This window comes from Diorhabda sublineata, chromosome 4 (assembly GCF_026230105.1).
Source record: "Diorhabda sublineata isolate icDioSubl1.1 chromosome 4, icDioSubl1.1, whole genome shotgun sequence".
Lineage (NCBI taxonomy): Eukaryota > Metazoa > Arthropoda > Insecta > Coleoptera > Chrysomelidae > Diorhabda > Diorhabda sublineata.
Window position 1 is genome coordinate 32,041,024 of NC_079477.1, and position 53,758 is coordinate 32,094,781.

At 30.8% G+C, this 53,758-nt stretch overlaps 6 protein-coding genes across 6 annotated transcripts; 2 read left to right on the top strand and 4 right to left on the bottom strand.

Moving 5' to 3' along the window:
• Positions 1-2,007: 2,007 nt before the first annotated feature.
• Positions 2,008-28,543, bottom strand: LOC130443067 (mediator of RNA polymerase II transcription subunit 28). The gene is made up of 5 exons (XM_056777526.1): positions 28,381-28,543; positions 24,877-25,198; positions 23,405-23,595; positions 17,479-17,653; positions 2,008-15,296 (listed from the first exon to the last, which is right to left on the bottom strand). Exons 1-5 carry the CDS (start codon positions 28,468-28,470, stop codon positions 15,274-15,276), a joined length of 801 nt encoding a protein of 266 aa, XP_056633504.1. The 5' UTR covers positions 28,471-28,543; the 3' UTR covers positions 2,008-15,273.
• A 292-nt stretch (positions 28,544-28,835) lies between these two features.
• On the top strand, positions 28,836-29,926 carry LOC130443068 (transmembrane emp24 domain-containing protein eca). Its single transcript, XM_056777528.1, has 3 exons — positions 28,836-29,144; positions 29,257-29,624; positions 29,710-29,926. The coding sequence occupies exons 1-3, from the start codon at positions 29,009-29,011 to the stop codon at positions 29,857-29,859; spliced, it is 654 nt and encodes a 217-aa protein (XP_056633506.1). The 5' UTR covers positions 28,836-29,008; the 3' UTR covers positions 29,860-29,926.
• Positions 29,927-30,889: 963 nt separating this feature from the next.
• Positions 30,890-31,873, bottom strand: LOC130443069 (UDP-N-acetylglucosamine transferase subunit ALG13 homolog). Its single transcript, XM_056777529.1, has one exon. The coding sequence runs from the start codon at positions 31,576-31,578 to the stop codon at positions 31,036-31,038; it is 543 nt and encodes a 180-aa protein (XP_056633507.1). The 5' UTR covers positions 31,579-31,873; the 3' UTR covers positions 30,890-31,035.
• A 1,872-nt stretch (positions 31,874-33,745) lies between these two features.
• On the bottom strand, positions 33,746-39,214 carry LOC130443073 (60S ribosomal protein L5). Its single transcript, XM_056777532.1, has 5 exons — positions 39,081-39,214; positions 38,621-38,871; positions 38,364-38,537; positions 35,433-35,709; positions 33,746-33,992 (listed from the first exon to the last, which is right to left on the bottom strand). Exons 1-5 carry the CDS (start codon positions 39,081-39,083, stop codon positions 33,801-33,803), a joined length of 897 nt encoding a protein of 298 aa, XP_056633510.1. The 5' UTR covers positions 39,084-39,214; the 3' UTR covers positions 33,746-33,800.
• Positions 39,215-39,423: 209 nt separating this feature from the next.
• LOC130443070 (ATP-dependent RNA helicase DDX54) lies at positions 39,424-47,519 on the top strand. The gene is made up of 11 exons (XM_056777530.1): positions 39,424-39,728; positions 39,780-39,947; positions 40,007-40,362; positions 40,433-40,601; positions 41,849-42,059; positions 43,503-43,717; positions 43,900-44,103; positions 44,579-44,892; positions 45,510-45,645; positions 46,861-47,011; positions 47,271-47,519. The coding sequence occupies exons 1-11, from the start codon at positions 39,546-39,548 to the stop codon at positions 47,447-47,449; spliced, it is 2,286 nt and encodes a 761-aa protein (XP_056633508.1). The 5' UTR covers positions 39,424-39,545; the 3' UTR covers positions 47,450-47,519.
• Positions 47,520-47,889: 370 nt separating this feature from the next.
• LOC130443071 (protein FAM185A-like) lies at positions 47,890-51,358 on the bottom strand. Its single transcript, XM_056777531.1, has 4 exons — positions 50,907-51,358; positions 50,525-50,724; positions 49,231-49,411; positions 47,890-48,992 (listed from the first exon to the last, which is right to left on the bottom strand). The coding sequence occupies exons 1-4, from the start codon at positions 51,262-51,264 to the stop codon at positions 48,631-48,633; spliced, it is 1,101 nt and encodes a 366-aa protein (XP_056633509.1). The 5' UTR covers positions 51,265-51,358; the 3' UTR covers positions 47,890-48,630.
• Positions 51,359-53,758: the final 2,400 nt, after the last annotated feature.

A 53,758-nucleotide genomic window follows, 5' to 3' on the forward strand; every position in this document is an offset into this window, starting at 1 on the left:
TTTTCAGCGAGAAGCTGTCCGCTAACGAAACAGCTGCTAATGATTTTGTTCCAAAATTTCAAAACTTGATTGAAGAACTTAAACTGTCCCCTATCAAATGTATAACATTGACGAGTCTGACTTAAACTACAAAATGCTCCTCGGAACAACTCTTGCTACACAAAATGAATCGGTAACTGGTACAAAAATTGCCAAAGATAGAACAATTGCTCTCTGAAGTAACGCTAATAGCAGTCACAAGATACCATTGTATGTGATCGGAAAGGCAAGAAAACCAAAGATATTCAAAAACATTAACATGGCATCACTGCCTGTATATTATTGTATAATCAAAAATCAACATGGATCGATTCCAGCAGTTTTAAGGAATGGTTTTATGATCAGTTCGTGCCTGCTGTTACAAAACACCTAACAGAAAAGAAACTTCCCAAACGTGCAATACTGTTACTAGACAATGCGCCATTTCACCCATCCGAAGATGAACTTGAAAAAGGTGAAATGAAAGCTTTGTAACATGCCTAACCCAACCCATCAACCAGAGGTTCATTAAGTGGCTGAAGAGATGATATCGTCGAAAATACATTGGGAAGAAATGAAAAGATATTAATGCTTGAAAAGTCTTAGCTAAAACTTTAAAAGAAATGAGTGAAGAAAATGAAGATGAAACATCCCGTGCAACAAAAAAATGTCGAAAGTTAAGGCTCAGACACTCAAACAATTTTGAGGAATTTGCAAACTTTACAGCCGGATGTTGAGCCCAGTGACTTAAGTGAGTGGATCAATACAACTGACATTGACTGCATAACGGAAGAAGAATTAACTGACGCCCAAATCATTAGCTCAAATTCGAACAACCGATGGGAATGAAAACGATAATTACAACGAAGATAATGAATATATGGCTCCAGTATCGCATAAAGATGCAGCCTTTCAGTACATCGAACAAAGCTGTGCGTCTACCCATATAGATATTTGGTGTATTACGAAATGACGGAACATCGCGGCAAAATCAAGGTTGTCGTCTGCTAAGCTAAATAACATTATAGACTTTTTTCGTCCCGCTTAAGAACATTTTTTACCATGTGACTTCTCACGTTTTAATTGAGTGCAAATCAATTTTGTGTTAATGCAGTACTGCAATAAGGTAAGTACAGTAGTCACATTTGTTGACTTGCTTTCACTTACTTTAAACTTCCATTTTCTTAGCCACTTTTGTAATTGGTTTAGATGAGCCTCAACATTTTTGTTGCTGTTTGTGGTTCTTGATTAGTAGTCATCAATACCGATCTTGAAAACATTCTAGAATGGGGTGGAAGCAATCTGAATGAGTTTGATGCAGCAAAGAACAAGGCTGCTATTTTTACAAAGAAAACTGGCACTGCAGCTTCAGATTTGGTTCTGCCTGCACATAAAATATCACCATCACCGCACATTCGCTTGTTGGGTGTTAGGGTTGGAAGCAACATGTCCTGGCATAGTCACGTGGCCGATTTAGCCAAGCCAGCTGGATTCAATACAGAAGAGAACGATCTAGAGATAACCAAAAACTTGAAAAGCTTAGAGCATAGAAAACTGGCTCTGTTTTACCGATACTAACACGGCAAATGTTCTTTCGAGCTGTCAAACATAATCCTTCCTAGAGCAGTTTTTACAAAACCTACTCGACTGGCAGACATTCAGACACCGAATTCACTTTCAAACACCCAAAACTTTAATTTTTCTGGGCTCATTTCTTTGGAGAAGTGTAATCAGCTACCTCGAATTACTCGAGTGTAAAAGGGTTTACCTTCTTGTGCTTGCTTTTTACATAAAAAAAAAGAAATATTGTAACGAGAGTAGATTGATAGCTTAACTGGAACTCTAACCTGACATTATCCTATATATTTTGACGCCCTTATCGAATATTCTGGAGGTTCTTGGTAAGTAGGAGGAAATTTAGAAAAACGTCAACGTTAAATTAAAAAGTTTCAAACCTTGATTTCTGGAATGTAGAATAAAACATTTTTTAAGTATGTTATGTATATTTATTTTAATTTATCATATCACAATTTTGAAATTCGGTAACGTTACACTGAAAAAACAGCACAATACAGAACTATCGAAATGTATAATGGTAACTGAAATATTCCGTTTAATATGTGCCCTAACAAATATTTTTAATATCAATATAAATATATATTGCTAAAAATGGAATCGCGTGACAAAATAAAATCATGGTGCTAGACATGTGATAACATACATACACTTTATGATAATAAAAACCATACTGACCGTAATGTTCTGAAAATAAAACTATAAAATGGAAATTGTTAGATTATAACTATAAAAATTACCTAAGTAATACATAAATCACGTACAATTATATATAAGTACTTAAAGAAAAAACAGTAGGAATATAAAATAGGAAAAGATATTTTTATATATATAAAAATAACAAATAAATATACTGACCAACAACAACATTTCATTTACTACTAGAAACTATACTATAACCTAAGAGTAAATTAAATTCACTCATAATACATATTGCCTTCATTTTTGCAAATCAAAACGTTTCATGAATTTTTTTAGTCCCATATATTACTCTAAGAAAATGGACCATAAAATTAACATTTAACTTTTAATAATTAACCCAGGGTTGGAAAAATACCCCGATGCGTCTGAGTAAACCTACAATTTTATTCAATTTATTATTAACCTTAATTTCATTATTTGGGAAGTTTCATGACTTTCAGTTTGACTGAAGTTATCTAACAGAGTGATTGATTTCATCCGTTTCACAATTTACTAAAATACTTAGTCATGATTTCAGAACGGATTCTAACCTAACTTACACTTTTGGGATGAATGAGATAACTCTTGTGGGAAGGTATGGGACAGTGTGAAGAAGGAGGTAAGGAAACAAAAGAAAGGATATTGAACAAAAATTAACATTTAATAATTGAACCTTGATAAAACCTCGAAAACAACCCTTAATAAACAATCCTGTAAATGGTAATGCTTAGTCATGATTTCAGAACGAATTCTAACCTAACCTTTGGGAGGACTGGGGTAACTCTTCTGGGAAGGTATGGGACAGTGTGAAGAAGGAGGTAAGGAAACAAAAGAAAGGATATTGAACAAAAATTAACATTTAATAATTGAACCTTGATAAAACCTCGAAAAACAACCCTTAATAAACAATCCTGTAAATGGTAATGCTTAGTCATGATTTCAGAACGAATTCTAACCTAACCTTTGGGAGGACTGGGGTAACTCTTCTGGGAAGGTATGAAGAAGGAGCAAAGGAAACAGAAGAAAGGATGTTGGAACAAAAATTAACATTTATAATTAACCCTTGATAAATCTCGAAAAGCAACCCACTCCTGTAACTTTAGGGTAGCGGGACTGGAAAAATACCCCCGATGCGTCTGAGTAAATCTACAATTTTATTAAATTTATTGAACATTATTAAACTTAATTCCATTATGCGGAAAGTTTCATGACTTTCAGTTTGACTAAAGTTATCCAACAGAGTGATTGATTTCATCCCTTTCACAATTTACTAAATAGGAAATGCTTATTCAAGTTCAACAGTCAAAACTACTAAAAATAATAAATAGTTCACACTACCTATTGATATAAATTTATAAGTAAACAAGATATTGAGCAGTACTTTGAGCACTTCCACTACTTTAGTAAGAAATTTTGGCTAAAGTTAATCAATAGAGTGATTGATTTCAACCCTTTCACAATTTACAATTTATTAAATAGGCAATGCTTATTCAAAAACTGATTTCATCGATGTAACTGATTGATATCTTTTCGAGTCATGATTTCAGAACGAGTTCTAACCTAACTTTGGAAGGATTGGGATAACTCTTTCGGGGAGGTATGGGACAATGTGAAGAAGGAACTAAGAAGAAAGGATGTTGAAAATACAAATGAAATTTCACACACAAAAAAAAAGATGCAGATAGAAAGTTTGATGAGAAGAAAGTCTTATGAATTTTTCAGATATCACCAAAATAAAGGTCTTTACAAGTTCCTAGCTTGTTTTGTTCCATTGTTTGACCTTGACCTTTATTTTTAACTTTATCAAGTACACTTATCAACTATATGACTGAGTCAAATTTGTGTTTACCAAAAAACAGCCAATTGAATTTATTGTTGGGGTATACATTCGTTAAACTGCCTTGATTTGCAAATATTAAATAACTACAAGTCAAAAATAATAGTTCATTTATTTAATAATTGTTCTTTTGTACTGTATTTGAACCATCATATTGTGATATTGTATTATCTAGCTAAAAAATTTATTTTTATTAGGTGATTATAATTTCGATCCATACTTTTACTTTTTTTATCTGTTGAGTTAAGTAACAAATAAGAACTCAACCTCTTGGTGTATCAAAAAGCACATAATATTAGCTACATTTTAGGTGCTAATTAGGTGCCAAGCTCAAAAATTAGTTGCTCTGTAATTTTCACAGCAACGGAATAATCAAAGTTGCGGTGCTAGAAAAACGTGATGCTAACAACGCAATGAAAATAATTTCAATACATTAATTGTTGAGGTAATAAAATGAGGTGCTAGTTAGGTAATGAAGAGTCAATATCGTGAAAGTGCCAGAATAAATGATAAACGAGTTAATTTCCGTGAGATAACGAGTCTAAAAATCAGGTATTTCTAAAATTTAAATCGATACCCAATCAAGAATTGGTAAAATTTTTAACCGTACATAAATTTAAGTTAGTTACGAGTAGAATTCCGAATTGTGCTCATTTTTCTAAGATTTGTTGAGTAAAATTGGAAGTCATATTTGCAAAAGGATAATTATTCTCGTCAATCTAAAAACAGGCACTTACAAGTTAAAAGAATAGTTACAGAACATAAGTCATAGGAAAAATTTACAGCTGAGTCTTACATGATTATTGGGTGATACCTTCATTCTATGGTAGTTTTTTAAGATACAAAAATTCTACCAGGACTTAATACATCAGGCATGGTTGTTTTAAGGTCTCCAAACACTGCAGAAATGACATTTTTCGACTGTGTCCTGATTATTTAATTTAATTAAATAAAACATTTCTGTTAGAACTTAGGAAATCAGGCATGGTGGTTTTGAGGTCTCCAACCACTGTAGAAATGATATTTCTTGATTATCTCCTGATTATTTAATGAGCACTCAATTAGCACCTTATTCTATGTCAGTTTGAGAGATAAAACTTTTCTGCTAGAACTTAGTACATCAGGCATGGTGGTTTTGAGGTCTCTAAATAATGTAGAAATGATATTTCTTGATTATCTCCTGATTATTTAATGAGCACTCAATTAGCACCTTATTCTATGTCAGTTTGAGAGATAAAACTTTTCTGCTAGAACTTAGTACATCAGGCATGGTGGTTTTGAGGTCTCTAAATAATGTAGAAATGATATTTCTTGATTATCTCCTGATTATTTAATGAGCACTCAATTAGCACCTTATTCTTTGTCAGTTTGAGAGATAAAACATTTCTGTTAGAACTTAGTACATCAGGCATGGTGATTTTGAGGTCTCTAAATAATGTAGAAATGATATTTCTTGATTATCTCCTGATTATTTAATGAGCACTCAATTAGCAACTTATTCATTGTCAGTTTGAGAGATAAAACATTTCTGCTAGAACTTAGTACATCAGGCATGGTGGTTTTGAGGTCTCCAAACACTGCAAAAATGATATTACTTGATTATCTCCTGATTATTTAATGAGCACTCAATTAGCAACTTATTCATTGTCAGTTTGAGAGATAAAACTTTTCTGCTAGAACTTAGTACATCAGGCATGGTGGTTTTGAGGTCTCTAAATAATGTAGAAATCATATTTCTTGATTATCTCCTGATTATTTAATGAGCACTCAATTAGCACCTTATTCTATGTCAGTTTGAGAGATAAAACATTTCTGCTAGAACTTAGTACATCAGGCATGGTGGTTTTGAGGTCTCCAAACACTGCAAAAATGATATTTCTTGATTATCTCCTGATTATTTAATGAGCACTCAATTAGCAACTTATTCATTGTCAGTTTGAGAGATAAAACTTTTCTGCTAGAACTTAGTACATCAGGCATGGTGGTTTTGAGGTCTCCAAACACTGCAAAAATGATATTTCTTGATTATCTCCTGATTATTTAATGAGCACTCAATTAGCAACTTATTCATTGTCAGTTTGAGAGATAAAACATTTCTGCTAGAACTTAGTACATCAGGCATGGTGGTTTTGAGGTCTCCAAACACTGCAAAAATGATATTTCTTGATTATCTCCTGATTATTTAATGAGCACTCAATTAGCAAATTATTCATTGTCAGTTTGAGAGATAAAACATTTCTGCTAGAACTTAGTACATCAGGCATGGTGGTTTTGAGGTCTCCAAACACTGTAGAAATGATATTTCTTGATTATCTCCTGATTATTTAATGAGCACTCAATTAGCACCTTATTCTATGTCAGTTTGAGAGATAAAACTTTTCTGCTAGAACTTAGTACATCAGGCATGGTGGTTTTGAGGTCTCTAAATAATGTAGAAATGATATTTCTTGATTATCTCCTGATTATTTAATGAGCACTCAATTAGCACCTTATTCTATGTCAGTTTGAGAGATAAAACTTTTCTGCTAGAACTTAGTACATCAGGCATGGTGGTTTTGAGGTCTCTAAATAATGTAGAAATGATATTTCTTGATTATCTCCTGATTATTTAATGAGCACTCAATTAGCACCTTATTCTTTGTCAGTTTGAGAGATAAAACATTTCTGCTAGAACTTAGTACATCAGGCATGGTGGTTTTGAGGTCTCTAAATAATGTAGAAATGATATTTCTTGATTATCTCCTGATTATTTAATGAGCACTCAATTAGCACCTTATTCTATGTCAGTTTGAGAGATAAAACATTTCTGCTAGAACTTAGTACATCAGGCATGGTGGTTTTGAGGTCTCTAAATAATGTAGAAATGATATTTCTTGACTGTCTCCTAATTATTTAGTAAGCACTTAATTAGCACTTTATTCTATGTCAGTTTTCAAAATGGAAGAAATCTAATAGGACTTAGTATATCAGGCATGATGGTTTCCAGGTCTCCAACCACTGTAGAAATGATATTTCTAGACTGTCGCTTATTATTTAGTAAGCACTTAATTAGCACTTAATTCTATGACAGTTTTCAAAATGGAAGAAACCTAATAGGACTTAGTATATCAGGCATGATGGTTTCCAGGTCTCCAACCATTGTAGAAATGATATTTCTCCACTGTCTTCTGATTACTTAGTGAGCACTTAATTAGTACCTCATTTTCTAACACTTTCGATAAGATAAAAAAATCATTCCCTGGACTTATATAACTCATGACGGCTTTATGGCTTTTATCACCCATAAAGGGGTGAATATATTGCAATGTTTTCTTTTTTTCATTAAAGCACTTAAATAGTCAGCATTTTAAAAATCTATTTTATATTTTGCCTTTTTTATAGTATCAGATACCCTGAATTTTTCTTTCATTTGCATATGATTTTTTTCATCTAAATTTCCCACAAGCACCTAATTAGCACCTAATGTTCCTGCTTAGTGAATACCTGATTGAGTATTAATTTTTAGATTTGTTATCTCAAGGAAATTGACTAAATTATTAATTATTTGGGCGTTTTCACGATATTGACTCTTCAGCATCTAATAAACACCTTATTTTATTACCTCAACAATCAATGTATTGAAATTATTTTCATTACGTTGCTAGCGTCACGTTTTCCTAGCACCGCTACTTTGAGTATTCCGTTACTATGAAAATTACAGAGCACCTAATTTTTAAACTTGTCACCTAATTTTGGCATTTTCCAAATACAATTTCTCGACTTTGCGTTGCTTTAAATATCCAATCCAGATTAGATTGCACCACCTACCTTGTACTAATGAGTTGTTTAACGAATAGTAGGTGGTTTCAATTTAATATAAGGTAGATCTTACCAATTTTTATCATATCTTGATGGAAAAAGAATAAATAGCCACTGGAAATATTTAAAGAAGCATGAAATTGAGATACTTGGAAAATGGAAGGGAAACCTCCCATAGAAAAGAGATGGAATAAAATGATGAAATAGCCTTAAAAAAATGCACAGTGAATTGAGAAACTTAAAGGAAGACAAAAAATGGAAAAGACAAATAGACACTCTGAAAAATGTTACCATTATATGAAGGATGGAAAAGAAGTATAAAAAACATTTTAATAAGTAAAGAACACCAAGAAGGTCCAACAAGTCCCCAAAATTAAAACTTCTGGAGAGCCTAGGAGATGGAAATCTTCAACAGTAACCAAACTACATTACGAAGATTCTATTTAGAGGTCGTTCCAAATTTTTCAAAGTTTCCAAGACAAGTATTTTAATATAGTAAATATTAAAAGATTTAGAAAAGGAAAACGAATTCGGTATGCGTATTTTATAAGTAAATTGGTAATAATGATGTTGCACCAAGACTCCTACAAAGAAAAGGGAACGTTGAATGAACATCTACACCGAAATAAGTCGATGCAAAGGGAAGAAAATCAAACAAATTAACGAGCTCGTATGGAGCTAGAAGATATAAAGAATGGGTGGATGAAAAGGAATATTTCGGCAGATAGGAACAGGGGTTGGAAAAAGAAAAATACAAATAGAATAAAACTTACAACTACATGTTTATAATAGTTATTTTCAAGTTTTGGGTTTTCAAAAAATATTATAATATGAACTTGTAGTGCCTAATATGTTAAGTGTGCTATATCTCTAATTGATAAGTGATTCAGAAGTACAAAAGAACCAAGTTCGGTAAGATTATATAATTAATTTGAATGGAAATTATGTTTTCAACAGTTAAAAATACTAGAAATAATAAATAGTTCACACTACCTACTGATATAAATTTATAAGTAAACAAGATATTGAGCAGTACATTGGTCTGTACTAGATTAATATAAAAGCTGATAAGGGTGACACTTTGAGCACTTCTACTATTTTAGGAACAACTTTTATTTCTACAGAATAGTAGAAAAAAATGAACGGTTTAATCTTTTTTTATATTTCGAAAGAAATTATGCAAAAATAACAAAAAATCAGTCAATTTCTACTATTCATAGTTGCAAAAATCGTTTGTAGAATTTAGTTGTGGAAAGTACGATACGAAATAATTGTAATAATCATGTTTTTAACTTATTGAAGCTCCATATTCATGACAGCTCTTGAGATTCGATTTAGGCCAGTATGCTTTGATGGGTGACAGTTTAAAATTGATCAATTGATCAATATATATATATATTTTGAATATACTTTGATTATTGAATTTTAAATCTTATGAATTTAAAAATTTTTACAAGAATAAATACAATTCAAAACCACCGAAAATCTTAAAGTCGAAACGTCAAAATTGATCTTTCGTTTAAAAATTATCAAAAAGAAACTAATTTTAAAACAGAAGAGACCTAAAATCAAGAACATTTAGATGCATTAATATATCAAAAGGTCTAAGAAATAAGAAATTAAAGAAAGAAATTTATATAAAACATGAATCTTTCTGCTAATATCCCGTAGGAGCCGCTTTGACCTCCCTTTTAATTGAAATTTAAAAAATTAAAATCTTGATAAAAAAGGCATAAAATATTCAAAGGATTGATAATTAATAATTGTATAAGTGTAGTAATAAGAAATTAGTGAAAACAATTAAGTAAAGTGAAATAAGTGAAAATACTCACAAAGGGACAATTTCCAAGATAAAGAAGTTGTGAAAAGGAAAAGAACAGGAGTGGAACTACAGCGGAGTATCTGTTTATTCTGCAAGGCCGTAACAATTTCCAATTAAAAAAAAATTAAAAATACAACATAACAAACACTTAAGGTACTGTTTCTATTAAGTTTAAGTATTTCTTTTAGTATATAATATTTGAGTTCACATTTCCATATAATTTAGTTTTATGAATGTAATTACGAGTATGAATGAATGAATGTTTGTAAAATAAAATAATTGTAATAGCTAGTTAAGAAATTGTATAATTTGAATATTTTATTCATTATAAAGAACAGACCCGGCCTTAAAACTATTATCATCTGACTTTATAACCATAACAATTTATCGCAATAAAATTTTTTAATTTGACCTCACAATATAATACCCTGAGAATAAAAAAAAACAATAATAACATAATAGAATAAAGAAATTCAAATAATTATTAATGGCGCCCAAATTAAAATCTGATTTTATTAAAAAAAAAAAAAAATTTATAAAAATAAACATTACACATTATCATACCATAACAATACATATATATTAGTGGGAATGTGGCAAAATTAAACACCAACTAACTCTAATATTTTTTCGAGCCTTCCAATACTTATGTATTCATTGCCGCTATTCTTAACTAATCAATTCCCAGATGATCAATACATAAGTATTTGAAAGCTCCGAAATATATTAGAGTTAGTACACTTTGGTGTCTAATTTTGCCACATTCCCACCAATAAAAGGCTAATAAAAAGGCTTATATATATATGGTAGATGAGGCGGGTAAAATGTATCAAAATAAAGGATTTTATTATTCACCTCTGACTCTGATATAATTTCGAGATTCATTATTATATATGCATAAATTTTTGCTCGAAAAAATGTACAGCAAGACTTCATACTAAAATTATGTGACAGAATAGAGCTGCAAAAGGTCAAAAAGAAATTTACAATACAAGCCATTTCTCTAGTTGTATAAGAGCAACAATGCCAGAAATAACTGCCGCTTTTTGTATAGTTTGAGTATTGAACAGTCAAAAAATAAAATTTTCAACTGCAGATGAATTGTGATGAATATGGAAATCCCGAAATAATTTAATTATAGTACAGGTGACACTTCATAACACACTCGCCGATTTTAGGCTATATGCTTTATGTCAAAATTTTCATCTCTAGTCTACCGTGGCCCTACCCCACGGTCTTACATGTAACCGTGTCATACCCACGTTCATTTCTAATATTTTTATATAGCAACTTTGCGCCATGGCTATTTCAAACACTCCGGGCGTCAAGAGAACCAAGCGCTATAGAGAAATTGGGCTTGGTTTCTAGACCGTGCTGTATAGCAATGGATAACCAATTCGTACTAAAGCTGACTATCAATTCGTGACCTCTGAGTTTGTGAGTATTATACTCACAAATAAACTCTCGAATAAAATTGGAAAACATTGAAATGTCAAACGAAACGTCAAAAGTCAAAATAATTCTGAGAGCTCTCTTTCAGAGTGTTCAAAAATGAATCTAACCGAACACGAACCGAGTAATTGGATCGAAAGTGGATTGCCGAACGATACCGAACAGTCAAGAGTCAGCAAATGTACATAGCCGAACGCAGTAAATAGAAAAACCGGAGTTAAATAAAAAATGTCTACTTTTCATAAAACTGAAACTTATTTTGCTATGTGATTCTTCATAGTATCATTGAAATGGCATACTGACCTAAACCACATTCCAATATCCGTCACCATCTTCCGGTCTAATCGTAAACTTACCGAACTTAATTTTATCTTATACAGTTAAAATTAACAAATAGGTTGTGATAATGGTAAGTCTAACGTCAAATCTGTAATTTTTTCGACAGTGGATGTGAATAAAATGCAATTCAAATCAAACTATTTAAATCAAAACTAAACTTCATTCTAATGAGAGTCTAAAAACAAGGAATTAGAAAATTGTTCAATTGTTATATTGTTATTGAATCATTCAACATAAATATGAATAAATATGTAATCAGTGTTTAGAGTGTTAATTTATTATTGAAGTAACAGTGGAATCGCGATAGAAAGACATTTCAAAGGTACATTTGACAATAAAAACGTGATTGAACCATACTTTAAGGTTAAGATAGTAGCAATAAAAACGCGATCGAAAGACATTTTAAGGTTATGTTTCACAGCGACAGTAATGGTAAGGGTTGACAATGGACCATTCCAGAATTACGTCATTGACAGTTCGGCCATCTTTGCTTGATGTCACACAATTGAATACTGGTTGTATTTGTAATTATTTTCTAATTGGTGTGTTGTGATTTCTTCATTTTGTAATAAACAAGGACATACGAAGGATTAATCGAAAAAAGGGAGAGAATAATAATTTAAAATAATTCAATTTAAAAACGTCCTGTAACTGAAGAAACACACTTATGTATAATAAACACTGTAGTTGTAACTATGCAGAATCGGCAATTTGCTTAATAAAGTGTTACGTACTCAAAATATTTCCAAATCCTACAATTAAACATAACAAACGATATTTTAGTTTTTGCTGAAGCAACCTATGTTCACGTCAGAAGACTTAAGTGACACAACAAAAGGATCTTCTATAGAATGGAGGTTCCGGAGTCAGTCCCGTGACTGTGGGAGAGTTCGTGTAGACATTTATTATAAAATGAATATTCAAAATGATGCATTTGATTGTGAATTAATGGAAGATGAAATTATACCAGATGAAATTGTTAAGGCGGCCACCCAAGCAACGTTTGATTTATTACCATCGAAGTCCCGGACACTATATGAACAAACATACCAAATTTTTGAAAAGTGGTGCCTGGAAAAGAAGGTAATAAGCATTTGTGAAGATGGGTTATTGGCGTATTTGTCAGAAAAATCAGAAACGCTGAAATCTTCTCCGATGTGGAGTATATATTCGATGCTGAAGGCCATGCTACGTACCAAAAGAAATATCGACATAAGCAAATATTTCAAATTAACAACGTTTATGAAGAAAACATCCGTAGGGTATAAAGCAAAGAAGTCTAGAGTACTTAATAAAGAGGATATCGATAAGTTTTTAGTAGAAGCTTCAGACGAACAATAACTAATGATCAAAGTGTTGTTGATTATGGGTTATACTGGTGCATGTCGACGGCAAGAATCACTAATATATTAATTGACGACATTGAAGACAAACAAACTATGCTTTTGGTTGAAGTTCCAAACACCAAAACAAACAAATCAAGATCATAAACTTAAAACGACATGGTGGTTGGAGTTCATCTCCAATTTCCGAAGGCTACAATGAGGATTCAGTTCAGAATAAGATTGATACTAGTCCGAACCAGTGCTGCTCCGCAGCAGTGACTATGTGGATAATTATAGCTTCGTCATAAAATCAATCAATACTTATGTTGCCAAAGGTATACAAAAAGTATCGGGGAACGGTCAAAAAATCAACCATCATTTCTACATTGTTCATAATACAATAGACTATGTAATTTCACAATACTTCCTTCCAAACAACATTGGCTCTGCGTCGACCCTTTAGTTTAATCTCTACCTTGACATTTTTGAACGATTTTCCACGTGATAGGGCTACATACAACTCTGTAGCTATATTTAGAACCTGAGATATAGATCTTTGAATGTAGAAAAATTGCCAAAAACCTAAAAAAATCCATAACTCCACATTAAATGTCCGCGCCTAGCTCCTCACCAACTCAACCGATTCAAGTGTTCAAAAACTCAAAAGAAAGAAGGTGTTTCAACGAGTGTTCTTAAACCAAAACGAAGTCTCTATCTTGAATAGAATCTGAGATATCGAGGATAGAACGTGAAATCCGATGGTTGATGGCTGATCTGTGCATCAATACCTTTCATTGAAAAAAAAAATTAAGCAAATCGGTTGGGTAAAACGCCTGAACGGACTCGGAATGGAAATCATCAATTTTTTTAATATATAAGATAGCTAACAAAATTCAAAAAGCAGGTAACTCAAACACAGAAATTGTCTCAACAAACTCATTATAATGTAAGCAATTCAAAAAATCTCGCGTCAATGAATAATTTTGAAATACCGTGCTTACAGATAAGTAATGCTGACAATTGTACGTTTAATATAACTATTCAAAAATAATGTTTATATTTGCGAACCAAAAATAACGATTGTTAAAAAAAATTATTAAAATTAGTTAATAAAGAGTTTTTGTTATAAAAATGTAATAATTTCTTTCTACTGCAACAACATTTTTAATTAATTTGTATCCCAACGTTTCTTAAAACATGAAGGTAAGAGAATACATTTACCAAAACGTGAAGGAAAGTGTACACATTTTACGGTAAATTTCCCAAGAGTGTACATTTACCGTAACATATACACCGATAGAAAAATTCATTATGCAATATTGCAAACAGATCAAAACTCCAATGGAATAACAATTGCAACTTGATGAAAATAAGCCGGATATCTAGATACCATTTTAAGAATTGGTTTGGACACTATATTTTATTTGTAAAAAGTAAGTACGTCCGATATCACAGTTGCAACTCCATAGCTGAGTATTCACAAACTCTAGAAATCAGCAAAAACGATCTTGCAATTCCAAAAGACTCAAGGCTATTATCAAAAGCCATAAGAAATAAAACGAATTCATACATATTCTGATTGGGCAGGAGATGTAGTTGACAGAAAAAGAGGAATGTCTACGTCTAATTACATCTGGTGTAGAATCTATATCGGTGAAATGATTCATCTGAACAGTATCTTCAATGATCTTTTAAATAAACAAGGGAAATGTTACCTCAATGTAGAAAACCGAAGGCAAGTTTTCAAAATCAGATAGAGAAAATTTTAGATTATATAATTTGAACAAACTTATTAAGAAGTAAAATAAGATTAAGTATAAAGTTGATTGCAGTGACACGAGAAGAATTTGAAGAATTAAGTTTGAAATTTCAAAGGTTAAAAGTGTTGCTGGGTGAAAAGGTGTTTTTGAAAGAATTGATTAGAAACATAACCAAAGCGGGAGCAGTGGTAGCAAACCGTTTTGAAATTTAAGAATAGTAATTGGGTCGGTCTTAGATTTTTCATATTTTCCTTAATTTTGTTTATATCATTGAAAATTAATGACTATTTAATAATTTTCCATAACAATGTATATAGTAACTGTTACGGCTATAACTCCACATTGATTGAGTTAATTACATAGCTAAAGTTGATTTATAATACCCTGTGATTCGCTGTTAAGTTTTTGTTAATATTAACTGTATAAGATGAGTTATTAAAAATACATTTCTGAGAACAAAGTTTGTCCCATGGTGGCTGCCAGTAGTTCTTCTTCTAATATCAAAGAATTGAAAGTGTGGGCAGCATCATCGCCAAGCGTTGTTAACATTGACGCTCGGTCGGGGAGGGGGTATTAGGGAGAGACGTAATCGGGCAAAGTACCGCCACCGCGTCCACGCCCTCTGCCTCTGCCCCTGCCTCTTCCTCGCCCCCTCCCGCGCCCGCGTCACCTTCTACCGTCTGTTATTCCTGCGAAATCAGATTTTTCTTAAAAAGTAAAGCTGTTCAACATAAATTTTAAATAATTTGCAAAAAAATATTCATTTACACAAAATTTTTGTACAAAATCAAATCACACATTGCCTTTTCGAATGATTATACAGCTCTACAAAAAAAACATTTTTTTATTGTCCTGGATATATTTGCAACTTTTGATAATTTCAAGTGCCCTTATTACGAATATATTCATAAAAATAAAACACTAAATTTGCTTCTACTTTTATGATTCTTGCATATGGTATATTTAGTCATCATTCAGTATATTTAGTCATGATTAGGCTTTGGTGCACTTTTTGAGGTTATAGAAACGTCAGGCGATCCCCGTTTTGAGACCCATTACCCTACAGAGCAGCGAAGATCTCAGTTATTTGACAATATTGAATCTGGTTAAGTTGTCATGTATTTATATTTTGTAGTAATGATTTATTTCGCTACATTTGTGGTGTTTATATAACCAAAAAAACAAAATAGAAATTTCACGGACGTTGCTGAATATTTCGGTTTTAAAACGGACTAAATAGATAAACAATGGGTTACTCATATAAGTTCTCTGTTGGGTATTTATGGTTGAGAAAAAAGGAAAACGTTCTGCATTAGAATTTGGTATTCCCCTGATCTTGATGGAGCTTAAATTAGACATGAAATAATTCTTCGACACTGAGATTTGTCCATTCTCCTATGTTACGGAGCCGGGATTTCTTTTCCCTTCCGATGCCTTTCTTTCTCTCTACTCTGCATTATTTTCTGTAGCAGTAGGTATTTGTCGTATGTGTCCTATGTAAAATGTTTTTCTTATCTTAATAATTGTCAACAGCTTTCTTTTGCGACCAATGCATCTTAGTACTTCGTTGTTGGTAATTCTGTCAGTCCAGTGTATCTTAAGGATGCGTCTATAGAGCCACGTCTCAAATGATTCAAGTTTTTTTATCTTTGAGCTTTCAAGGTCCAGGTTTCCGCTCCGTACAGAAGTACTGATCACACATAACATTCCATGAATCCTATTCTTACGTGGAGGTTTAGATCTCTGTTTGCAAACATTGAGGAGTACTTGACAAATGCCTTTCGAGCCATTTCAAATCCGATCTCTTTTGAGTTTAAAGTCCCAAAATTTCGAAAATCCGTGCCCGTAATTTTGTTGCTAGGCTTATTCGGTATCCCAAAACCTTCCATAATTATGAAAATCAAAACAACCCATTTTAATTTAAGGTTTTAGCTGAAATTTCTTGTACTATCTCTATTCAATTAGATGTATACTAATTTTTCAAAACAAAACTAAAATTATAAACATATATGTTATTTTTGTTCCAGTCACGTACTCCCAGATAATATATCTTGGACAATTTGATTTGCCCATCTATTTTTTGGTCTACCAGACAATCTCTTTCGTTCGGTCTCCATTCTGTAATTTTCCTTGCACCCTGCCGTTTTTCCATTCTTTTAATGTGGCCGTACCATGGTATCCTTTTTACTGTAATTGTATTTACTATATCCTCATTTTCTAATATATTCTTTATTTCATAGTTCATAAGTCTTCTATACTTATTATTTCCAGATTTCACTGGTCCATAAACTTTCCTAATGTTCTCCTCTCATATATCCTTAGTTGTTCTTCGTCCATATTTATTAGTCTCATAATTTCAACGGCGTATGTAACTATATCCCGCAAGAATTCTTTGGCTTGTCCCAAATTTTGTGTCATTTTTGTTGTTTATCATTGTTCCTAAAGTACTAAAAGGTGTTATTTTATTTAAGGTTTGCAATGTAAAATGAACGTAAAGATTTTGAAAAAACAAACAGATGATAGTTCCATATCAACAGAAGCAAATCATTTCAAAGGCGCACTTTGAAACATTACAATGCAAATTATGTATAAAACAGATGAGAGCCAATATTTTAAATTATAATCATTCCAATATATTATTGATAAATTAGATCCCACCGGCGCTTCAATTTGTATATTTATATGAGGCGCTAATAGAGCTGACTAATTTCATTTTTAGTTTGTTAGATTAAAAGCAGGTAGTTTCGTGGTCTTATTTTGTTGTTTACCTTACACTGTTACTAATAATCACTAAAAATATTGAAATGTGAAAAAAAAAATAATCGTAAATATGTATAATTTGATAAAAAACCGAAAAAACAAAATACTTACCTATATTACTAGTAGTCTTCTCAAGATATGCCAAAGGACCCTGTAAAACTCCGCCAGGAGGTTGTTGACCAAAAGGTCCTCTAGATGAACCCATACCCTGTTGTTGCATAAAAAGTGCTTGTTGTGGAGATAACATTCCAGGTCCTACTCCTCCCCCGCTCAAATTTGGACCCACCTAAAAATTAAAATAGAAACTCTACTTTACCAAAAAGTAGTGTAGAAAATTTAAGTTTTCGGTAAGATTCCAGTACCCCACCCACTTCTGATTCTGATGTAATTTGGTTTGGCGAAAACTCCTACGTTCAGAGATATGAAAGTATTTTACTGGGGGAGGTGTATAAAGGGGCAAGATTCCGGGAGTGGTTCAATGTAAAACGGGGTTTTCTTTGCTGGTGACAATAAGATCGACCGAAAGGTGCTTCGTGAAACGATAGGACATCGAATGAGGGAGAGGATGAGACAGTGCGGGCATTCAAAGATACAAACCTAACCTAATCTAGCCTATCCTCACCAATATGCCGTTTAGAAATTGTCCGAGGGAGTTATAAGTAGCTCACTCAGTTAACCCCACCGTTTATCACTCCCCAGAACTAGAAGGTCCTGCCAACTAAAATTCATATGAAGTTCAAAAAATTTCCATAATTCCATTTCTTATATCTCTGTTATTTTATAATCATGATGTCAAAAAGATCCAACTAAACTATTTGTGACATCTTGTCGTAAATGATCTTTCTGATTCAATAAATTATTATGTTTATGAACTCATCCTTATTTTGTCACCGATCCATTTGGAATCTAATAAGGAAATTAGTATCAAAATACCAGTTGAACAGTTAGGTTCTCCTTGGAGGAGATTTGATTCTAGCAAGCGTGAGGTTGTTCTCGGTTTGATAAAATATTATTAAATTAAAAATTCGTCTATATTTGCAATGGAATTCGAATAAAGCTTGTCAGGCGCTCTATTGAAATGTTTAATGAGAGAATAAAAGTAAATTAGTCAAAGTGTTTAGAGGAAGTGTGCTCATGATGTATCTTTAACGACAATTCCAAATATTTGAAATCTGAATGGATATTTTCAAAATTCTTTTTTCTTAGCACATTCAGTCAGCTCAATTTTTTAAGAAATGGGAGACATTTTTACTCAAATCAGGAAACTTAAGGTCATAATTCCATTTCATCAAAATTGAGAGTTTGTATGCCATCATAGGAACATATAGTCCCAAGCTGGCACATCTCAGCAATATCAATAATTCGGTAAGCAAATAACTTACATTCTTGATGTATCAATCATATTTCAGTGTCAAATGTACAGAAAAGGATTGAATAAGTTTCATATCGCTACATAAAACAATATCTTTTTCAAGAACCAAAATAGAAAATTCACACAAAGTTCACAGTGAAAGAAACATTCTGCGTAGGTTCAATTAGAACAACCTTAATATTGGAACCAAAATTATTTCGGATGAGACATCGCATAAAGTCCATTACAGTGTAGACATGCTGTGTCAGAATCATCTTCCGAAAAGTATTCAGACGAACTTTCTTTTTCTTCTAGAACTTCTAGTTTGTGCTTAGCTTTTTTTATGTTATGTAAGAAGCAAGCACAAGAGGGTAAATCCTATTACACTCGATCTTGAACTTCTGTAGATTGTAGTGTTCGAAAAAGACGTACCTTGGTAGATGATTCCACAAACTTGCATTTCTCTAATTTTTGCTGCATAAACTCAATCAGATTGCTTCCACCTCACTCTAGAATGTTTTAAAAATCGGTATTAATGAATATTTTCTCCATTTTACAGCGTTTTTTTTTTCTTTTGATTTGGTTCTAACCTTCAATAATACATCTTCAGATATTTAGTCATTTCTAGTCTGCTCTGTTATCGTTTCCGATTCATTTCCATTGTCTGTCTTCTGTGAGTGAAAAAGCAAACATCTACGCCTTACAAATGTTTGTGTTCAACGGACAAAAGCCAGTTTTTTTAAAAGCATTGGACATTGTTGATGATTTGAGTTATGCCTTTGAAAATATACTAGCAACCAGAGATAATTAGTTTCGAATTATTCAGTTTAGGATTTTTAAATAATTATAATGACAGATATTTGTTCCCTTCACTGGCTCACTTCTCATATATTTATATTACTGTTTGGTAAAAATAGTTTTCAAATACTGTTTATTAATAATATAAACATATAAATTAACGAGCCATGAATGCACGAGGCTCTTACTTGCAGATGAAACTTGCAGAAAAAATTCTACACATAAAATCGGCCAGAAGAAATCTAATTTTCTTAGTGGACTTTACTAATAGACGATTTTCGATTTAAAAATTATACCTTAATAAGAACAAGAACCTCTTTAAAATCAATGGGTCAAAACATAAAAATATTTTAAAAACAATAATATTCGAAAAACTACTATTTTGATTATGTAAGGCTTTCAAAAAGCAAAAACCATACATATATTAATACTACTAATTTTTATCAAAAATATTGATTTATATCTTTTTGGTTTATCACTAATTATCAATCATAGGTAGAGGTTTTGACCCACCAATAATAACTAATCAACGTTTTTCAATTTTATATAATCTAACTATTTTTATAAAAACAGATAAATCAAAGTACTACATAACACCCTCCAGTTGTGAATTGAATTACTAAATTCATGAAAATCGTTTGTGAAAATCTCCTGCAGATGATAAAAATGCTAACAAAAATTCAATTCAAAAGAATATTTTTCACATCTCTAATTATTTTGTTGAAATTTCCTTCTGGCCCATTTTATAAGAGAACCAGTTGATATTGAAATATCTTCCTTAATGAATCACCTTGTATATAGCCCAGAGGGTTTTATGGGTACCTACTAATTTTTATCAATAGTACATATTTAATAAATGCATAAATAAATAAAATTCTGAATATTTTATGAACGTTACGTTCACAAAATAAAATAATTAAATACATTTTTGTAAATACCAACCCTCTGGTTTTTAGACAGTGAGCAACAAAGACAAAATAAAACAAAGAAAATTTTGGAAAAGTTTATTATCATTTTTGTCACACCTTACACATTGAATTTAATATTACAGTGCCCACTAATGAGGACATGTAGGCAAACAAAATATAAAATAGATTGGCAACATTTCATCAAAGATAATCGATCATCTTTGTATTTAGGCAAGTTTCTGAATTTTGTAATGCAAACATTTTTTAACAATGTCAAATCAGTTTTGTTGATTTAGTTGTAATTAATTTTTCGAATCTCTAAAATATTTTTATTCCATATATATTTAACTACGGAATACTAACAATTAAAATGGGGAATTATTTATCTAACGAGCATATCTCCTTTTGGTTGAATTTCACAAAAGAATTCCAACACCAAAATTCCAAACTGAAAGCTGAACAAAATCTTTCCATCCAATTGTGATACAATTAACAATAAATCAATTAAAATATTGACAAGGTTAGGTATCACTTGTAATAATTAGGTTTTGTATTGAAGATGACACCTATCATGAAATTCACAGTTTGCTTTTACAGCAATAAAGAATTATGAATGGAAATTGAAGCGTAGACTGCTCCCTGTACTATCGGTATCGTTTCATTATGCGTTTCATTACCGAATATGCAAATTGGGTACTGCTGCCTAAGATATGTGTATGAATTTGAATAAAAGTTTAGTACTGCTTTGACCGTGAAAGCAGCATGTCCCCCAGCGGCGAAGATACAATTTATAACGATGTTTGTTTATTTGCGATTGAAAAGAAAACGAAAACCCTATTGGAGACATCCTTATATTGAAAATTTTAACCTTGGCGTATTTGTGGCATCTAAGGAATTATCTTAACATGGTGAATATTTTCCCTCTATGTACAGAATGACCTACTACCCAAGCTTTCTCAATAAGGTCCTTACATGAATATTCAGGTAGTGTGTAATTATACAGACACGGGTACCTTTCAATGCAGAAACACGGCGGATCTTGCATACAGAGAGTAAATCGTACCGAAAACGAATCCTACCGATAAATCCGAATGTCTCTATTTGATAACATAACATCTGTATGCATGTGGTCAGACTGACAATTCGGTACAGAAACTGTACTTGCTGATGAGGGAGCGACTTTAGAATAGTAATAGACTCCCTAGATTCATAGATTTAAAATTGTATTCCATGCCAATATAGCACTGCTAAGACCAGAATCAATATACACAATTACTAAACTTTTAATTCCAAAGTATAATTAGGGAAACATATAGAAAAGACTATTCACCTAGTTTGGAAAGCACTCCCTTAAGTTGAAATGTCTGAGCATTGTAATTATTTCAATATTTTTGATGTTCAATCCTGAGTGTCAGCAATACAGTATTTTGAAGTCTTACCTTTTTACTACAGTAGAATATCGATATCTCAAATGTCAAGAGAAATGTAAAAAACTTCAACTCAATAAATAACAAGTTGAAGATATAAAGTACGTACTATTTGTACTATTTCACCTCATGGTACACGACTGTGTGGCTTAGAAAATTCAATGAATAGATTCCATTTCATTGCTTCGAGTTAAGAGAATTCCAAATAAGATGTTTCATTATGTTCTATTAACTTCAAGTTACAGAATCTGATTGTTGAAATCCAGTTATAAAGTAAAAATGTGGATATGGATTGTTAAGCAATAGGGAATGGCATATATTTCGACTTAAAAAGAGATTCCCTAGATTCAAATTATGGAAAGCTTTTAAATAAACAACACAAATGAACAATGGAAAATATTGTTTGTAAGAATGTAATGAAAATAATAAACTAAAATATCCTCACCTGCAAAATGAGCATAGATCGATTTCATAAGTTTAAAAAATATCTATGGAAACAATTCTAGAAATAGTACATTGCCAGTTCAAAATAATAAATTTAAAAACATATATTCCAAATTTCAATAGGATAATGCAAATGAAGATAGCTTATGTTAAAAATGGATAAATGGGGGGAACTAGTAAACTCTATATAATCAATGTCCGATATGAATTATTTCAATTAAATTAATTTTTGTTTTTCAATTGTCTTTACTTTGAATGACAATTTTTAGTCTTTGAAAAATTAATGATACTTTCCTTTGATGCATTATATAAGGCACCATCTACATCTAGAAAACTAACTAAAAATTCTTGCAAAAATTGTACAAAATTCAAGAAACTGGCCTAACTTGATTAGGTAAAAAACGAAGAAATAAACTATCTAATGAAGGCACATCTGAGCAAGGAGACATCTGTATACATTTAGTACAACTTTTTCAAGCTACCTCGTACATATCACATTTATTTGATCGTTATAAAAATGAAAATATAATAAACTATATTGCCACTTTCTAAAAAACCCTGAGAGTTAGTATACAAAAATATACAATGACAAATAGCAGCACTGATTTCTTCTCTCAAGTCTTGTCAAAAAATATACAACAAATCTGTGTTTTATTATAGTACATTTTATTTCTTATTATTATTAGAATTTAATGTTGTACAATTGAAGTCTAGGAAAACCAACGTTTTCCAAATGAAGTTTACTCGATTAAAAAATTATTTTCGATAATTGAAACCCTTATTTGACCCCTCAAATTATTATTATATTATTATATCAAAAATAAAAAACTATGGATCCCACATTCTGAATTAGAAAATATGATTAGTAGTACTTTTTGACATGTATTAATAACTGCACAAAAGAAATTTTCAATTAGTAATTTTACCTCCATCAATTCTATTTACTTTGTAGTATATTTTTTGACAATAAAACTGTATCAAAAACAAACTAAAAAATATAGAGATCAATTTTGACAATCACAATAAATTCTAGATCAATATTTACAAAAATTACAAAAACATTTCAATGAAAATAATAAATAAATCTCAAAAAATTAACGCCGATCTACCTGCATTTGTTGCAACTGCTGTTGTTGCATCTGTTGCATTTGTTGCTGCATCTGCAACTGTTGTTGTTGCTGTTGTAATTGTTGCTGTTGCATTTGTTGTTGCATAGTGGCTGGCATGTTTGGAATAATCTGATTTGGTGTCTGATTTCCTGGTATGCTGGGTAATGGAGAAGGTGGAATAGAACTTGCTCCTATAATAAATATAGAATACATATATACACAAGAAACTAACTGCGAGGCAAAAAAATATGGATTATATTCAGTTTACTCTATATATGCTCATCTGTTACATTTTATCATATTCTATATTCTAATAATTACTATTACTCGTAGTCACTTCTGTTACATAGTAATAAAATGTCATATAGCTAAGGAGTAGCCAAAGATAATACAGTTAGGATCTCTCAAGAATATAAATGCTGATTTCAAACATACATCCTTGACTACTTTAAAGGGATTTAATAACTTTTTTTTAACAAAATAGATGTTGAATTGTTTGTTTGAATAAATAGTAACTTTGCAATATAACCAGAAAATCTTGAGTTGAATTTGTCAAAGTGGATTGAGAAGGGGTATGTTTATACTACTCTGTAGGTTTTCAATTTGAGAAGCTGAAAATTTAATGGTGGAAAGCCTTGAATTGGATCCAAAATTATAATAGCAACTTGTAAGCTCATAGATGTAGCTGCCATATGGGCATGATGATCATGATGAGTTTTCAACAGTACATAATTTGATAAACAAGTATGATTAGTATCATTCAGGAAATAAGTGATCAACAACGGAAGGCATATAATATAACCAGATTCTATCATTTAGAGAGATATGTTATTGACTCATGCATTTTATCAATACAGTCGTATCATTTTTTGATTAGCTAGGTACTGGGATTGTTACATTGGAATTGGTAAATCTCTGGTCCACAATTTTCGCTGAGAGATAAAGAGCATTTATATAAGAGCAATCACCACATTTATTCAACATTTAGTAGATCTTTGATATAGTATAGATAGAATATCTAAACAATTCACAAGGTTCAACTGGTTTTCATTTTCAACAATCTTTTTGACTCTAAGTTAGACCATTGATAATGAATTCAGGAACTGGTTTCACCTCATTTTTGTTAAATTTCAAATGGCATTGAGTGAACAGTATGGACAAATTACATCTCTTGGACGTTATAGAGAGAGGGTAAAGATGATGTGTTTAAAAAAAAGAGAAGGACAAAGCAAGGATTATCTAAGATTAAAACTTGGCGAAATAATGCATTAGCACAAAAGATAGTTTATATTTTGGACACTAGTAAAAAAAGATTATACAGACATCTGTGACATTTGGGACTAAGGTAAAAAAATACAAAAAGGTTCATTAATACAGTAGAAAAGATGTATTGTGATAACTGTAAATTCTAATATAAAAAGAAATACTGTAAAAAATATTTCATATTTTCATAAAGTAGAAGAAACATTTACCTGGCGTTCCAGATCCTTGAGCAGGACTTTTTGAATAACTTTGTATATCTGCTAATAAATTCTGCCAGACAGCAATTTTTTCATAATGCCTCTTCAGCAGCTCTTCTTTTCTCGCTAATTCAAGTCTAAGTTCACTAATATCCTCCTTAACATTCATTTCAGGTTTTAACGCAGATAATAGGAACCTTTTCTGTAGGAAAAATGCTTCCATTTGTCTTGCTAAATCTATAAATCGAAGTGTAGTCTGTTCCACTTCTACTTTTATTTCATCTTTGTCAGAAGTAGATAGAGCTTCCTCTTTCGTAAGTACATTTAAACAATGCTGAAAAAGTAACATGATATTCAATATACTAGATTGCATTTAATTATAAACTATAATACAACATTACTATTTATATTTTGGTATAAAGCACAAGTGCGCAAATGTTCTTTCATATTCTATGTTTGCATCATTTTTTACAAATAAATTTGAAAAGGCAATTGTTGGTAAAAAACTAATTTGGTAATTTTTAGTGAATTTTTCTTGATATAATTGATTTTGAAATAGTACAGTAAAATTCTATCATTTCTTTTTGGGTATCAACTTAAGGCTCAGCAAATTTTTGATTAGTTTATCTAAAATTTTAGAAAAATTGGCATCAGTTTTTGTATTTTCTCTACTAATATAACAATACCATAACATACAATAAATGTTATTTAATAGTTTCAGCAACAAATCAACAAACAATATAATCTTAAGAATTAAATTGCTTGAGGCAAAGACTGATGAAAAATGGAGAATGTGCTACCAGAGTTTAATTTAGTGAGTTAGTGAAAATGGATGTTATAAGTTGAATTTGGCCAAAAAATGGCTTTTTTATGGTTTGACTGGTTTTCAAACTAAACTTTGACTTTTATCATTTTAATTTAAAACTTGACTTCTATGAGTTTAATTTAGTAAACATAGAGCATTTCTAAGATAAGTTTGGTCAAAAAATGACTATTCTAATTTTAAATTGATGAAAAATAGTTTTACCTATGTTAATTATGTCAAAATATTACAAGCAAAATACACAACTATGAAGACACAATAACTTTAAATTGTAGAATCAAATTGTGAAGTTGGTCATTTGAAATGGCCATTGTGAAGTTGGTCATTTGAAATGGCCATTGTGAAGTTGGACATTTGAAATAGCCATTTTAAAGATCGTCCTGATGAGATACTATGAAATACATAAAAGAATTGTTTTCTAGTAATTTAGGCCAAGCATATGTACGTTAATAGGTCATATTTTGATAATGGAATAATTTTTCATCTGTTCACTTGAAATAATGAAAATTGAGTGATTTTATAAAATCTAGGCGATGAGTTTTTGGAGTGAGACTGGTGGCATTTGACGGCACTTTTGCAGTACTCTATATCACACCAGAATTGATTATTAGCTGCTCAGCATAGAACTTTTTTTCTCACACTTTACCATAAAACTCAATTTTCCACTTCCCATTCTGAGACCTCGAAAATGAGTCTTTATAAAGCAGAACTCTGCTTAAAAATTACAGAGCTAAGGTCAAAGCATTACATCACAGTGATGAAAACTATTTTCCTGTGATCATGGAACAAACATTACTTATTTTGGAAATAAAATGAAATTCTACTTTTGAGAAAAATAAGTGGCTAAGTTCTGTTATGTATCCCACTAGCCTAGAGTTATAGACAACGTCTACAATATTAGAAAAATGTACATAATCTGACAACCCTGCTTTGAAAATTACAAATCAGATGTTGACTGATCGAGAATTGATGACAACTGACAAAATCGAATTCATTATGGGATGGCAAAGGAAAGGCACTTCAAAAGAGATTTTAGCATTAAAACTTAGCACCCGGACAAAATAATAACCTGAGTTAGAATCAATCAATAAAGGAGAATTGAATTCATTATGTGGAAGGTATGTTCTACAGCTGGAATGATATAAAAAATTAAAACTCTATAGAGAGAAATTGAAAAAGTAAAATCATGACAAGAAATTCTGATAGAAGGATATCTAAGCAAAAGAACAGGGAAACAAGAAAACATGTTATGAATGACAATCGAAAAATAAAAATTTTTAAAATCATTATTGAAAAAAAAATGTAACATTGATCTCAGACTAACTGCTTCCCTCATATAATGAAACCCTCGCAGAAAATGATTAAATACATAAAAAAACTACAAAAAATTTAATAATGCAAATAATCAACAAAATAGAACTGTAAAAAGAAATGTATTGAAGAAAAGTCAACATCAAATCACTGAAAAACAAGAAAAAATAAGACAAATGGAGAGAAAAACGAAAAATGTCATGGGAAAAAATGGGAAGAACTGAACTGCTGAAAGGGTTCGATCATATAATGGGAATCCCTTACTTGTGGATTAAGAAACACCTTAACCTGTGAAAAGGGAAAAAAATAAGCATAGATCCAATTACATGGATGCAAACAGTCCAAGACCTTCTTATATGAATCCATTTAACGGTCAATGGAAATACTTCAGCTGTGCATTGGGGAGCAAAGTATTTGGTAAACCTAATCACAGGGCCCACAGAATTGGTTATCTCAGATACAACAGTTGACCTGCACTGCTGGTTTTGTGAAATTTAGGAAGAAGAAGAAATATTTTAGAATGTGACTCTATATTTTATATTTAATGCTTAGAAAATTAATTACATTTCAAAAGGTCATACATGAATAAAAAAATGTCGAAATTATTACCACTTCTGTTTTATTATTATTTAATTGTGTTATTGTTTCTTGAAGGAAGTTGAAAATTCAAAAATATGTCATATCAATAATTAAAATAATTAGATTTAGTTTAATTTCAGTCTTCTGTGGGCAATACTTTATAATTAGTAAATATTCCAGAAAATTTTGAGGATCATCCACAACTCTAGTTACAACAGATTTTTTACTCAAAGTATACCAGCATGAAACAATTATAGAATAAAATGAAATATGTTCCTCTTATTTATTCAGTTTTTGAATCACCAAATTTTAGTTTTTTCAATAGTTGTTTTATGTATTTGAAATCATGATAGCTCTATAAGATATACTAATAATTAATGATTTTTCATATTTACAGATAAGTATTACAAACATAACTTGGAAAAATAATAATCAACAAGAAATGATAAATTACATAAAAAAATTCCAGGAAATATATGCAATTGAAAAAAGAAACACTACTCTAAATCTATTTGATGGTAATTGAAACTCGTGGTGATTTCTTGACACCAATTTAAGTAATGTAAATTCTGAGGATACTTAAAAACTGAATAACTGATATAGAATAGGTAATTCAATGAACAATTTTCGAAAAATTTAAAAAAATTAAATATCTTTCCAAGAGGACACTTTCAGATATGGTGAAAAAATGTATTGATTTTCAGTCAGAAAATTCGCTTATCCCCTATAGGTTTAGAGAGATCCTTCTACATTCTATTGGACAATTAGGAAAATTTTAATATCGAGAAAAAATTCGAAATTACCTGGAAAGCTTCTTCAAATTCATCTACAAGATTTCCACTACTATTTGTAGGGGTGGCCATCGCCGATACCGGTGGCGACGCCTCTTTCATTGGAGTTATCGGATCAATGTTTGTTACTAATGATACACACTATTGAGAAAAATTGAAGTGATTTTAGTCCTACAAAATTCAAATTCCAACAAAAATTTCACTTTACACTACACCATTGCTTTTAAGATATGACGGGCAGGCACTAAATCATAGAGGAACCAGCAGCCCATCAACCTTGACGCTGTCACTTACTTTCCTGTCATTTTAGTTCAGGATCACGTCATATAATTTAAGCGGTTAGTAAAGCTCAACTGAAATTTCAAATACATTATTTATTTAGAATCCTTGATTGGTGATATCTGAACTTTGTTTTTGTTTTTAAGTATTAAAATATTCAGACAAAACTTTAACGATGTCTAAAACGTGATTCGCAAGTAGCTATATGAGATGTGGTCTCTGTCTTTGGTGGAATTGAACCATGTGTATGTGACGTATCTCCTTGGTAGTGCGTTTACATTTAACATCTTACTTACATAGTAGAAGAATTAAAAGAAAGTTGATAGCTGACGTGTAGCTTTAGGTCGAAAATTTTTCAAAAATGAATCAAAAGTCGCTATATTTCTCATTAACATTTTTTATACTAATTCAAATATCTTCAGCTTTATATTTTCATATTGGCGAAACTGAAAGAAAATGTTTTATAGAAGAAATTCCAGATGAAACGAATGTTATTGGTATGTTATAAATATTTTATCAAGCAGCTACTATAAATATTCAGTCTAAAATGCATGACATGTAATGATTTCCTTATTTTATAATTTTTTTGTACGTAATTGTATTTTGCAGTAAATTATAAGGTTGAATTATACGATCCCAGAAGTGGTGGTTTTATGCCATCCTCAACAGGAATTGGAATGCATGTAGAAGTCAGAGATCCAGATGATAAAGTAATTTTATCAAGAGTGTACAGTGCTGAAGGAAAAATATCCTTCACTTCTCATTTACCTGGAGAACATGTTATTTGTATGTTCTCAAACAGTACAGCATGGTTCAGTGGATCACAATTACGAGTACACTTAGATATACAAGTAGGAGAACATGCCATTAATTATGGAGAAATTGTACAAAGAGAAAAACTGTCAGAGTTGCAATTACGGGTTAGACAGTTAATTGACCAAGTTGAACAGATAACTAAAGAGCAAAATTATCAACGGGTAAGGTACCACATTTCAAACTTGATGGACAAAATTTTATCTAAACAGAACTGTATACATGTTGTTAAATAATCAATTATTTTAGTACCGTGAAGAAAGATTCAGACAAACTAGCGAGAGTACAAATTCACGAGTGCTTTGGTGGTCGATTACCCAAACTGCAGTTCTTCTGATTATGGGAACATGGCAAATGAGACATCTCAAAACATTCTTTGAAGCCAAGAAATTAGTTTAATATATATTATTTATTTTTTTGTTGTATGTTGTGAACAAAATTTTTCTAGATAAAGTAATTTGAAAAAGCCTAGTGTGTGTATTTATGTTTAATTGATGTATGGACTGTCTCTCTAAGGTAAGGGGATTCAGTTCAAGTAGTTTCAAAGACTTGAGATGATTTTTTTTAAATAAATGATAAAGAAAAATTAAAATTATTGCTAAAGTTCTAAAACTGTCGCTATTCTTGAAATATAAATATTCTTACTGGAGATACCCAAAATGGACACTGTTTCAGGATAAATTTATTTGTGGTCTATTGATACTTTCTGATCTCTCTCTCTTGAGGGAAAGTAGTGAAGGCTGTGTTGTCATTTTCAGAAGTATAGATTACTTAAAAAATGAAGGGAAGAGAGAAATTTAAAAAAATCAAATTTTTGAAAGAATGAATCTCATATGAATATGATTCAACTGGAGAGTTTAGTAATTTAAATAATTTAAAGAGAACTTGAATCTTCAGCAGTAAATATAAATTAGTAGTTAGTGAACTGTATATTTAATATATAAGTTATTTGTTAAGTTGTTTAAGCAATTATTACAGAAAAATGAATTGTAAAATTTCAAGTTTACATTAAAATCTGATTCATCAGCTTTAAATGGTCAACATATAAATTCTTTACAATCTTTTTTTTTTGGCAGTGTATAACTAAATCACAGAGCAGTAAAAGCTGTATGAGGAGTATGCCATTAAACTGTAGAAATACATCACCCTATCAATATTTGTTGTTGGAATGTTTATTTGCAAATAGTTTTAAGCCTCTTGTATTAAAAAAATGGAAGAATCAATTTGTTACTTATCCTCATTTTTTTTCTCAATGAAAGTAGCAAGTTTTTTCACTCTATCTATAAGTTCTAGCAGATAATGGACTATGTTAATGAAGAACTTTTTATTTATTTGAGCATTGCAAAACAATAGGGTGATATAGACAAATTGTAGAGGAGACCAGGGCTGAAATTTATTTAAGTAAATCTTTTCATCTACTTATAGACATCTTTAATATACATTTGTTTATAAAACGGCACTATGTTATGTAAGGATTGCAAACTTTAAAAATGAGGTTGAATAAAAAATTGTTACAAACACATCATCTTTCCTTTATATTGCTTCACTATGTGCAACTATTCTCAAAACATTTTATCAAACATATCCCATACTTTTATTCAAATATTCAGAAAATGCTAATGTATCTGGATTGGGGTATACAGTCAAAGCAGAAAAATCTTTTTCTAAGACATTGATCAATGAATCACAAGTGCTGTAGTACAAGTAACCATTATTTTGTAGTTCTTCAGCTAATTCTATTTGATGGTTATTCATTAGATCTTCATTAATAACCACCAACAAGGGCTTCTTTGCTTTAAGTACCTCTAAACAAGTACCCGCACCAGCATGACTAATTACAAAATCACTTTTTAGTATTTCTTCCTCAAAATTTTCAATATAACTATCGTATTTTATGGTGATTTTATCAAGTTTCAAAACCATTGAATCGCCTACTTTGGTAATTTCACGAGAAATTGCATCTGGAGGTTTATAAATATCTTTTCCTGTTTGAATTTGTATAAAATCATAACCTAGCTTTATAAAAGTCCGAAGTAATTCATTCTTAATAATAGTGTCCAAAAGTTTGGGAAATTTTGTTGTTCCTACTGTAACAAATATATTTTTTCCCATAATCATCAATCACTATTGTTCCATTACAAGTTTGATAGATCTGACGTGTCCTTATAGTAGAATAGTTGCGTTCGGTAATGTTGTTCGCGGAACAGAACGAGCAGAGAGCAATATTTTCACGTGATAATAAGTTGTACACATTGATCGAGGTGATTACCTATTAGGTAATGAAAAATACTTAATATACAAAATAAAAGTCAGTTGGTCAGAAGAGTAACTAGTGAAGTATTAGTTTTATGAAAGTAGACAAATTGATGCTTATTCGTTGTATAGCAATAGACAACAATTACTGAAGTTGGCTAACAATTGCTGCCCTCTGGAGATAAGTATTATCCTCAGTCACTTCTTATGTGTTACAATTAAGACTATTCATTTTAAAAATACAAAAACAACACACAATACATAAGAACCAACAACTCTAGAAAAAAATTGCTAATTGACAAGCATGGAAATGTCAAAGCAAATTCAAGCGTCTTCTTTCAAGATTCAGAGCAAAAAGATCTTATTCAGTGTTTTTAAAAATGTATATGACCGAGCAGTGAGATCGAAATAAAGTGGATTACCGAGAGATACCGAAAAGTTAGAGTTGTAAGATGTACATAGCTGAACGCAGTTAATATCTGTACTAATGCCATATATATCTAAGCAGGGCTATTCTTAAAAAAAGAAGAATCACGTAGGATTTTCAGCTGGGATTCAAATTTATTTTCAACATTTACTATTCTAAATTCAATTATTTTTATGAAGAGAAACCTAGAAAATATTTGCGACCTTATTTGAACAAAAAATTAATTTCAAAATTTCAGTTTGTTACCGCAGTATAACATTTGGATTTCGCGCTATTAAAAGATATCAAAATTTAAATTATTTTGTTATGAATGCCAAATTAATAGCGAAGGTATAAATTCGTCAATACAAATAATATTTTCTCGAACATTTCAGATATTGGTGATTTGTTGTTTCAGATGGATTTTTTGTACTCATTTTCTTGTGAAATTTAAATTATGCATAGTCTTTGAAAGAAACAGAATTATAATTCATTCGCCTTTTCAAAATTGTTAGATTCAGAATTTCTTATAAAGTTGGGTAAAAAAGATATAAGGCTTTGTTATTCTATAGGTATGTTAAATTTCAAGCCTTTCCGATTTTGACTTTTTTCTGGTTTCAGTTTACCCCGTGGAACCGTCATTGGGCATTGCTGTGCAGGCGGAGGCTATATATACAGATCTTTAAATTTCACCCTATTTCTTCAATTTTTATCTTCCTACTTCGTTTTCAAAACGAAGTTCTTTCAGCACCTGATAAGTCTCGTTGGCCATCCTGTATTAAGTAGGATTTTTTATCCTTCAAGGTTATTTTCTGGAGTGTTCACATCCAGAGAAATCTGGATTGGGCAGTAATTAACCTTTTCGAGTGGATATCTTTCTTCCCCTAGCAGTTTAATTAACACAATTTTGAAGAATAAATTGACTTACATATTTTCTTATTCTCTTACAAATTTATAGGAATCTTCTAATACATCGAAGATTTAAATATTTTTGTAGGGATATGACTCCTACAATCACTATCTCATTCCCGAAAGTTTTGTGATAGCACAAATAAGACATTTTCTAAAATTGACCAAGACAGAGAAAACTAATTCCACATATGGGAACAATCTATAATAAAAATGACCAAAATCTTTAAATGATAGGATTTGCATTTCTTTTGTATATACTAGCTGACAAGTTCAGTTAATTTCCATTTTTCTCCTATATTCCGTTACTTTTATAGCTAATATCCGGTCTCAGATATCATAGTTTTGCAGGTTTTCTTATACCCTGTGAACCCGTTCGTCGGCCAAAGATAGGGGATAATACAACCGCAGCTATAGCTGTTCCTATACAAAAAATGCATAACCAACAACCTCAAAAGCTGTTTGGTTCGTGAAACCATTTTATTGCTCCATTGTTTTGTCCCTTAAGCGATGGTACACGGACACACCTAATTACAATCCCAACCCTGCAGTGTAAAAGTATATCAGAAACAATAATCCAACAAATCCCCTCATCTCTTCTCCCTCCCAATATTTTCGGGGAATCTCCCATCCCAAATAGTTTGGAGACAAAGTACACAGGAAGAAAAATAACCTAAAGCTTGGAAGAGTTTAAAATTTGAATAAAAAGAAATGAGCCTTGTGTGTGTATTTATTCAATACAATATCCATGATAAAATACAAAAGAATAATTTTAAGCTTCTTGTTGTTGGAGCTTGGCCAAGAAAGATTTTTTCTTTTGTGCAACACGGTCTTTGCGTTCGGCCAAGGTAAGCTTCCTGCGGTTCCATCTCTTGGTTGTCGTAGGAGCAGGTTTGTCTGCCTTCTTTTCCATTTCTGGATTAGCACGAATAGCGGCGTGTGCATTTTTGTAAATAGTTTCCAACTAGAAAAATAAAAAAAATATTTCCATAAGATATACCGTTTTTATAACTGGGGAGAACGAATAAATACTTCAAAAAAAAGAAACAGATTTTTATTCATTCATGTAAAATGTACTCAATGTCTAATAAAGGTGATTCTAAAATTTCCTCGCCAAAAAACCTCCCTCAGAATATTCAGAGAAGGGCAAGGAATAAACCTCCCTCAAAAAAGTGATTTAATCTGGAATATGCAGTAAGATGAAATACCTAAAAAAGTTCAGCTTCCACAAACACTAAGTTGTAAAAACAGATTCAGTAAAAATAAATACCACACTAGAAATAGTACAAAGATGGTTTCAGAACAGCATAAAGAACTGGAAGTGCAGTGTAGTGGCAAACACCTTCATTTATCATCTATATATACAGTATGATTAATGAGGAAAATATACCACATTGGCTGCATTGGAATTGATCTTAAAGCTTCTACTCCTCCATATAACTATTGTCAAAGGGGACAAAAACAACCTCAATCAGGGAAGGAGTCATCGGGGATAAGCCGAAACCTCCCAAAGAAAGTGATTAAATCTGGAATATCCATCACGATGAAGTGCCGAAAAGTTTAGCTTTGGACAAATTAAGCTGTAAATATGGAATCAAAACACCACACTAGACTTATTCAATAGCCTAGCAGCCAAGCACTACCAATGTTATAAGATTCAAGTTGGTTTGGTAATGCCTGGACATATTAAATGATTTAGGCAAAAAGAAAAGAAAATTCACTGGGAAATGAAATAGCAGACAGACTAGCCAAAGCAAAGGTGATTAAACCCTCCATAGGACCTGATTCCTTTTGTGGATATTGAGTACAGGATAATAAAGAAAATGTGGTACACAGGAAACAAATCAGTTACTCGAATAATCTACTGGGATACTACATCCCAGGAGGTCGTTTGTATAGCATCACATAGCTGTGTATCGTAGTGGAATTTAGTAGTGCAATTTTTCACCTCATCCACTTTTTACAAAGCCATTTCATCACTACAAATTTAGCTTGACATGGGTTTAAAGTAATATATCATACACGTAAAACAAATAATTATGCAAACTACAATGAACAGCTATTACCAAGAGTCATTCAAAATACATTAAGTGCATTAACCTGAACATGCTAACATTTTTCAATTTATTATGAACGTGTTTCATGTTTTACATTAATGTTAACATTGCATTGTCAAAATTAAGAACAAAACATGAATTTCTGTAGTCCAATTGCGACACAACAGTCCAAATTTACAAACTGCAGTAATTTAAATTGGACTTTCTTCAATTTTCAATCATCTTGATTTCATCAAATTGTAAAATCGATTTTAATTTATTCGAGCAAATTATTGATAAAAAAATTGTAAAAATAAAAAATCCAAATATGAAATGAAGGAATAAACTTCCGATTGGAAATAACTTACTTGATCAGCATTGATTCCCAATTTAATGTATTGGCTAAATTGTCTCTTGAAAGCCTCTGGATCCTCTTCTTCCAAAGACTTCATGTAATCAGCAACATGGATACCAAAAATATGGTTACGGTGAACTTCAGCATTGAAGCTTTTTGATTCACTGTCAAAACCTGGGAAACGTTTTGTAGAGTGAGGAATGTTCAAGCCACCATCTACAGCTCCTTTCATGGCTCCAAAAACACGGGCTCCTGTGCTTGTACGGTTTAAACCAGTATCCAAATAACACCTATTACAAAAAAAAAAAAAGAATTTATCTTAATATTAGAAAGTTTCACAATAAAATTAAAGAAATAAACAGAATAAATCAGAGACACTTTATAATCAAAGATCTTTGGATTCTTGTTGCAGACAAAGGCACTTGCTCTAACATAAAACATGTAGAGAAACCTTTAATAAGCTTCAATTACCAAATCAGATGACGCGCATGTGTCAAAAGTTCATCATAAAACATCATACTCTAATATCTGTACAGGTTACACCATAATGAGCAGAGTCTTCATTTACAACAGAAACAACAGATTAATATTTGGCAGAAAATGTTTGTATGAGTGTTTTCCAGGAGCTAGTTTTAGTTGAAATATTGTAAAAATAGGAATATCTTCTCAGTTCATGCCAACATAATCACATTAATAGAATATTCTACGTTGTCTTGAGGGTTCAATAATCTTATTGCAGTTTAGAATTTCAAAATGTTAGCTATAAATAGAAGTTTATGACAACTGATCTGAAATAATGTCTTTATAGAACTCGAAAAACTAGACTAGATACTCATAAGCACAATGAAAATCAGACGCAAATAAAAAACAGTTTCTTAAGAAGCACACCTGATACAAACAAAATTCTAGTTTTGGCATACTTCAGAGAATATCTAGGGAATTACTTAGTAGATGAAGAAAAATTTGGGAATACATTTTTTTATGTAAAAAGCAAGCACAAGAGAGTAAACCTTATTACACTTGAGTAGTTCGAGCGACGTCTGCCGTGTAGAAATGCCTGTGGTTATTGACCTTAAACTTTTGGTAGGTTGTAATGTTCGGAAAAGACGTACTTTGGTAGCAGATTTCACAAGCTTGCACTTCTCCATAGGAAGGAGTCCCGATCAATTGACATTCTGGGCATCTGCAGCCAAACTCTGTTTTTATAAGCCACGTCTGCTTGTAATAATTTACAGAATTACACCTTTATCTCGTTGGTTTAGAATTTAATAGCAGGAATGATTTTTGTTAAATGAATCAATCAAAACTCAGAAAGAACAAAAACTGATTTGAGAGGATGAGGCTTAGAGGAACAAAAATTTGAGAATTTTCAAGATAAAAATTTTATCAATCGACATATCGATTAAAGGGTAATATTAAACAATATTTTCAGTTTGCCCATTTAACCATTTTCTTAGTGAACATGTCTACAATTATGAAAGATCTGCACCATAAGGTTCTAAATGTGCAACCTTGCTTTATTGCGATATTACAGAAGTAAGGTTTCACAGATAAGTGATAAAAATTTAATATTGTTTGATGAAAATTGAGAATTTGTTTTTTGACAATTCTTCCAAATGATACCATCAACTTAGTTATGAGGTTGTATGTGTATTATTTCAACTTCATCAAACTATTAAATGTAACATATTCATTAACACTGTTACATTAACCTTTTAAGACAATGATTCATTTAATTCACACAATGTATTATAAGTTGGTAGAGAGAGAATTGATTACATTCTTAAAATATATGTGATTTGAAAATGTCTTGAAAAGCTGTTTTAATGATATCAACTTTACATATGCATAAATTATTTCATTTTTGGAATTTTAAAATATTTGATTTCAATTTCTGAGCACCCATATACAGTAATCCCCCTAAAATATGATTGATTAGTTCCACATTGTTGGAGTATTTTTGTAAAACACTTTTTTATGACCCCCAATAAAGCTAATCCAAAATATAATTTTATTGTAGAAACAAATTTCGTTTTTAACTAGGGTTTTGATTCCTTTTCACTTGTCATCGTTTAATAGAATTTTTACACCTTTTAACACAAACTTCATAAAATAATTCTATTTAATTTTATAACAACCCAATTTATACAAATGCAAAACTAATTATGAACTATATATAATGTTGGACATCTCCACATTATAATAGGTATCAAAATTGCATAATATGAAAATGCGTTATAAGGGGAATTATTGTAATTTTTTATATAAATAAAGTTTTAATATCTTTATGCTCACATTGTCATATAGCTCCCAGTGGAGCAAAGGACACCTTTCGGTGTTTCAACAGCTGAAATAAAATGATGAGGTCACTATCCTCATGCATTAATAATCAAACAAATTTTGAAAATTTCTGACTTTGCTATTTTAAACAAATTTGGTTAAATAGTAGGTTAAAGTTCATTCTCAAAATGTAATAAAAAATGATCAATCAAATAAACTTTTCAAAAAACTCCACTTCCAGTATCACTTGAAATAAAACAATATCAACCATAGTTTCCTATATAAATGTTTAATCAGCTGATCATGGTACACTCTGTATTATCTAAATTGGTAGAAAATTAACAAGTGATCTACATGTAACCAACTTGATAACTTACTTTTCAATGGAAACAATAAAGTTTGTCATCTGCAAATATCAATACGACGCCAGACTTGAACGTTGACTCATTACTTAGGCAACAGCACGCAGTTTACCCAAGAGGTCAACCATCAAGATCTGACCGCGCCCTCAGCAGTTTCACTTCGGAGATCTTACGGGATCCGGTATTTACCAACTGAGGTGGGCCGTTGCCCTAGAGTTTATTATAATTGAAAAAAATTGATCCTAAAAGCAAAAACTTACCCATATACTTATTACAAGAAATACAGTTGTTAATCAACATACCTAAATGCTCCTGGTCCACTATCAACATTCTCAACATTGTATTCATCACCATTAATTTCAGTATTACCAGCATATAGATTGTCAAGACCCAACTTTTTCAACAGACGTCGGGCTAGTAACAAACCAGTTGCATAAGCTGCAGCATAATTGGTCAGACCAGTTTTGATCCCATATCTTGAAAAATTATGATCATTTGAGACCTGACGTTAAACTGGGTATATATAAATGTAAACATTAAAATTCAATAAACTGATTACCTCGGCAATTCATGAGAGTAAGCAGCACAGAGAATTTTATCTCCTTCAATACGAGAATAACCAATCTGACAGGTGATATTACGATTCGAAAATCGTACAATCAAACGGTACTTGGGAGTATTGTACTTGTTCTTATCCTGAACGATGAGACGTTTACGAGCATAGTAATCAGTTTTTCCTTGCCTACGCCTCTTGAACTTAACTTGGTACCGTTTGAAGTATTGCTTGTTCTTAACAACTTTAACGAAAGCCTGAAAATAGAATTTAAAACAGAATAAGTAACTCCAAGGCTATCTCAACAATGGAAGTTATTGTAAATGATCTTTTTAAAATAAGGTGTGTAAAGTAATTCTAAAAATATCTTGAATTTGTGTATAAATCAATTATTGAAAATGTTATATCCCGATGTATCACTCGATTAAGTACCGTAAAATGATAATATTTTTTTAATATTGCTTACCATTTCTTTATATTAATGCTTCCACAACTACACGATTGTGTGTAACCTCCTCTGTGTCCTGCACTAGAAAAGACAGGTCGGAAATACGATCTTAAGTGACAGATGTTTAATTCTTCTTTTCGACTCAGAATATGAACTAATTTTAAGACACAAATTTTCACAGACAATTTTTGAGACCCAGCATGATTAATCTTGTTATTATTGCATTCTAATTCTAATTTATATAAAATTTAAAAGCTTTAATATACAAATATTCGCGTATAAACGTTTCAAATAAGTATTATACCTTTTCTAGATACATCCACATTGACATAGTGCGTACCAAAATAGTTTATAAAAAACTGTAGAAAACGACCTTTACAGTTCCGAGAGTTTGAACATTTAGACACTTCATTTTACATATGAGACTAACCTTAAATTTCAATTTATATCTGTCTTCAAGTCTGCAAATAGAATAACTAAACAATGAATGATATTCCAGGCTTTTCAGATGCAAACGATAGTAAAATTGATAATACTGAAGATGGCACACAAAAAAAGAAAGAAAAGAAAAAAGGAGGAGGTTTCCAATCTATGCATCTAAATTACAACGTTATTAAAGGAATTACTAAACGAGGGTATAAACAACCAACACCCATTCAAAGAAAAGTAAATTTCTGTTTTTAATTTTTAACTGTACTTTATTTTCTCGATTTTCAGACTATTCCTATAATAATGGAAGGTAAAGATGTTGTGGCTATGGCTAGAACGGGAAGTGGGAAAACTGCTGCTTTCTTAATACCTTTATTTGAAAAATTAAAAATGCGTATCGCTAAAACCGGAGCCCGAGCTTTAATTTTTTCACCTACAAGAGAACTTGCTCTACAAGTAAGGGCTGATTATAAATATTTAATGAGATTCAATCATTACCTATTTTATTATTTTAGACATTGAAATTCATTAAAGATTTGGGTCGATTTTTGGATCTAAAAGCAGCTGTAATTTTGGGAGGAGATTCTATGGATAATCAATTTTCAGCTATCCATGGAAATCCAGATATCATAGTTGCTACTCCAGGAAGATTTTTACATGTTTGTGTTGAAATGGAACTGAAATTGAATAGCATAGAATATGTTGTTTTCGATGAGGCTGACAGATTATTTGAAATGGGATTAGGTGATCAGTTGACAGAAATAATTAGAAGATTACCTGATACACGACAGACAGTCCTGTTTTCTGCTACTTTGCCAAAAGTTTTGGTAGAATTTGCAAAAGCTGGATTAAGTGATCCAGTCTTGATTAGGTATCTACAATTTTTTGTCTCAAAATTCAATTTAACCAAAATATCTGATAATTATTTTAAATGATTTTAGATTGGACGTGGAATCTAAATTACCTGAAGAACTAGTGTGTTGGTATTTCACTGTTAAGCCAGAAGAAAAATTAGCAGCTTTATTAGTACTCCTTCAATCTTACATAGATTCTAAACAACAGACTGTTGTTTTTGCAGCAACAAAACATCATGTTGAATATTTACGTATGGTATGTCTTTTCATTAAATTATCTTAATATTTGAAACAGAAAAACCACTTTGTTAAAATAAATAGATGTTTTTCAGTGCCTTTAGAGGATGATTCTATCAGTCATAATTGCTTGTCATAAACAAGTGGCATTATAGTATGCCAAGCATGCTGGCATTATAGTTTTATATAAAAACAATAAATCATTGTATATAAACATATGGTAAGCTATATTAGTGGCACTGAAATAATTTTGTAAAAAGCATTAATTGAAATAATATTTATGTATCAAGGCACTAAAGTCACATTTTTTGTCACGAGGCTTTACTGCAGCATTACATATTATATTTTTTTCCAAATCGCCCAGATTCAAAAATACTCGCAAAAATATTTGGAATTGAGAGAAGCAGAATAGGTTAAGAGTGCTGCGTTAGTTACACATCTGAATAATAAAATTATTTTTTTAAAAATAGGCACGCAAATTTTCTTTCTTTTTTTTATTTAAATTACTGGTGATAGAACATTTTGAATTATTCATAATGTTAGAAGGTTCTAAGCAGGTTGATGTGTAATTGACTGGTGTAGAACATGAAGTGGATGACAGTACAGTTACCTCAGTGCCAAGCACTAAAAACAGATTGTAGAATGCATTTATCTCAGTACTTCCGATTTTACTAATAATTGGATTAGTTGACTTCCAGTTCAGCTTTTTGAACTAGGTTTATGAATTAAATGAAAGTTTTTACTTTTGGGAGCTTATTTTTAGAAGAGAAGGGCTTAGATAAGAAGGATAACATTAAGGAAAAAGCAGAAATAATTGTTCTTGTTTTTATCTAACTTATATTTACATTCAAATTGGAGACTGTCCCTATGCTAAGAAGGCCGAGGAATGGTTCCACTTTCTGGTCAGGTTAAGTTTACTATAGCTTCGGTTAGGTTAGGTTTACTATAGCTTAGGTTATTTAAATTGGTCTATAACTCGGCAAAAATATATATTTCTGTGAAATACAATATGTTTTTATAATTAGCAAATATATGTAATTCATAAATCTAGCTCAAAAAGCTGAATTGAAAATCAATCAATACAGTTATTGATATTTGAATTATCCAAATTTTCATCTAAAAATTATGTTAGATAAACAAAAGGCAGTTTTTTATGATTTTTATGGTAATGTGACTGTTGAATCCAGAATTTAAATTGTTGAACAGAAATAAAATGAATATTGATTTTTGCTATTTGTTTCACCTAATCTATTTATTATGTTTCAGGTGTTAGATAAAGTTGGTATTAGTAATACCTACATATATTCAGATCTTGATCCATCTGCAAGGAAAATTCATGCTGCTAAATTTAGTCTTGGTAAAGTAAAAGTGCTTATAGTTACAGATGTTGCAGCCAGAGGTATTGACATACCATTGTTGGATAACGTTATCAACTACAATTTTCCAGCCAAATCAAAATTATTTGTACATCGAGTAGGTGAGTGGAGTTGACCCATCTCCCCAAAACATGATATTTAAGAGTTTATTGCAAAGCAAATATTTTTTTTTTCCAATATTAACAGTAAATAACAAAACTATTGGTCTTTATAAAATGGTTAATGGTTAACAAACTAGATTTAAGATACAACTTAAGTTTGAAAATCTGTTTACCAGATTCAATACGGTAAAGGTATGCTTTGTAAAAAAATAATATTTGACATTTCTAAAAGGCCATTTTATATATTATAATTCGCATTTAACAGGGCAAAACGCTTCTCAAATCGCTGATAATGTTAATAAGTAAAGACATACCGCTTGAAATATTAAATTATACAAAACAAAGGCTTCAGTGATCAGAAGTTACAGTCATTATTTCAAGAACAAATTTTAAAACAAAAACTTTAAAAAGGCGCGATAATTACAAAAAATTAAAATATTATGGAATAATGCAACCACAAAAACTTTTTGCAACAGCAACTTTTCACATGATGACTAAAAAGCTGGTTTTTGAAACTATCACAGGAAGCTTTTTTCATTTTTTATACAATTTTATTAGCAAAATAATAACAGGTTGAAAATATATTAGCAGAGGAAAACATAAATTGAGGTTTGCAAAACTAATGGAAATACATAATTTGAGTGAAGTAGCCAGATTTGAAGTATGCCCTTAGCCCAACAGGAAACTTATGCATAACAGGTATTATGAATGTTGATAAGTCAAAATAATTTGACACCTCAAACTCAAGACATGCTTTCAAATAATATTAAATGTATTTTCCAACAAATGGTGCCTCTTGTTATATGGCTTCAAAAGTAGAAGATAAGTATCAGAAAACATGTTCCAGTTTAAAATAAGGGTCCAGATTTCTCGCCTATTGAAACCTTCTGGCATACTTTGTTGAAAAAAAGTAAAATCAACTTGCCTCTAAGAAATTTAGATACTATAAGGCTGTCAAACAGTAGTTGATAGTATGTCAACATGAACAGAAGCAGTAAAAAGGCAATGTAACACCGCAATGTTGGATTCTATGATTTTTAAAAATTTTAATTCAAAAGATATTTTTTCCCTATTAAAGAAATTTTGTGTTTTAGATTAAAATTGGATTAATATATCATTTATTGTCATAAATGTGTGGCAATTTTTAATTTACTTTCTTTAATATGTAAATTCTTTTAAAAATATAGTTTTTATTTCTGGGCCAACTTTACTGAGATGGGGCTCATATTTACTTGACAGCCATTTAGTAATTTGGAGATTTTTTATTTATAATAATAACTGTCATTATAACCAATGATTATGTATTCATATCTAAGGTAGGTGAAAGTGTTAAAGGGTGCTAATTTTTTTGAACAATTCACTTTTCTCTCCTAATTTGATTAAGCTAATGGTACAGTAATTATTCATATTAAAATATGCGATTTTATTATTTTAATTTTTAAGGTCGATGTGCTAGAGCAGGTAGAAGTGGTACATCTTTCTCATTAGTTTCTCCAGATGAGTTTGCTTACCTGTTAGATTTACATCTCTTTTTGGGACGTACCCTTTCAATTACAACTGCTGTTAATAGAAATGGAACTGTGGGCAGGATTCCTCAATCTCTACTCGAAGAACAGCAAAGCACCTTATTAACGCTGCATGAAAATAATATGGAATTAGTAAGAATATTATATACATTTCTCTAATTTGTCACTTTAACTGTGTGACTTTATTATGCATTTTTTTAATAATAATTAAATTAAGAGAAAATGTTTCAATATTAAAAATTTTTTTAATTACAGCTACATTTTGTAACACCCAGAAAGTATATTGATGATTTCATAATTATATAAAATTTCAGATATCCGTAAGAAAAGTATCAGAGAATGGCTATCAACAATATATCAGAACTCGACCTAATGCATCATCTGACAGCAATAGAAGGGTTAAAGAATTGCCTCTTTCATCTTGTTGGGTACACCCTATTTTTAAAAAAATAGAAGAAAACAACGAACAAGAAATAGAGAATATTTTGGACAAAATGAAAAACTACAGACCGCAAGGGGTAAAGAGTTTTCACAAATTAGACATTGAATATTTTTTATATTACTCGGTATCTGTCAATATTTAAGAAAAATTAATTAACTAAAACTTGAACATTAAAGAAAAAGTAAATTTATAGTTCTATAATAAATCATTACAATTGTGAATCATATACCTCATCAAATAGAAGACTTTTTTGGGCTTATTCCTTTTTAATCCTGCACAGATTTAAGATTTTTTGATTTCCTATTTTTGCGTTGTGTGTGGCGATATTCAATTTAATTCTATCTATGAGTCTATGAAAGGTATGTACAGTTCTTACCAGGTGACAATCATTTAATTTACCAAAAACAAATATCGCTTATTTGTAAAATTGTTTCGACCATTCAGTAAATAAACCTAATAGTACCACAACTAGTAATTATAGTATTCAAAGCTTGTTTCAATTCATGATACAATTCAAAGGAGTAGATATTTATTTATATATATGTTTTTAGACAATATTTGAAATTTGTGGAAAAAATAAATCTGAGGAATATATGACTATGAAGAAAAAACGAGCTTTCCATAAAGATAAAATAATAGCACATCATCAAACAGTGAATAAAAGGAAAGCAGAAATGGAAGTACTTGATGCTGAAGAATCCAAATTGCAATGTAGTAATAATGATGATATTAATGACACATTCTCTAGTGTGGTTTTACCTAAAAAGAGAAAAATGGATATATTGTACAAAAAGAGCAAGAAACGGAAAGTTCAGGACGAAAATTATATTCCTTATGCACCATCTGATCGGCATACAGAAGAGGGGTAAGGCATTTATTTAATAATTTTAATACATTACGTTGTATCAAAATATTAATGATATATGGAAAGTAATATTTGATAGCTGTTCTCATTTTCATAGTTATTAATATCTCAAGTGAAAATTCCATTTAATATTAAATAAAAAAATCATTAACAACCTTTCAAGGTTTATGGGTAATTAAAATTGAGTTTAAATATCAACCATTATACTCCTAAAACTTTAAATAGTGTCCTAACTGATTGGATTCAGTCTTCTGATGTGATGCTCATTATTCTCATAGTAATCCTTTTCAACTCTACATTTATGATCATTTTACCTAGTCCAATTAGATATTAGTAACACCATATTTTGAATTTAAATCCTCATGGCAAAAATAAATTATCATCCAGCAACATGAAGAATAAATTTTGTGAGTGGTTGTGATGATTGCAGCATGTTTCCAACAAAAATTATTCTTCTTGTTGTGGTGTGTATCATGAAGTGAATAATTATTTTTCAAACCACTACAAAATATGTATTGACAGTTCAAACAAACATGTGTTGGTAGCAAATATGGATAATTTTTAGTTGTTATTTGAATTTCCGTTTCATAAAAATAATAATTTTATTTTCATTTCAGACTAGCGGTAAATAATTTCCAAAAAGAAGCAATGAGTGCACAATTAGATTTGGTGGGCGATTCAAGAGAACAAATGAAAATGAGTAGACAATTGAAAGTTTGGGATAGAAAGAAGAAGAAAATGGTTGCTGTTTCTGTACGTATAACTGTAAACAGCAGTGTGAATAATATGCTTTTGTTTTATTATATTTTTGTTTGAATGTTCTTAATATGTGATTATTCTTTTACCATTATGTTTGGGTCTTCAGATAGGTATTGTCTATTATCAACTTCGTTGTTTGTATGAAAATGAAATAAGGACGTTTCTCAAGTCTCTTTGTTCTTTGAATTAATCTGCGAGTTTTTACTTGTTTAGATATCCCTTTATATGAAGCAAATGCAAGTAACGATTATTTACTCCCTTAGCGACGATAACTAATAAATAATAACCAATTGTGTGGTCTCCAACCTTGTTTGGTACCTCTACATACTGAACATCCCAAAGTCTATAAGTTTTTAGTGATAAATGACTGCAATAGTAGTAATTATAGTCCTACATAGTAGCTCGTTTATGAGCTATAAACAGACTTTCCTTCAACAACTAATATTGGTGAAAAAAATGGACCTTCCAAATAATTGAATTTACCAAAACAAATAAAACTATCCTCTAATACGATTTTGAGAAAAATTGATGGGAACAATAAAAAAGTTTCAGCAATAATTCATTTATTGAATAAGTAATAAAATTCGTATTAACTGCGTATGCAAATCAAACACGAAGCAGTTATAAATTGAGAACAACTAAGACTAGAGAACTGAAACTTTTCTTAGGAAAGTTGGAATGGTTTCATCCGTCAATTGTAGAGTTGGCGATATAACTGTTGGTAACTTAGTTTTTTTCTCTAGAAAATAGGAGGTAGAACAGATCTAGATAAAATGGAGAACATATAAAAAGCAAAACATTAAACTTACCAGCGAGTGAAAAAAAATAATTCACAAATTTGTAAAAGTTCTTCTTTGGTAGGCGTTGAAATCAAAACTGGAATTCCATTATACTTTTTGAAGAGTTGGAGATGACAACAAATTAATTTCTTTTAGAAGTTGTAAGTGAATATAACACAGAAGTAACTACTCGCCACATAAAGAAATAGGAAAATAATTGACTAAAAACATAACATGCTGATTGATATGTTATAACACAACTTATGTTTTTTTCTCACTTTTGCATCTAATGATACATTTGATTTCTGAAAGCACTAGAATCGAGGAAGTGGGTGCTTATAGTTGATGATGAACTAAATATTCAGTGAACAGATGAGACCTGTCATTCTCTTTGTACACTTAAAAAAGAAATATAATTGTCGTTTTTTAGGATACAAGAACAGGCAAAATTAAAACAGAAGCTGGTGTATGGATACCTGCTACTTATAAAAGTGATAGATATGAACAATGGAAACAAAAAACGAAAGCTGATCAAGATGGGTTTGATGATAATGATGAAGATGATATATCTGCTCCAAAGGGTAATTTTTATTTCATTATAATGTGTCTTTATTATTCTTGCAATAATATCTTGCGTTCAAAACTATGTATATAAATTTTGATCTTTATGTTTTAAATCATCTTGATTTTAGGTTTCTTCTGTTATAAAATTAGTATAAATTAGTAAAAAAAAACTTTTTTATAACAGAAGAGACCTGACATCAAGACGATTTAAAAACATAAACATATTTAAGAGGTCTAAGGAATAAGAAAATAAAGAAATTTATTTTGATCTTTTAGTTCCTATGAGAAACCCTCACACTCATTGGGCAAGACATAATGAGAAAGTTAAGATGAAACAAAGAAAATCAGAGCTTAAATCAACTGATCAAATTGTAAAGGCTCGGTTAATAGCCGAGAAGAGGAAACAAAGACAGAAAAAGGGGAAATCAAAAAAAGGAAAGAAAGGAAAACGTTAAGAAATTTATCTATGTTTGAAATTTCTATTATTGAATAAATTTATTTTTCTGCAATATAATTTAAGTGACATTCATTGTATGATTTATTGTCTTTTGTATCTATGGCAGTGTTTAATGTGAATATACACAGGATTAGAAGAGGCAATTACTCCAAAGTTACAGAATATTTTAGGTCAATGAGGACCTTAGTGGTGTATTTTATTTGCAACAATTTTAAGAAGCGATTAAGAACTTTAACTTTAAAAAAGTATGGATGGTGATCACTTATGTTGTCCTTAAGCTATATTTTAAAATATAAAATTGGCATTTTTTCCATTCACAAATCAACGTACTTCAATTGAAAGTCCTGGGTGTCCTGAAATTCATTGTAGGGTAACTTTATTTTTCTTGTGTAGCTCGTTTAATTTTTCTAGGGAATCCCAAACGAGTTTGGATATCTTTTAGATGCTTTAAGACTTATGGTGATGCAGTCCATATTTAGTAGCCCATTTTATATGAAATACCACAAAAAAGTGTATTCTTTCAATGAAGTAGTTTGTAACCATCTTTCATAGATATCCTAATATGTAATGAAAGCTTTCAGCTTCGCAAAATTTAAAGCATATCTACTATTTCAACTGTGCAGTATTTTTTTGTACTTCCATATCATATAATGATTTAATTTTATTATTTCTTGAATAATAAGACAGGTCTTATTGTAACATATTTATTGATTTAATATTCACACACATTTTATTGTTGAATAGGTTAAACTTGCAAGTTTATCAATTCATCACCATTGATCAGTTTTGGTGTGATAGGTTGGTAAGCAAATTTGTTGGAATTGGATTTCTATTTGAATATTTAAAAATTATTTACCTGCAAGGTAGACAGCCGAAATAACAAAATCTATTTTAATCGATATTATTTGTATGTGCACGAATGATAGAGGTTAAACTTTACTTTTGACTTTCGAACTAATTTTTAAAACAGAATCAAGTTGGTAGATTCCTTAGCCCTATTAAAAAGTGCAAATATTAATTTTCCCCAGTTTTCACGTGAAAAAATCTTTATTGGTTACTGGTCTTTTTTTATATTTCAACCTAATTTGACATCTTATTAATTGAATCCCGATTTCCTACAGTCCCAAAGGTTAACTTTCATCGTTGGAGCTATCCTACTTAGAAATACATATCTCCGAATCAAACAGTTGCGTCTTGATCAGAATGAAATTTTTTCAACTTAAGTTTCATCATTTCTTGCCAACTAACATTTTGTACTAATATTGACCCTTGTAAGCAATTCACAACTGCTAAATATTCTTCAACGACTTCTGGATTAATTATAACACAACCTGGTTCCCTATAATCAAATTTAAATTGTTTTCCCACATCACAATAATCAGATTTGAGTATGAATTTGATGTAATCTTGACATAATTCTGCTAATTTTAAATGTAAAGATCCGTTTTTAATGTTTACTTCAGAGTTTCCTGTGATTCTTGATAGGTGTATATCAGCATCACCTTTGTCTACTGTAGCGGTGAGTTGGCCATCAAAACTAGCTAAAAAGTAAAAGTGTTCGATTGTAGTTACATTGCTTTAATATTCCAATTAAAATATTGAACCACAAATCTTTCATCAACTTGCATAGAAATAACTATATGAAATTATAGAATAAAAAAAATATCCAGTTTATAATATTTGATAGCTTACTAATAAACAATATTGAGTGAGTAACTCGATTATTATAAATATATGTAAAATATATATTTATATTTCCTATTGCTTTATTATACTTACTAATATTTAAATGACCTTCCTTGATTATTATTTCACAATGTTGATGAATATTTGATAAAGACAAATCACCATTGCAAGTTTTGAAGACACTTTCATTACAATATGAAGATTCAACTGTAATATCTCCTTTGTTAGTTTCCAATCTTGAAGAAATTCCTTGTAATTTTCCAGTATTAATTGACTACAAATTAAAATAATGAAACAATTGGATATGTGACAACTGAGCTGTTTTATAATTTTATTCAATGCCCAGCGTTATTAGACAGTGGTGCTAATCATAGCTTTCCTTTTGCAAATGATCTGATTTATTTCAAATTGAGTTAATAATATCTGTTCATCTGTTCTCACTTTGATAAGGTGTGTCAAATGGAATGACAATCTGAGATAGGCATTCAGTTCATTGTATTCTAACCCAAAATGCACTAGTCAATACAAAGGGAAGATAAAAATAAATATAAAAAAAACAATAAAATCTTGGTAAATAAAATTGTCATATATTATCTACAAAAATGATAATGCATCAACACATGTTTAGACTTTTTTATGGAACTCAGGAATGATATACTACTTTTTGTTGATTGATTGTCAAATTATACGAGGTGGTGTAGATCAATTTTTAATGGTGATAATATTCCTAAAAATGAGAGATAGAACCTTGAAAGTGTGAGTTGAAAACATATATCTATCAAACATTTCTAATTATGGAGTTCATATTTTGTTAGTGATGATGGGACATAAGGATAATTAATTTCTTTTCACCACTAATAGAATTTTTCACAATCTAATAAAGTGACTACCCTCCAGTTAATATATGATAGGCAATAAATAGACTATAACCTTATATTTATATACCTGATCTAAACAGGTTTGGATTATGTATGGTCCCAACGCCATTGTGTTTGTTCATTTTGAGCCATAAACAGTATTAGAATCAAATAAATTTTATAAAACTCAAACTCTTTAAACTATAAGGAAAAGGCTGGGTATTATAATAGAGCTGCCTTGCACAATATCTTCCCATTAATTGAGTTATCAAATTTTATATGGGTTTCAGTAGTGAAGGCACTTTCTTAGAGTATGAAAAAACTATAATCCGTTTTATTTAAATATCAGTTTTGATTTTGCAGAAATGTTATTATAATAGAAAGTACATTATTTAAACCACAGAAATTGATAAAGTTGGAAAATATGACAATGCAGTTTGTGGTATTTGCATAGGTTCATAAAGAGCAATAATACCAATTAAGCGTAACTGAAAACTTATTTAAAACAAGAAATAACTATCATCACTTACCCCATTTTCAGTAACTACTACTTGAATTTCAGATGCCTGAATTGCATCTTTTAGTTTTATATTACCATTTTTTGAAATGATTTGTATAGATTTACCATTAAATTTATCTACGCTTATATTTCCTTCAACTGATTTTAAATTGATTTTATCACAATTTAGTTGACCTAGATCAATATCTTTTCTGGAACTTACAAACAAATCTGCAAATAAGGTTAAAATAATGATTAGGTCAGACGAAAAGTTTATTTTTACTAAAATATCACTGATAAAACATTTGAAATTTCACATGCGTTTATGAAGGTGATTAATTCGATTTAAGAGACTTTGGTATGTGAATCTTCTCTTTTCTATCCATATCATAAGTTCATTTGATTTTACTTACTAGATTTTACAGGAATTTCAACTTGAGCGATATTATTTGTATCTTCGCTCTTGTCAAATATTGTAATGTGATTCCCACCTATAATACATTCTAATGATTTTTCAAATTTTGCATTATTTTGTATCAATAGTTTATCACAATTAGGATATTTATGAACATTTAACGGTTTGATTATTAAATTGTAAGGAACATTAATATAAACTTCACAGAATGGAGGCACTTGAAGGTCTCTTTTTACTACGTTCGAACATTTTCTAATGATATAGGTATTTAATCTCTTAGTTGTCGTTAATAATTTCATACTGATAGTAATGAAAAATAAGGTTATCGTATTAATGTAAACGAAAGGAGTCCACATACATTTTCGTGACAATGTTATTTGGGTTCCTAAATATTTGAATCTTTAATCTACAGCTTAACCTCAAAAATAATGTTCTGTTCACTTGAACTACATAAGATTGATTATTTGAACTACTGGGGAATATGGACCACAGATTACCTATATTTATATGATCATGTCAATGTTAGTTGCTTCTATTGAATTAGCGTGGAATACAAGGCATTAACTATAGTTATAAAATACTGGCATATTTAAATTTCACTAGTGGCGCGAAACTTCGATAGTTCATACCACTACCTCAGCAGAAGTACATTTACAAATTTATCTTTTTTGTTTAGAATAACCTAGATTAATGCGTACTGTTATTCCATTATATTATTAATCAGGAAAAATAGTGGAAGTAAAGATAAATTCTTACTAGCACGTATTCACAGATCGCCTATATCTATCCTCTCGACAGACAGACGTGGCTCATGAAGATAGAATTCGCCCGCAGATGCCCAGAACATCAATTTATTCGGACTCCTTCCTTTGGAGAAGTGCAAGCCTGTGGAATCAGTTACCAAGGCACATATGTTCTTACTAGGTAACAAACGACAGTAGTGCAGTTGAGGACAAGGAGACAGACGAAATCGAAATTCAAAAGGAAGTTCGCAGTTTGTATTTCAAACAGTGCTGGAAGAGAGAAATGAGGGGGGAACATTAATCAACAACTTAAGATTCACCAATGATACTGCTATAATGGCTGAGAGTGAAGAAGATCCTCAAATTCTATTAGAGAGAATTCACCTAGAATGTGAAAATGTAGGACTCACTATAATAGCTGTGTTTCTCATAATTAACATTTTTTGTTCAAGATAACTGACCTCGGCTGTAAAAACTAATACGAGGGTTAGTTAAAAAATGTACCTGTAAATGAAATAAATCTTTTTCGGGCGTTGGTAAACTTGTCACCAGGATTACCTACTCTACTAATCAGACATGTAAATCGGTCGCCAGAATTGAAGGGCTCATTTAATCCCTATTGGGAAATTGGTTCTTATACCGGAACCAAAAATAAAAAAATGGTACACTTAACTTCGACTAGTTTATTTTTAAAAACCATTTATATAATAGTACCTAAATAATATGTTATAATAATAATAGTGCCTAAATAGTTGAGTTAGGTTATAGGTACTATAAACCATTGAATTTTTACATACGTTTCAATTTGATTTTCTGTAACTTTTCAAGGAAAACATATTGTTCAGTACCTGCAGGTAGATAGGTAATCAAAAAATTCTGGCGAAGAATTTACATATTATTAGTAGCAACTCTTTTCCTAATGCAAGTAAATGGATTAACATGACGATCATTTAAAACAATGAAAGTTTCTCTGTAAATTTATCACAATATTATTTCGAAGGTTTCAGCTTGATGCTTGATTCGTGTTTTATAGAAACAAAAACAGGTATTCATGAAAAGAATTTACATTAAATATCTCTTGGATACCAGTTGAATTTTATCGATACATCAGTAATATAACTACCACCGTTCATCGACATATCTTGTGGAAAACATTTTGTAAATCCAGTTCATAAAAAGATATTGTAATAATAGGTCAGTGGCATTGAAAATAAACCACGTTTTCTTGTTGGGAATTTTTTTTCTAGTTAAATAATAGTTAAGGAATTAAAGTACAAAAATGCAAAACCTAGGAATTTTTGAGCACAGTAAGATGTATCAAGATGCTTAGTACATCCCCAAACCATCACAGTGGGCTTACGGTGTTTTACAGACGGGATTACTCTGAATTTAGCCCTTCGTTTGACCTGAGCACAAACAACCCAAAAACCTCAAACTTTGAAATCGTAATTTCTAACTTTTATTAGCAAATAGATCTTATGATATGGCTAAATAGTACTTGATACACAGGGCTTTCGATCAGTCCAAAACTTTTTCTAGTGTTCTGTACCTCTTATGGTTATAAAATACCAATACAAGTCCGAAAACTTCTAGTTGCTCAGGTACATTTATGGAGACTGTACATAGGTACTGTAACAAAAGTATAGATAAGCCCTTATCAAGCTTAAAAAATAATTATTCTAGGTAGAAATATTGGCAGCAACATTAGCTCAGTATAAGTTATTTCATTTAAAGTTTTAGCAACATAACAAATTTTGTTAGGGATGTTCTGGTTATTTCCGAATCTAACTATTTCGCTTTTAGATAGATCAGATTACCTAGTGAAACCTACCCGTGCTTATTGATTGATATTATCTTAGACCTGAAAACAGGTTGTTTTAGAGGCTGATCATCAGCATGACAGAAACAGTTTAAGTACTATTCTAATTTGCAAGCTTCTTTTGTCTCGTGATCTACCTTCTCGTTGCCTATAATGCCGCTATGACCTTTTATCCATGTGAGAACAACTCGTTTTTTATCAATTTTTAACTGATTTAATAATTTTTTATTTCGAAAATAAGTTCCTGATTATAAGTATTTGATGGAGACGCTTCGATAACTTGGTAAA

What these genes read in the sequence shown, in the direction of transcription:
- LOC130443067 (XM_056777526.1), bottom strand. Translation starts at nt 28,470, where the DNA reads ATGAAAGAGGCGTCGCCACCGGTATCGGCGATGGCCACCCCTACAAAT. An exon ending in TCAAGGATCTGGAACGCCAG is followed by an intron (nt 23,596 to 24,876) that starts GTAAATGTTTCT and finishes TATTTATTATAG; the next exon opens with GAGCAAGTTCTATTCCACCT. An exon ending in AGCAGTTGCAACAAATGCAG is followed by an intron (nt 17,654 to 23,404) that starts GTAGATCGGCGT and finishes TTTAATTTTTAG; the next exon opens with GTGGGTCCAAATTTGAGCGG.
- LOC130443068 (XM_056777528.1), top strand. Translation starts at nt 29,009, where the DNA reads ATGAATCAAAAGTCGCTATATTTCTCATTAACATTTTTTATACTAATT. An exon ending in AGATGAAACGAATGTTATTG is followed by an intron (nt 29,145 to 29,256) that starts GTATGTTATAAA and finishes TGTATTTTGCAG; the next exon opens with TAAATTATAAGGTTGAATTA. An exon ending in AAGAGCAAAATTATCAACGG is followed by an intron (nt 29,625 to 29,709) that starts GTAAGGTACCAC and finishes CAATTATTTTAG; the next exon opens with TACCGTGAAGAAAGATTCAG.
- LOC130443069 (XM_056777529.1), bottom strand. Translation starts at nt 31,578, where the DNA reads ATGATTATGGGAAAAAATATATTTGTTACAGTAGGAACAACAAAATTT.
- LOC130443073 (XM_056777532.1), bottom strand. An exon ending in AGTGGACCAGGAGCATTTAG is followed by an intron (nt 35,710 to 38,363) that starts GTATGTTGATTA and finishes TTTTTGTAATAG; the next exon opens with GTGTTATTTGGATACTGGTT. An exon ending in TGGGAATCAATGCTGATCAA is followed by an intron (nt 33,993 to 35,432) that starts GTAAGTTATTTC and finishes TTATTTTTCTAG; the next exon opens with TTGGAAACTATTTACAAAAA.
- LOC130443070 (XM_056777530.1), top strand. Translation starts at nt 39,546, where the DNA reads ATGAATGATATTCCAGGCTTTTCAGATGCAAACGATAGTAAAATTGAT. An exon ending in GATCGGCATACAGAAGAGGG is followed by an intron (nt 44,893 to 45,509) that starts GTAAGGCATTTA and finishes TTTTCATTTCAG; the next exon opens with ACTAGCGGTAAATAATTTCC. An exon ending in TGATATATCTGCTCCAAAGG is followed by an intron (nt 47,012 to 47,270) that starts GTAATTTTTATT and finishes TTGATCTTTTAG; the next exon opens with TTCCTATGAGAAACCCTCAC.
- LOC130443071 (XM_056777531.1), bottom strand. Translation starts at nt 51,264, where the DNA reads ATGTGGACTCCTTTCGTTTACATTAATACGATAACCTTATTTTTCATT. An exon ending in TGAAATTCCTGTAAAATCTA is followed by an intron (nt 50,725 to 50,906) that starts GTAAGTAAAATC and finishes CCTTATTTGCAG; the next exon opens with ATTTGTTTGTAAGTTCCAGA. An exon ending in TAGTAGTTACTGAAAATGGG is followed by an intron (nt 49,412 to 50,524) that starts GTAAGTGATGAT and finishes TTTAATTTGTAG; the next exon opens with TCAATTAATACTGGAAAATT.